Genomic DNA, 70,416 nt, shown 5'->3' with positions numbered 1-70,416 from the left:
AAAACTAAAACAACAACAACAACAAAAACAAAAATTTAGTTTTAATTTGTTTGTTTGGGTGTTTTGTTTGAACAAACAGCCTGAGTTGTAGACCAGGCTGGCCTCAAACTCAGAAATCTGCCTGCCTCTGCCTCCCAAGTTCTGGGATCAAAGGTGTGTGCCTCCACTTCCAGTAGTTTTAATGTTTTTTTGTTTGTTTGTTTTTGTGTGTGTGTTTTTCGAAACAGGGTTTCTCTGTATAGCCCTGGCTGTCCTGGAACTCACTTTGTAGACCAGGCTGGCCTCAGACTCAGATATCTGCCTGCCTCTGCCTCCCAAGCGAGTACCAGGATTAAAGGTGTGAACCACCTCTACATACATGACTAACGTAATTTTTGCTGTATTAGGTTTTAATTTTGCCGTTTTACTTTTTTGTTCTCTCCCTCCCTTGTTTCACTTCTCTTTTCTCTCCTTCAAGTAGGGTATTTGTTTAGAATCCCATTTTGATTCATTTATAATGTTATTAGAATAGTATTTTTGTAATTTTTTTCAGTAATTTTCTGGGCATCATAATAAGCTTGAATATATTATATGTTCATATTGACATTTAGCATTATGAGTGAAGCACAGAAATGTTATTTCTTTTGTCCCTTACCTTATCCATTAAAACCTATGAATGGTTTAGTTTTGCTTTGAGACAGGATTTCTCTGTGTGACCCTGGCTGTCCTAGAACTGGATCTATAGACCATGCTGACTTGAACTCAGAGAACTCTACTTGTTTCTGCCTCCTGAGTGCTGGGATTAAAGACATTCACAATTGACACCATAGGTAAAGCCTATATATTTTTAAAAAAATTTCCCATGTGTACATTTAGTAACATATCAGACAGTGTTAATTTGTTGCTTCAACAATTCAGTTTAAGAAACACAGTGAGTGGCCTGGAGAGATGGCTCAGTGGTTAATAGCACTGATTGCTCTTCCAAAGGTCCTGAATTCAAATCCGAGCCACCACATGGTAGCTCACAGCCATCTGTAATAAGACGTAAAGAGTGGTTTATTCTGCAGAAATTACCAGCATGTAGGGGTCAACCATTCATCAATGGGGATAACTGGAGAGGTTGATAGGCCCCCTTTTATACAGGGCCAGGGGAATTTTCCAGAAAGATTAGGTAACCTCAAATATGATTGGTAGGGGCAAAGCAGTGACATTGGTACAGTTTTGTTTGGTTGCTGTCTTAGGGTTTGTATTCCTGCATAAACCTCATGACCAAGAAGCAAGTTGGGGAGGAAAGGGTTTATTCAGCTTACACTTCTACAGTGCTGTTCATCACCAAAGGAAGTCAGGACTGGAACTCAAGCAGGTCTGGAAGCAGGAGCTGATGCAGAGGCCTTGGAGGGATACTTCTTACTGGCTTGTTCCCCTTGTCTTGCTTAGCTTGCTTTCTTATAGAGCCCAGGACTACCAGCCAAGGGATGGCCCCATCCATAATGGGTCCTCTCCTCTTGATCACTAATTGAGAAAATGCCCCATAGCTGAGTCTCATGGTGGCATTTCCTTACCTGAAGCTCCTTTCTCTGTGATAACTCCAGCCTGGGTCAAGTTGACACACAAAACCAGTCCAGTCCAGTTGCTAAGTTAGTTTTATTGTGATTGGTGAGCCTTGAATTTCAGAAGCCAGCTCAGTTCTGGCCTTGCTATCTCCTCCAGCCAGGTGTCCCAGGAGCTGACTCAGCTCCAGACTCATCCTCCCTTAGTCAGGGTTGTCATTGACTAAAGGCCCTCTGTCAGGCCTTGTCAGTGGCTCCCCCCAAGGAGCCCACTATTCTTCCTGGGGAATTGAAAATTTTATTCCCAAGGTTTTTGGACCGCTTGAAGTATGTGTGCCGATATATGTGTGCCGACCTGTGCAAATGCATTTGTGCACATGCACAGAGACCAGAGAAGGGTATCAGTATTCTCTACCAATCTCTGTCTATTCCTCTGAGGCAGGGTTTTTCTGAGAACCTGGAGCTCCTGATTGTTTTGTTTTGATTTGATTTGATTTGATTTTCTGGGCTAGGCTGGAAGCCAGAAAGTCTCAACAATCTTCCCATCTGCCCTCAGAGCCATAGTTTTACAGGCGCTCTTAGGATGCAAGCTTGTCATGTGTAGGTGCTGAAATCTAGACTCTAGGCCTCCTGGTTATGAAGCAAGCACCCTAACTGCTAGGTCATCGCTCCCACTCATGTCTAGTGTAGCTCTGTTCATGGTGCACGGTTCTCATAATCTTCCCATTATTCCTCCATAATTAGAGATTCTTTTTATTTGTCCTCATTCAATCTGAAGGACTTTCATTAAGTAGAGGATTCCTGGTGCACTGTTCTTCTCTTTGAGAAGCAGTGTCCACATCTTCCGGTCTCAATGGCTTCTGCTCAGAAGTGCTGTCACTGAGACTATCTTTGCTGCAGGCAGGAGCAGTGTCACCTTCCCGAGTCCACTTTGCAGATGCTTGGTCTCCAGTTCAGAAGTTTATTTATGACACATACACAGGTTTCTTGGGGTTTGTTCTCTTTGGATCTCACTAAACTTGAGGGTACAAGTTCAAATCTCTGCTGGGTTTTATGAAATTTCTGCTATTGGATCTTCAAATATTTTCTCAGTTGCATGCTTCTTCTTGGTCTCCAGTGACACAAAGCCTGACAAAAACTAAATTTATTTTTAATTGGTCTATAAATCCCTAAAGTTATGTTCAGTTTTTCTGTCTATTTTCTATTGTGCAGTTGGACAATTTTTATGACCTTCCAACTCAGAATCTAGATTCATTCTAGGTTAATTTGCTTTTGAATCTATCCAGTAAGTCTTCAAAAATGCCAAATTTTGGCTTATTGTTCTCTGGATAAAGAATCTTTCCTGCGCTTTGCTATGTGTTCATTTAGCTCTGGATAATTGGTAATGACTGTTGGAAGTGTTTTTGTGATGGCTGCTCGACAGTCCCTGTCAGACAATTCCATGTCTGATTCCTTTGTGTGGTCACTGGTTGACATCTCCTCCCCGTTCAAACTGTGAGCTTTGATATGAGTCATCTTCTAACCACGATTGGACTGTTTGGATTAGTGTTATGAGACTGAGTCCTACGGCAGCCTTCCCTGTCACTTACCCAGGCAGCTGTCTTGTGTAGGTAAGGCTTCCTGTGCTGTTTGCCCCTCTGGGCTGTGCTTTCCACCCCCGTGTGACCTTCAGATCCCTTGCAATGCTTTTCTGGTCTGTTTTATGCAAGGGGTGTCACCGAGGCATCGAGTTAATTCTTGCTTGGGATAGAGGTACCTCTCTCTCTCTCTTTTTTTTTTTTTTTTTTTTTTTTTGTTGTTGTTGTTGGTGGTGGTGGTGGTTTTTTGAGACAGGGTTTCTCTGTGTAGTCCTGGCTGTCCTGGAATTCACTCTGTAGACCAGGCTGGCCTCGAAACTCAGAAATCCACCTGCCTCTGCCTCCCAAGTGCTGGGATTACAGGTGTGCGCCACCACGCCCAGGTGAGGCACCTCTCATGCCTCCCAGAGGTGCTGGATGGGAGGAGGAGAGACCAGCTAAGGAGGACTGGCTAGTCACAGGTTTCTTCCTTGTCTCTGATGAATCCACCCATAGAAGACACTCAAGCTTCTCCCTTTGCTGGGCAGGGCTCTAGGGAAAACACAGATGTACCTGGCACTAAGGCCACGGCTGGAGGTTCAGAAGGTACTGGGAATGGGCTCCTCCCTGAGGGGTGGGAGACTGCAAGCTGTGTTTCCTGGGCCCCTGGCCCGCCTGATTTCCCTCCTGTTGTGGAGACTTCTGTAATCATCTGTCCTGTCATTTAAAACTTGTATTTTGCTGGGAAGAGATTGGTCTACACCTTTAGGCTTGACTGGAAACCACTGGCTATTTAGTGCTTTGAGACAGGGTCTTGCCTTGTAGCCCTTCCTTTCAGTTTCTCAGGCACTGGTATTGTAGGTGGGTACACCATACCAGGCTCCAGGGGGCACTTTAGAGCAGTTTCATGTCCACCGGCAGTCACTCTCAATTTGCTTCTTCTAGAGTCCTCAGTAACTAAATCTGTTTTGTAGTCTTGTCTAGACTGGACATTTGCTCTAAGTGGAGACATGGTATGTGTCCTTTTGTGCCTGGCCTCTTTTGCTGAACTTATTTTCCAGATTTAACTATAACTATGTTATAACATCTCAGTAATACATCTTTTCTTTTTTTTTTTTTTTTGATTTGAGTGTTTTGAGACAGGGTTTCTCTGTATAGCCCTGGCTGTTCTGGAACTCACTCTGGCCTTGAACTCAGAAATCCCTGAGTGCTGGGATTACAGGTGTGTGCCACCACCGCCCGGCTTTTTTTTTTTTTTTGAATCTTTTTTTTTAATCTCAAATAATGTCCTATTTATATTTATCTGTTCACCAGTCACTTTCCCCTCTCGTACCTATTGTAAATAATATTGCTTTTAACTTTCATATGAGGGTTTTTTTGTTTTGTTTTGTTTTGAAGACAGGGTTTCTCTGTATAGCCCTGGCTGTTCTGGAACTCACTCTGGCCTTGAACTTAGAAATCACCTGCCTCTGCCTCCCTGAGTGCTGGGATTAAAGGTGTGTGCCACCACCACTCAATAATATTGCTTTTAATATTTCATACAAGACATGTACTTTCAGGCTGGAGAGATGACTCAGTGGTTACGAGCATGTACTGTTCTTGCAGAGGACCCCAGTTCAACTCCCTGCACCCACAACAGACAGATTAAAGCTGCTCGTAACTCCAGTATCCAAGGGATGCTGCTAACTTTGGGCACATATATAGACATACACACATGTACGTGTAAATAATAAAATATGTTTTAGAATTAAGACATGTATTTTCTTTCTTTTAAGCATGAACTTATAGTAGAGTCGTAGTGACAGAGTTAACTCTATGCCTAGCATTTTGAGTCCAAAGAAGTCACACATGAGCGCCTCAGTGTTGACTCCATCCCTGTCAATCCTTCCCCTCCAACTTTTGCATTCTAGCTACTTTGGTGGATGTGCATTTCCAAGTCCTCAATGGCTGGGGATATGAAGTGTCTCCCTGTGCTCGCTGGTATGTCTTCTTTGCAGAAGGGTTTGCGCGTCTTAGGCGAGCATTTGAATGTTTTTGTTTGGTTGTTTTGAGTTGAAGGACATGAGAACCACGCCATTCTCAGTTTGGGAGCGATGCAATCAACGGAGGTTCTGCATAGAGAAGTAGGGAGGTACAAGGTAGATCTGAATGATGAGTCAGATGCGGGTCATCCAGGTGAGGGGCGCACGTCTGGTTCTGGGGACTGTGAAGAGGAACACACAGACTTTGCTGATGGGATGTTTTGTTTTTGAGACAGCATCCCTCTTATAGTCTTTTTTTTTTTTTTGGTTTGGTTTTTTTGAGACAGGGTTTCTCTGTGTAGCCCTGGCTGTCCTGGAACTCACTCTGTAGACCAGGTTGGCCTCGAGTTCAGAAATCCACCTGTCTCTGCCTCCCAGAGTGCTGGGATTACAGGCATGCGCCACCACTGCCCGGTTCCCTCTTATAGTCTTGAATGTCCTGAAACTCCTTTTGTAAACCAGGTTGGCCTTGAATTCAGAGATCTGACTGCTTCTGTCTCCCAAGTGCTGGGATTAAGGGCGTATACTATCACCATGTGGTGATTTTTTTTAGATAGAGTCTCATTTTGTGCCTCTGACTATCTTCTACCTCACTCTGTAGACCAGGGAGGAACTCAGAGAGGTCTGCCTTTCTCCATATCTCGAATGCTAGCATTAAAGGCATGTACCACCATGCGTAACTCCTGAAGAGTCTTTCGGATCGTGATGGATCTTAGCAGTCGAGGTGTTTATCATTCAGAAATACAAAGGTCCCAGTCACTGAGACTGTCTTCATTTCACTCAGCTTCTGAAACACAGAGTGGGCATCTTCATTAAAGGAAATTTGTTGTCCCACCCTCGGGAGGCCAAAAGTCTGAAAGGAGTGTCTATGGGGCCACACCCTTCCTGTGTCTTCCAGCTCCTGGTGGCTGTCAATCCTTCAGCATTCTTGGCTTTGTGGAACATCACTGCAGTCTTTGTCCCACCGTGCCTGTGTCTAAATTTCTCCTTTCCCACAGGATATTAGGCACAGGAGTGGGGCCTGGGTTAATGAGATGACCTTGAATACACATGTGAAAACTCTGTTTCCAAACCAGGTCATGGTTCAATACTTTGAGGACTTGTTTTAATCAATTAAAACAGCTTTCTATGAGACACTTCTTCCTACAGTGGAGGGAGACAATAGAGTAATTTGGGGACGAAGGCTGAAGCAAGCCAAGACTCAGAGGGGTTATAATGTCTGAGAGGCCCATTGGGCTTCTTAGAGAAGAATGCTTTTCAAAAACGTACAAATATGACTCATACAACTCTAAAGCAGTGTCAGATATTTGTTTAATCACCAGTGAGCAAATCCAGCGCATGATGGTAAAACCAGCCCGTAAGACTGATGGGCGGCGCTGACCACCAGCCTGTGAGACTGAGGGGTGTTGCTGACCATGACTGACACAGAGCTTGTTTGAGTAGGCCTGATAACCTCGAGTATGAAATAAAACTGTTAAAGCTCTTCAGGACCACCAGATTGCCATCTTTCTATCATCTTTCCCCCTAGGCAAAAAAAAAAAAATCATTTTCCACGTTTCATTATTGAATTTATTTGCACCCAGACAAGAATCATTTAACTTAGCCATCTATTTTCTGCAAGTTAAAAACCTACCTTTCCTGACTTGTAAAAAGACCATAATTAATGGTCCAGCAAGATGTGTAAGTTAGGAGTCAGAAAACTCCCTTGGCAAATCTGCTGGACAACACTGGGCCTGCTGCTGAAAAGACACATGCCACTTGCTTGCCTAATTGTGAATTCTAGAAAAGCTTTATTAGTTCCTACTTGTGATAATAATCTTCAAGGGTTATTGTTGTCCCGGGAAAGTCAGCTTCCTTGTATGCTGACCTGATTCATGCACACCACATGGCCCCGTAAGAAGAGGTGGCAATTAACGTGACGAACCTCCTTGTTAAGTGGTACATCTAAGCCATGAATTACACAAGACCCAGGCCGGAATATCAGCCCTGTCTGAAGATGTCATCATGAGGAATGTAGGACTGAGCCGCAATTATGCCCGAGGTACATTCTCATTTGCCTTTCTAGCCCTTGATTAGGAAACTGAGCCAAACTAATCTTCAAGTTTGCTCATCGCCTCTGTGCATGTAGGTGAGTTTTCATCCTCTCCATAGCCTCAGTGGCTACTACGGTTCCTGGCTTTCCAGACCATGTCTTTCTTCGTGTAGGGCTGGGCCTTTGTATGCCAGAGTACAGGTGCCTAGTCAGCGTGGGTCTGAGGGTGGTGTGGAGCAACACCTGGACTCCAAACTTTGTTCCTTTACGGTGGCATGCCATGTGACCCAGGAGAAAGTTAAGACCTTAAAGGTCTTAATGTAAGGTATTGGTTACATACAGAATTTGATTTCCCAGTGAAGAGGACAACTGATTTCTATTATAATTGTGTAAATCATTCAATTTTTGTTAAGAAGAAAGGTTATTTATGCTGGTCAGAGGTGGCACATGCCTTTCATCCCAGCACTTGGGAAGCAGAGGGAGGCAGAGGGAGGCAGATTTCTGAGTTTGAGGCCAGCCTAGTCTACAGAGTGAGTTCCAGGACAACCAGGACTACACAGAGAAACCCTGTCTTAAAAGAAGAATAAGAATAAGAATAAGTAGTAGTAGTAGAAGAAGAAATAGAGCCGGGCGGTGGTGCCGCACACCTGTAATCCCAGCACTCTGGGAGGCAGAGGCAGGCAGATTTCTGAGTTCGAGGCCAGTCTGGTCTACAGAGTGAGTTCCAGGACTGCCAGGGCTACACAGAGAAACCCTGTCTCAGGGGGAAAAAAAAAATAAGAAAGAAGAAAGGTTATAAGCCAGACATGGTGGCAAATACCCATGATCTCAGCGCTTTGAGAGCAGAGGCAGGATGGCTAAGTCAAAAGCTAGTTTAGGCTACACATAGTGAGTCCTAGACTCACTTGGGCAGCCTGATTCTACCAAAAAACAAACAAAAGAGTAAGCATCCGGGGGTTGGAGAAATGGCTCAGCAGTTAAGAGCACCGACTGCTCTTCCAAAGGTCATGAGTTCAAATCCCAGCAACCACATGGTGGCTCACAACCATCTGTAACAAGATCTGACCTCTCTTCTGGAGTATCTGAAGGCAGCTACAATGTACTCACATATAATAAATAAAATAAATAAGTCTTTAAAAAAAGGGTAAGTAGGGCCAGGCGGTGGTGGCACATGCCTGTAATCCTAGCACTCTGGGAGGCAGAGGCAGGCGGATTTCTGAGTTTGAGGCCAGCCTGGTCTACAGAGTGAGTTCCAGGACAGCCAGGGCTACACAGAGAAACCCTGTTTCGAGAAAAAAAAAAAAAACCAAATAAAAAAACAAACAAACAAAAAAGGGTAAGCATCCATGGCGGCCAGTATTATTAACTTTACAGGGTCTATCATCGATCACCTAGGAGACAAGCCTCTGGGACTGCTTGTAAGTAAAAGTCTAGATCAGGGTAAGTGGGAAGACCCACCCCCAAGTGTAGGTGGCATTGGTCCATTGGCAGGGGGCACCGGAATAAAAATGTCTTAACTTCTAGACTGTGGGTGCAGTATGACCAGCTTCCCTCCCATGATGCCCTGCACCTTTAAACAGTGAGCCCAAGTAAGCTCTTGCATCCTTAAGATGCTTTTGTTATTTTGTCGCAGCAGCAAGAAAGGAAACCAATGCAACACTGTAACAAACATCTGATGGAAAAATACCCCAGACTCGAATGAAAAGTACTAACTCTACTCTGCTTGAGGCATTTCTTTTGTTCAGCGGGAACACAGTTAAAGGAAGGTTTTATTTGTGCCAGAAAACAGAACTTTGAAAAACTCACTAATGCCCTGTTCCTTGCTCTTTGTAATGTCTCCTAGCAGGAGACAGCATTCTGGGGAGCTGCGATACCTCCAAAGCCAGGCTTCTGAATGGTGCATACATGGAGGTAGGCCAGGTTTCTCTCTGATGGAGGCCAGAGATGGCCACAGAAGGGACTGAGATAGGTGATGCACGGACGTTTCTCACAGTTAAGCTATAGAAGGGAGGACGGATGGAATGACCCATCTGCTAGAGTAGAATGGGAGGTTAACCCAGTTGCTAGCACACACATCCCACAACACAGAACCTGTTATCCCAGCTCCAGGCTAGCCAGAGCCCTTTCCTGGCATCTGTGGGCACTGGGCTCAAATGGACAAACCCACACGTATACACAGAATTTAATCAATTAAAACGTCATTAGTTATTGTAAAAAATAAAGTTAAAAGAATTTTAAAAAACAGCCGGGCAGTGGTGGTGCATGCCTTTAATCCCAGCACCTGGGAGGCAGAAGCAGGTGGATTCGAGGCCAGGCTGGTCTACAGAGTGAGCTCCAGGACAGCCAGGGCTATACAGAGAAACCCTGTCTCGAAAAAACCAAAAACAAACAAACAAACAAACAAACAAAAAACCTCAGGACTCTGGAGGCAAAGGCAGGTAAAGTTCTTGAATTCAAGGCCAGTCTGCTCTACAGAGGAAGTTCAGACATATACAGAGAAGTCTTGTATTAAAAAACAAAACAACAACAAAAAGACTTATTTTCCAGCCCATAGTTTGGCTACAAAGGGAACATTGGCCAGCAAAAAGCTCCTGGGGCTCCTGCCCCAACCTGGGAGGCGTGACTGGGCAAGTCGGCCTTGTCCCAGGAACTGTTTGGTGCCATGTCCTGAGCAGTGAGCCTGCCCTGCCTGCCTGTGGAGGGAAGGCTCTGCTCTTGAGTGAAAAGCTCCTTTGTTTACCTGAGGGGTCCACTCTAATGTCCCAGGTACATGACTAGTGGTTCTTTTCATTACCATGACACCGGTCACAAGCCTTCCAAGGCAACCAAAGAACCACCTAGTCAAACCCCCATTTCAAAATATTTAGAGATTAATCTCATAACGAAAATCCTCTAGAAACCACTAACTTTTAAACTAAAGACTAGAGTAGTGGTAACAAGCTGGAGAGTAAGACCAGTGTCTCTGAGCACTGACCCACAGGGCCCTGATCTCAAAACCAGCAAGCCTTTACAGCAGAGGTTTTCTTGACCTGTGGGTCACGACCCCTTTGGTGGTCCTGGATATTGGATATCTACATTCATAACAGTAGTGAAATTATAGTTATGGCTGGGGGGGGGGCTCACCACAACATTGATTAGCAGCAGTGGGAAGGTTGAGAACCACTGCTCTATAGTGTCACCAGGTCCTAGGCAGACATCAGTGCTTAATTACCTCTACTGGTACAATGGTAGAAGAGGGCCTAAGTCATGTGTCTCCATAGGAGACAGATCTCTGTCTACCTAGTGAGTTCCAGATAGCCAGAATGAATGTAGTGAGAGTCTGTCTCTAAACAACCACAAAATCAAAAACCAATCAACCAACTAAAGCAAAAGAAAGAAAGAAAGAAAGAAAGAAACAAACAAACAAAGGAAGGAAGGCCTGAGTTGGGGCATATCCCCAGACCTGGCTGTCCCATAGTTTCTAGTCACTAGTCATACTCAATTCCTTTCCATACCCTCCCCTACCCAACCACTGACTTCACCTTGTGCCCTTTTTAGTACCTTTCTAGTGCCACCTTAGGGTTCCCCAGTCCTAGCCATTTATTCCTCAGAGGGATCCACCGCTGTTTGGTGATCCCCCCCATCACCAGTCATGGCCCTCATTTCCATTCCCTCTAACTCATCCTTCGTGTTAACCACCCTGGTCACCCGACACTATCTGAACCCCACTTATCCCCCTTAGGATGCAGCTCTTGATTTTCTCAAGAACCACAAGTAACTCCACCTGGCTCTTCAGGGTCAGGATTCTTGCTCTACTCAGTGCCACTGACCCCATAGTAAACATCATCTGGATACCCTGCTCTTATAGTAGTCCTTCACTCCTCTGGAGCCCTAGCCTGTCTCCCCCAGAACTCTCCTCCTAGTCACCCCACTCTTGCAGCACTCCTTTCCCCCCGCCCCGCTCCGGATCCCCACCCTAACTCCCCTAGAGCCACCCTTCCTGGTCACCCCACTCTCTCCTTCGCGTCCCGCCCCGCCCCGCCCCCTTATCCCGGCTTGGCGCGGCGCGCGTCATGGCGGCGGCGGGCGGGGCGCGTCTCGCACGCAGCGCGCCGGGCGGAGCGCTCGCCGCATTGTTTGCTTCGCTGGGGAGCGAGCAGCGCCTCGGCAGGCGTCCGAGCAGCTCCGCGTCCGCGTCCTCCGCCCGGCCGGGCCCCGAGCCGGCCTCAGCCGGCCGTGCCGGCGCCGCCGACCCCGCCCGAGCCGCGGCGCCCTGCGGGCCCGGAGCCGCTGGCCGAGCGCGCCCCGGAGCCCGGCGGGGCACGGCTGCGCGGCCGTTGGCGGAGGAGCCGCGGCGCCATTAGCGCCGCCTCGGCCGCGCCGGCCCCCGCGCCCGCCCGCCCGCCGGGCTCCCGCGGCCGCGGCGCCCCGAAGGTGAGTGTCTGACGGTCGCCGTTCGCCTCCCGCCTCGCCGGCCGGGGCGGAGGTGCAGGCGCCATGTTTGGAGGCGGCAGCGGCGGCTCCGCATTGTCCGCGGGCGGGGAGGCCGGAGAGTCGGGGCGGCGAGGCCCGGAGGCCGTGAGGCCTGGCGGGCGCGGGAGCTGGAGGAACTGAGAAGGCCGGGCGGACGTGTGCCGCCTTGATCCGGCGCGGCCGGGGACGCCGAGATTGGTGCCGCCGGCTAGCCCAAGAGGCCAGGTCCGGGAGGCGAGATCGCTGAGGCGGAGGCCGCAGCCGGGTGGGGGCGGAGAGGGACACGGAGGCCGCGGCAGGGTCGGGGAGACAGAGGAGTAGAAGGAGGCCGTCGCGGCGCGGGAGGCGCGGCCAAGAGAATGGAGCGGGCGGCAGGGCTCAGGAGGCGGGGAAGCCGCGGGGCCGGGCGGGCTCTGGGCGGCCCGGCTGTCTGTGCGGCTGGGACAACTGCGGGGCCCGGCGTCGGACAGCGGAGGAGGCGGAAGGCCTGGGGTCTCGTGGCGTCTGCCCACGTCCTCGCCCGTAGCCTTGGCGGTGCGGAGCGGGTCGCATTATGTAACAGATAGGTCCGATCTATTTTGCCAAGACAGGAAACTCCCTTGAAGAGGGACGGTCTCGGAAGATTTCCTAAGGCGAGCGGGGCCTGGGATCTCCGGAGCAAGCCCACAGCTCCGCCAAACTCGGTGGATGTGTGCAGGAAACGCCGAGAAACGAAAGCGCGTGCGCGGCTTTCTTGGACCTTTAGGAGAGAAGCAACTTTGCTGTGCTTAATTTGCAGAAAACACTGCACCTCCTCGAGCACTGCAGTTGTGACACACTTACACACACCTAGGAAACCGCCCCCCTTAGTGGAGGACATTCACTTCACCCAGCTGCGACTGTATTTAATAGAGTATCTGTTATCTGGTAACACATAGTTACAGAATTTCGGGATTACTTAGTTACTGTTTTATCACTTGTTGGGTCTAGCCCTGTCCTGAGTCTGTGTGTACTCCCCGGACGGTCACCTTAGAGTAAGGTGTGTCTCTTTCCGGTGTGCTTTTACAGTGAGGGGTAGAAACTTGAAGAGTTTAAATGGCTTGTCTACAAACCAGGCAGGAAATGAACTGAACTGATTTGGAGCATGGAGTCTTTCCCTCTTTTTGCCAGCGAAGCTTTTTAGGATGCGTTTGTTTAGCACAGTTATTTCTGGAGAAGCATGCTTACTGCCTTTGCGATCCCTCCATGGGAGTGCTTGTTGCTGCATAGAGCCAGAGGGTCAAAGTGCTGGGTATGTGAAAATGAGGAAGCAGATGAGATTCTTGGTCACTGTGCTGGGCAGTGCTGCCAGTGCCCTCTTTCCCTTGGTCACAATTACATTTTCAAATTACAGCGTAGCTGTGGCCATTAAGTATTAGGTTCAGTTCTTGTAGAAAAGTGGTTTTAAAGACCTTCAGTGCTTACTAGAAGAATGTGGGATTTGACAGTCTGGTTACAGTACTTTACTGTAGAGGGGAAAATTACATGTTTGTCTTTAATCGGGGAGCTGTTGCTTCTACCTGCCTCATTAGTGAATTGGGAAGCATCCGGGGTGCAGTGTGATTCTCTTTCTGTGCAGAATATGGTGCTGAGCCCTGGATTTGCACCTGTCTCACCTCAGGGATGCTGCTAGAGTCCTAGGGCTGGCCAGGGTTGCTTTGACAGTTCCCTGAGAATCCACTGTTGAGGAGGCACCAGGAAGTGCCTCAGTTGCAGGTGCACTGGGGTCTGGCTGAGTGCAGTGTCTTCATGTTCTTGTTTGTAGAGAGATGGTGTCAATAGAATGTGGGTGCTGCATCCTGTGAGGTCTGTCGTTAAAAATGCATTGCAGAGATTTACTTGTGTGAAGTCTGCTCTTTGGCGGGCTTTTCCCAAAGCCTAGTAAGATGACTATTGAGTTGTGAGTTCAGGCTTCCTCGAGAACCCTGCCTCTGGGCTAGCCTGACATTTCAACTTCATTTATTTGGGAGTCAGTCTTACTCTTCTTCTTGTCAGTAGAGTGGGCTTGTTCAGCCGGAGGTGGTCCTGGTCCTGCATACTCATCGTGCTTGACTAGTGGTCCAGAGTGCGCATGTCTGCTCATAAGGTCCACAGACACCAAGTCATATCAGGGAAAACTAAAAAGTCGAGGAGTCCACTACAAGGAGTGGGAATATATAGGCTGTTAGCTCTCTCTGGTTTTTGTCCATTCTGGAAATGAGCAAATCTCTGCATTGAAGTGTTCAGGCATGTGAACCAGAGATGGGGGAAGGTGTGCTCCGCAGGCTGTGGTTTGAGGGGACCCATCTTTTCTTTGGAGCAAGAGCTGAGCTTTTTCAAGTGTATCAGGCAGAGAGCAGAGATGCCACTTGATATCTTCTTGCCCACTGCTAGGTTTACTGGAAGAGTATGTGGCTGAGCATGTAGCCGGGTCCTGGCCTGAGAGGAACCAAGGGAAAGGCTGATGCCTGCTGCCTAGGCGGGTTGCAGGGTGCTCACGGCCGAGGCAGCCTGAAAGCTACGTCGGACTCTTGGCAAAGATACCCCATAGACCTTCTCAGCATTCCCTTAAGTCCTGTGTAGGATGTGTTTGTGGAAAGAATGGACTACTTTATGCTGTTGAGTTGTGGAAGCTTCTGGTCCCAGCAGGAAAGTTCACAGGAGCACTCTGCTGGGCAGTAGTGAGAAAGAAAGGAGACCTAAGGATTGCTAAGAGTAGGTGGCCACAGCCTGGTAGGTGGCTGCTTTGTGGCCACAGGTCCTAGTCTCTGTGTTGTGAAGTCTGTCAGAAAAACAGTCCATACTTGTGGGCCAGAGGCCTCTTGACTCTGCAGACTGTTACTCTTGGTTTGGTCTAAAGAGGTGACTTGTGGGTAGAATGCACCTGTGCCCTAGCTATTCAGCAGGAACCCTGAGGGCCGCAGCTTCCCGCTGTCTCCTCGCCTATCAGTACCTTTACCTGGGTGTGGTGAGGGAGAGGCCTGCTGAAATGTGAGACATTGTTTGGAAGTCTTCAGAGTCTTTAGAGTCTGAGCTTTGTGGGGTGGCTTGTTAGTGCTACCCAAGCATAGTTTGTGGTTTTCTGAAGCCTTCTGTCATCCCCCATGGAGTTAACTTTTCCTTTGACTTTATTTTAGGTAATCATTGCCAAATGAGGAGGAAAGGACGATGCCATCGAGGTTCTGCAGCAAGGCATCCTTCTTCCCCAGGCAGTATTAAACACTCCCCAACTCGAGAAACTCTGACGTACGCACAAGCTCAAAGGATGGTGGAGATAGAGATCGAAGGGCGCTTGCATCGGATCAGTATTTTCGATCCCTTGGAGATCATACTAGAAGATGACCTCACTGCTCAAGAAATGAGCGAATGCAACAGTAATAAGGAGAACAGTGAGAGGCCGCCTGTTTGCTTAAGAACTAAGCGTCACAAAAACAACAGAGTCAAAAAGAAAAATGAAGTCCTGCCCAGCACCCATGGCACACCGGCTTCAGCCAGCGCCCTTCCCGAGCCCAAGGTGCGGATTGTGGAGTATAGTCCTCCCTCTGCGCCCAGGAGGCCCCCTGTGTACTACAAGTTCATCGAGAAGTCGGCCGAGGAGCTGGACAACGAGGTAGAGTACGACATGGACGAGGAAGATTATGCCTGGCTGGAGCTCATCAATGAGAAGCGGAAGGGTGACTGTGTCTCTGCTGTGTCACAGAATATGTTTGAGTTCCTGATGGATCGCTTCGAGAAGGAGTCCTACTGTGAGAACCAGAAGCAGGGCGAGCAGCAGTCCCTGATAGACGAGGATGCTGTTTGCTGCATCTGTATGGATGGGGAGTGCCAGAACAGCAATGTCATACTCTTTTGTGACATGTGCAACCTGGCCGTGCACCAGGAGTGCTATGGGGTGCCCTACATCCCCGAGGGTCAGTGGCTTTGCCGCCACTGCTTGCAGTCTCGGGCCCGCCCTGCGGATTGCGTGCTGTGCCCTAATAAGGGTGGTGCCTTCAAAAAGACAGACGATGACCGCTGGGGCCACGTGGTATGTGCCCTGTGGATCCCAGAGGTTGGCTTTGCCAACACGGTGTTCATTGAGCCCATCGATGGTGTGAGGAACATACCTCCCGCACGGTGGAGACTGACGTGCTACCTCTGTAAGCAGAAAGGCGTGGGCGCCTGCATTCAGTGCCACAAAGCAAACTGCTACACAGCATTCCATGTGACCTGTGCCCAGAAGGCTGGCCTGTACATGAAGATGGAGCCTGTGAAGGAGCTGACTGGGGGTGGCACCACGTTCTCAGTCAGAAAGACTGCTTACTGTGATGTCCACACACCTCCAGGCTGTACCCGGAGGCCTCTGAACATTTATGGAGATGTTGAAATGAAAAATGGTGTGTGTCGAAAAGAAAGCTCAGTCAAAACGGTCAGGTCTACATCCAAGGTCAGGAAAAAAGCAAAAAAGGCTAAGAAAACCCTGGCTGAGCCCTGCACAGTCCTGCCGACTGTGTGTGCGCCATATATTCCCCCTCAGAGGTAAGTGCATCTGCGCTTTGGCTCAGATGGGCCTGGAGGGAAGGACTTGATGGAGGACACAGGTCGGGCCTGCAGGAGGCCTGCCACATCTTTGTCCCACCTCCTGAGTCTGTGTCCTAAGCTGTAGCCATTCGTTCACTACTGTCCAGTGGGGCGTAAGCGTAAGAGAAGTTACAGATTGGGATAATTTACAGTTCTGTCACCCGTTGGCCTTGAATGTAAGGTAGGTCCTCTCATGAGAGCCACAGCCCCACTAGCACCCATTCAGTCCTGGGTTTCTGGACTCCATAGAATCCTAAGTTTTGTGTCTATCTACAGTGCTGTTAAACACCCTTATTACCAGATTCTAGGACGTTGTAGAAAAGCATTTGTCTGGGAAAGTAAACCACCATCCTCAGTAAGGTGACCATTGAGGTGAGGCTGGAAGGAGAGCTACTGTCAGCAGGCAGATGGCTGTCTGTCTTCTGCTCATCTTGAACTCAGGGACCTCTGCCTGTCTCCCAAATGCTCCGACCATACTTCTTTTGCTGCCTATGCCTTCTAGAGTGCATCTGCTGCTTGACCTGCAGAAGGGCTGTTGTGCTAAGGCCCTCGTTGTGTATGTGTTCCTGGTGCGAGCGAGGACTTATTCTCTGTGTACAGTAGGGCCTGCCTCAGCCTCTTCAGTCTGCACTGGGCCGCCCTCTCTGAACTTACTCCCTGGCATGCTGTTTTTATTCATTATTTCAAAATGTGGTCCTTTTCATGTCATAGCCTATGGATGCCACGTGAACCCACTCTTTTTGCATCCATTTGAACCCTTTCTTGAGCCTTTTTTATTTAAAGATTTTATTTTATTTATATGAGTACACTGTAGCTGTCTTCAGACACACTACAAGAGGGCATCAGACCTCATTATAGATGGTTGTGAGCCACCGTGTTGTTGCTGGCATTTGAACTCAGGACCTCTGGAAGAGCAGTCAGTTCTCTTAACTGCTGAGCCATCTCTCCAGCCCCCGTTTTTTGAGCCTTAAGGAAATGATTTTCTGTGAAGGGGGTGTGGGCTTGTAGTCTGGTCAGGTTTGTAAAGTCCCAAGATTATGCAGTTCATGTAAAGCAGACAGCTTCCCTAAAGCTAAAGCAACTTCCATGGGTATTGTCGCAAACAGGGACTGCTCTGGAAAACCACTCACGCTTCAGCAAACAGGTGCACAGTAGATTTCAGAGGGTTTTTTTGGTGGTGGAGGCAGGTGTTGAGATCAGGTCTCTTTGTATCCTTGGCTGTTCTAGAATGCTTATAGATAGACCAGGCTGGCCTGGAACTCCCACCCTCCTGCCTCCTGAGTGTGCTAGTATTTAAAGACATGATTTTGGTTTTGTTTTGTTTTGTTTTGTTTTGTTTTTTTGTTTTTGCTTTTTGTTTTTGTTTGTTTTTTGTTTTTCAAAGAAGCTGTCTTTAACATAGTGAACACTATGTTTTTGTGTTACTTTCTTATGAATGTCTGGTTTGAAGAACTTAATCATTCTTTCTAGTATGTCGTGATTGTACTATGGAGTTGGGCATTGCTGTGCAACAGTGGCTTACTGGCTGAGCTCAGAGCACAGACTGAGAAGAGCTAGCAACTGCCTTAGTATTAGAGTTTAAAGTGGGTAAATGCTGTTTGTGTTTATAGACCTACTTCTTAGAGTCAGTGACTCAAAAACAGATATCACAACCCCTTGTTCAGAGAAGAGTCCTGTTAAACCAGCATGCCCCTAAAATTTTCAGCCTGACTAAAAGATGGCATCTCTGGGATTTCTATGCCTATAGAGGTAGAAAGGATAGGGTTATATGAAGAGCTTCTGCTCGTGAGAGTTTAGTTTTACCAAAACTGAAGTGAAACAGCCGTCTATTGCTTTCTCTGGCAGTGCCAAATCTTCTGTGTTGAGGTGATGGGTGCAATCCTGCACCCTGTCCTGTGGTTCCTGATGTTCAGGTTTTGGAACAAGAAAGCTGCCAGATGGGCGGGACTGTTGGAGGAGGAGCTGCAGTGAGAACAAAGACTCTCTGGGCTTCCAAGCCATCTAGGAAAGAACTTGAAGCTTTAAAAACTCTCCCAGGGTCTGTTGTAGAATTCGGCAGATAAGAGGTGCACAGTGGCCCGTGTTTTCTTCCCCCTGAGACAAGGTCTTGTCCCCAGGCCAAGACTACCTGGGTAGTCTTGCTTCAGCCTGTCCAGTGCTCACTGCCTTGTCCTGGCTTGCCTTACTTGGTTTTGTCCCGTTCTGTTTTGTTTTGTGACAGGATCTCACTCTATAGCCCATGCAGGTTTCAAACTCCCAGCCTCGGCCTCTTGAGTGATGGCATTGCAGGTGGAAGCCACCTTGCATACCTAGCTGCTGCTGCTGCTGCTCCTTCAGGATTGAGCCCTTTTGTACTTGTAAGGGGTTGCCTGTATGTATAGATAGATGTGCACCATGTGTATGACTGGTTCTCTCCAGTCAGGACTTTGGTTCTCCTACAACTAGAGTTATGGATTTTTGTGAGTCACCAGTGAGGGGGAATTGAATCTGGTTGGACAGGTCCGGGGCACCAGCTGTAACCAGTATACTGAGTGCAGGCAGTGCTGGCCCACCTGCCTTACACCTTTAATCCCAGCCATTGGGAAGCAGAGGCAGGAGGATTTCTGTTCTGAGTAAAGTTCAGGGCCATCCTGGCCTCTGTGGTGAACTCCAGGAGCTATATAAAGAGACTGTCTCCAAAAGAAAAAAGACAAGTTTAAATTTGGGGACGGTTGAAGAAGGAAGGTCTAAAGACAATTTTTGTGGTTATTTTGTTTTTTTGCAGCAGGGTTTTCCTGTATGATCCTGGCTGTCCTAGAACTCACTCAGGAGACCAGTCTGGCCTTGAACTTGATATCTACCTGTTGCCCCCCAAAGGTGTGCACCACTAATACCCTGCCTATTTTTTTTTTTGTCTAAGAAAAACATTTTGATGTGTTTTTCTATGCTCTTCTACGGAATTTGCTGTTACCCTGCTCATCCACCTCATTCTACCTAACGGAGGAGGAAAGAGAAGGATCAGGTGAAGGGTAAGCTTCGGACTTCCCTCCCCGGAGTATCAAGCCTGGTAACTTTCCTGCTCTGCCCATATGGAGCCGTCGTATTTTTTATCCCCAGAACAGTGGCTGCTGGTTAGTGCATAGCCGTGTCTGCCCAGATCTGGACTTGACTCAGAGAGCCTCTATTAGGTAGATGAGGTCTTGCTTGTGCACATAGTATTCTGGCTTGGGTTTTGTACCCACCCCTCCTCCATGCTTCTGGTCGGTAACTGGATAGCCAGTTTTGGTTTGACTTGCCAGCTTTTTTTCTCTCTTTTTTTGTTAATGGCACAGCTGTTGTTTGTTTGTTTGTTTATTTATTTTGAGTTTTAGAGAAAGGTTTTTTTCTCTGTGTGGTCCTGACTCTACTAAAACTTGTTGTGTAGATCCTGCTGGCCTCCAACTCAAAGATCTGTCTTTCCCTCCCAAGTGTTGGGATTAAAGGTGTACCAACACAAATGACTTTACTTCCTCCTCCCTCCCCCTTCTCCCCAAGTCTGGCTGTCTGTCTGTCTGTCTGTCTAAATTTTTGAGACCGGATCTCACTTTGAAACCTTGGCTGATCTGGAACTTGCAATGTAGACTAGGCTATCCTCAGACTCTGCCCACGTGCCTCTGCTCTGGGATTAAAGGTGTGTCAGCAGCATGCCTGGCTTAGTTACCAGTTTTGAAAAATGGTACATGCAAAAATATTACTTCTAGTTTGAATTTTGCTGTTTCTAGGCTAGTACATATCACACTCGCTGGGATCTGGACATTGCACTGCTGTGAGCCACAGCTTCAGTGAGCTGCACAAAGAGGATGGCTGAGCACTTGGTAGGGAGCTGTGCTGTTGGGTAGCACAGCTGTAAGAAATGAACCTTTGACTTCTTGTGTGATGTGATCAGCATGTAGCCTCTGCCTGTCAAAGAGCATCCGTATTCGGTAAACATATCCATCTGCCACAGTTGGCTGTATCCCTTCCGGGCGGAAGCCCTGCCCTGCATGTCCTGGGAGCAGTGATGGAGGGCTCACCGCTGTGCCAGGGCCTTGGAAAGCAGGCAGGTGCATCTGCAGTAGTGATGCTGGGGAGAAGCATTTACACAACCAAGTGAAAGGACAAAAGGACACGCTGGTGTGGACGGCAGAGCCCACCTGGCAAGTGGAAAGCGAGGACCTCAGTCTGGGGGACAGACAGGTCTGCCCCGCCTACTCATTGCAGCAGCGTGCCCTTAGAAAGCTGGGTCAGCTATGGAGCTGACATCACTGTATTCTTACCCTTCCCACCGGCTCGATACCTTCCCCCCATGGGCCTGGGTCTGTTGTCCCTGGGCACTCAGCAGAGAGGGCATCTCCAGTCTGGCTGATTTCCTCCTATCCTCCCTTCTTATCCTAGTTACTTTGGCATAGGCAGAAGTAGATCCTTTGACATTCATTGCTAGGGGCAGGCTGTTCCTCTGGCCTTACGACTGCTGCTGTGAGTCAGTCACTTGAAGCTAACAGTTTGACAGACTTGGTGCCTGCGCTGCCCAGAGTTCCTTCCTGTGGGATCCTGAGGTCAGCCAGACTCTCAAGTGTGGCTGTTCTAATTTTTTTAGTGATAAATTTTCAAAATGTAAAAATAAAGGGAACAAAGACCACATTAGGAAAAAGGACGGCATTAGATCACCCAGTTACTTGTTGCTAGTAAACCATTATACATAAATGTGGGAGAGGCCTTACATGGCTGTGTGCCCTCGGGCATAGGTTCTAAGTTATCCTTTGCAGTGGGGAAGGACACCTGCGTGTGTCCTGTCCTGTATGTGCTCACCTTCTAGAGGTAATCTTGATGCCTGGTTGATTGTTGCTCCATACCCTGTGTCTCTAGCTTCATGCCCCTAACCCAGCCCACTTTCCACACGACCCTGTGAGTCAAAGAAAGACCATTTGGATACCTGCTTTGTTCTGAAGTGCCAGAGCATTGGGCCAGATGGAAGGTAAGGGGCAGGAGGGCCTGGAGGTAGGCAGACCAGTCATTGGCAGGACCCAGGGCTGGGGTGTCATCTCTACTGACACCATTTCAGCTGCTGCTCTAACTGCTCTTCAGCTTCCTGGGTTTGGATGGTTTCTCTGCTTGTTTGGTGTTTCCTTCAGGCTGACTCAACTTAATGGCTGAATATGGAGTGAGTCTTCCTCCTGTGGTTATCTGAGTGAGAGCGTGGTTCTCAACTGACCTTTTAATATACTTCCTCATACTCTGGGACCCTCAACCATAAATTACTTTTGTTACGAATCATAACGTAAATATTTTTGGAGGTAGAGGTTTGCCAAAGAGGCCACGACCTATACAGTACTGCTCGTCTTTTTTGTTTGAGGCAGGTCTGTGTTGACCAGGCTGACCTAGAACTCAGAGATCTACCTGCCTCTGCTTCCCAGCTGTTGGGATTAGAGGAATGTGCCACCATGCCCCAGAGTTTCTGAGGTGTTGTTTCCTGGCATCTAGTTTGACATCTTTGTCGAGACTTGAAAACAAGTGCAGGCTGGTGGTTGTTTGTGCTTGGCCATTCTTTCCTGTGATGATTAGAATAAGTGTTCATCCTCAGGTCCTCGTGTCTTCCTTGTCTGTGGGCTTTTGTCCTCCTTTCTTTGTGCTGGTTTGTCAGTTACCTGAGGAGGCTGGGAAGTTACCCACCACATAGGACATGGACATTGTGAGGAGAGGAGCCGAGCCGTTCATGGGAGGTGAATAGTCAGCCATATGATAGCATTTATAATACAGTTGGCTTCTGCCACAGCTGGCCTGTCACCTCTGAGATCTGGCCCCTGCTCATTTTCTGTGGCAAGCATCTTATAGGCAGCCATTGAAGATGCCAACTTGCCAGCTCTCTTGGTGATTGTTGTGTGTTTTTTGGCAATCGCAGGTTTCACGTGGCTATCTATTGACCAGAGAGTGGGGTGTGGTCTACGGCTACAGGTAAATTGTAGACTGAGTCCTTGGAGGCAAAAAACCTAGGCTTTAAAATGCTTGGGTTTTGTTTTTGTTTTCCCATGACAATGATTCGTTGATACTGTAAGATTAGAGACTCTTTCTAGCCAGATCATGGAGCTGTCCTGAACATGAATGGGGTTCATTATAGAGATGTAGGATGTGTAGGAAATGATGCATTAAGAAAGGAGGCTGGTGTCTACAATTACACTCTCTAGAAGTGACTGTGTGGAACATCTTGAGAGACTGCGGATCTGTGCACATGTATGGGTGGAAGTTATGTCCTTTTCCTACTTTACATGATTTTTGCCTCAGAAACACTAAGGAAAAAACAGACTGACATAACCTGAATTATCAAGTATGGCAGAGAACACAGTTCCCTTTGGAGGGCTGCAGTCCCTGGATCCATTCTCACTCTTAGAGTAGCATTCATGGGACTCTGGGATTGGTGTGCACCAGTCATCCTTGTGATGGGCAAGGCCCATCTTCTCATTCCTAGTGATAGCTGTGGTTGACGGAGGGAAAAGGTAGCTTTAAGAGGTACAGCAAACCCATTTGCTCAGCAACTAAACTCCAAAAGTTGCTGTGACTGGTTAGTCCTCCCTTGCCTTGTCCCAGCCCTGTGACTCTGTCCATGACTCTGGAGTGTCCTTCTCAGCCTGTAATGGCTTCTCGGCCTTTTGGGTAAGATCAAGTGTAGACCTGTAGAATGATGCTTACTGATTAGGAGAGTGTTGGTCCGTCCTTTTCTGTGTAGTGTCCCCAGAGGTCCGAGGGTGTTCCATGATTCCTGCAGGAGCCTTTGGGGTCCTGGAATTGTTTGTTGAGGATGGCGTGTGGAGTCTAAGTGCTTGTTCCCCTGTACTGCAGTTGTTGCTGCTGTGTAGACCTTACTGCTGGCTCCCAGCTCCACAGGTACTGACCTCATGTGTTCTTGGTCTGGCTCCACAGTATTACTGAGCGGAGAGGTAGCTCATGACACTAGGGGCATTTTACCGACTGTCCCTGGACTGCATGGTTGTCCCCATGACATCAGTGTTCTATGGGAATACTGGTAGGGACTACCTTGTCACTCAAGGAGGGTTTTTTGGGTTTTTTTGTTGAGATAGTGTCTCTTCATCGGTCTGGCTGTCTGGAAACCAATATATAAACCAGACTGCCTTGCCTCTGCCTCCCTAGAACGGGGACTAAGGTTCGCACCGCCACACCGAGCTGATAATGAGAGGGTTACCTGGTGAGGGCCCCCTCCCGCCCCGTCTCAACAATAGCCACAACTCCACCCACCACCACCACATAAAATTAGCCTTTTGTGACTTTGCCAGAATACAGGACTTTTGTTTTTATGTTGGCTTATTATAAATTTTAGGTTATCAGTCGCACAGTGGTGGCTCAGCACCTGTAATCCCAGCACTCTGGGAGGCAGAGGCAGGCGTATTTCTGGGTTCGAGGCCAGCCTGGTCTACAGAGTGAATTCCAGGACAGCCAGGGCTATACAGAGAAACCCTGTCTCGAAAAAACCAAATTTAAAAAAAAAAATTAGGTTATTTTTGTAGACAGTATCTGTGAAAATGGCAGTTTAATTGGGCTTTTCTGATTTTTCACCTTTTTACTGAAACTTAGATGAGGCCTACCTAGTGAGCTGCCCAGAAGGGGATTGACTCTGATGCTATATGGTATACTGTGCTGTATGTAGGAATTTTTTTTTTTTTTTAAAGCAGTCTTCCTGTGTAGCTCCCCAGCTGGCCTGGAACTTAGATGTAGACCAGGCTGGCTTCTAACCCACAGAGATCCATCTGCCTCTGCATCTTGGGTGCAGGGGAGAATTGTTAATAATTAATATTTAATTCATAACAGTCACTATTTTTTGTTGTTGTTGTTTTGTTTTTTGGATTTGGTTTTTTCGAGACAGGGTTTCTCTGTATAGCCCTGGCTGTCCTGGAACTCACTCTGTAGACCAGGCTGGCCTCGAACTCAGAAATCTGCCTGCCTCTGCCTCTTAGAGTGCTGGAATTACAGGCATGCACCACCACCGCCCGGCAAGTCACTAGTTTTTAAAAAGCCCTAGTTATTATTTCCAGGGGTGGACGTTAGCTTTAGGCTGAGATGGAGTCAGCCCTATTTTTCTTGCTGTTCTTGACTTTTTAAGACAGTGTCTCTGCAGCTTAGGTGACCTCAGCTTCACCATCCTTCTGCCTCAGACTCTTGGAGGGCTGGGTGACAGGTATGTGCGGCCATGCCCAGCTTTCTTCCTGGTTTGTTCTTACTGTCTGAGGTGCTAGAAATGTCCAAGTAGACTGTATAAAAGTGGCTTTGTTGTGGCAGTATTTGTGCAAAGTTACAAGTTGGCGGTAAGCAGTGACTTCCACTTTAGACCTAGGGTTTTTCTAGTTAAAAGTGGGCACAGCCTAGGCCACCAAGGGGTAGGATAACCTGACAGGGTGAGTCACTTGGCACCCTTACTTTGTAATCATAATTTCACACTTCTCAGCAAAATGGTCCAGTTAATTCTTGTTTTTGTTTATTAGCTGTATTTAGGAAGGCTTGAGAAACTTTTGAGTGTATTCTTGCCAACATTTAAAATTTTTAATTAGACTATAATATCAAAAATTCACAAGACAGATGTGTGGTTAATAAGTTACAGTGGAGTAATTGTAAGGGTCTGTGTCAGATGAGCCCTTGCTCCTTGCAGCCCGTACCCGGCCCCTTCCCATCGCTAGGGGCTTGTGTAGGACTAGCTTCAAGGGCTTCTCCTGGTAGTCTTGGGTATTTGTGCCTTCTGACATGATACCCCTATCAGATTTTAATTACAATAACTAGACAGGGTTGGGCAGTTTATAAAGAATTTTTTTTAGCTCACAATGTGGGGAGCTGAGAGCATAAGATTGGGCATCACATCAGCTTATCCTGTAGCTGCATCACAAGGGGCAGTGGCACTGTGGCGGGAAGTCTGAGCACAGGGAGTGGCCAGCCTTTGGTCTTCCTGTGGGTACCTGTCACTCCAGGGATCTGGGACAGACCGTCCAGACTAGAGCAGCACCTCTATTGCCTTTTAGGGGTCTCAGGTCTGGCCGTGTTGGTTGCCTGGCAGTGGTATGCTTTGGCCTGTGGTTTCTCTGAGGTGGTGGTTGGCCTGAGCACCGAGGAGTGTGGGATAAACTGGTTGTCCATGCTGGCTTTCTCGGCTGGTCTGCTTCCGGGGACCCACAGGATTAGTGCCTCTTGTCCACCTTTCTCCACGGTGTGTGGTTGCTCAGTCAGCCTCTGCATATGGTGTTTGGATACATACCTGTAGAGGACGTGTTTAGATGCATTTTTATATAAGTCTTGTTTACAACTTGAAAGCTATTTACAATTTCCCAAGTTCTTGCGCTGAAGAAGGGGGCAAGCTAATATGAAATTGGAATCTTTATTAAAGCAGATTGCTAACCATTATTATTATTTTTTTTTGACTTTTAAATTGTTAAAAATCTTGTATCTGGCTGGGTGTGGTGGTGCACACTGTTAATCTCAGTACCTGGGAGGCAGAGGCAGAACTCTGAGCTCAGGACTAGCCTGCTCTATGCAGCTAGTTCCAAGACAGCCATGGCTCCATTATATAGAGAAACTGTCTTGAAAATACAAAAAAGAAAAATTTTGTATCTCTGTATTGCCTCCTTTGAACATTAACATTTGTTTGCATGTTGTCGGGATGTATATAGTTTACTGTATAGATGTTATACCTCAGTCAGAAGTGGTGAAAACATGACACAAGCGGTACCAGCATTGAAGCTGTGAAGTGGCCAGGCCTCCTGCTTCATGGATATAGTTTCCTGTGGGATTTTGGTCCATGCTCAGGTGTGTTGACTGCCTTCTGTTGCAGCCTGGTTTCCGGCTTGCATGAGTGTCTGTCGGTGGGTTTGCCATTGGAGACAATGCTTCCTGGTCTTGGTGTCTGACCTACCCACATTGAACATGCAGAGGCACACATGGCAGTGCGTCTCCTCGTGCAGCTCAGCCAGGAGGCCTGGCAGCATCTTCAAGGTGTGAAGCACCCTCAAGAGCAGGCCAGCCTTGGCAGAGCCGGCCTTCCACCTGGTGCTGGTGTTCTTGATTGGTCTATAAAGTTTAGATTTGCATTAATCTTTTTAAAAAAAGTGAACTTAGAAAATTTTAAAGCCTGTTCAGAAATTTTGATTGATGTGTGGTACAATGAAGGAACACATTCTTATGTAACTTTTTGTAGTTTCGTTCTTTTGAAATTGTGGGATTTGCTGGAGTTTGTCTTTCAGTGTCCTTGTGAGGCACAAGGAGCTCTTCTTCGGTGGCTGTGGTATGAAGCAGCACAGAAGCTCTCTTCTCTGGCCAGCATGCACAGGCCCGCGGGCCTTGAGCATCCCTTCTGCAGAGGCTTTGACAGCTTGCCACTGCTAGTCCCCAAAGGATGAAGTTTCTCGGAAGATGGTTGTCATTTACTAAGAGCAGACTATGTTCACAGCTTGAGCTCAGTGGGTGGGCTGCTCTGTTTGAGGAGTTTCTTCAAGCTTGAGTGTGACCAGGGCTGTGGTGCCACCCGTGAGAGCAGGCTGTGACCTCACAGCTCAGGGTCCAGCCAGCAGCATCTCAGCTGACCGTGATCAGTAGTGGTTGATGTGTGTGTAGTTAAGAGCAAAGGGTTTATAGTCTTGTTCTGCTGTGTTTCTTTTAGACATTTAACCAGATGACTGTTTTGAGGAGGATGAAATCTTTAGTTAGTTGAAAGTTATGAACGGTTTTCATAGTACCAGAGACAGGCTCAGGGAGAGAACTGCAGTGTTATTGAAGGTAACATTGTCCTGTCTAGTTTTCTAAATGCCAACACTTTTTAATATGCTTTTCAAAGCTAAACTCTCAGTTTTTCCATGTTTTAGATTAAATAGGATTGCGAATCAGGTGGCCATTCAGCGGAAGAAGCAGTTTGTGGAGCGAGCCCACAGCTACTGGTTACTCAAAAGGCTGTCTAGGAATGGTGCTCCCCTGTTGCGGCGCCTCCAGTCCAGCCTGCAGTCCCAGAGAAACACGCAGCAGGTATGTGTCTGTGCTCATATGCCTTTCAGTGTTCTGTGCCCCAAACACAGGCTGACCCCGACCCCTGGGCCTTGAACTCTACCAAGTTGCAGATGGTTCAGGTGGCCCCTGTATCCTCAAGGTTTGCTGTGACTTCAGGATTGAGTTGTGCTTTCTTCTTTACTCTGACAACTGTCTGCTCTGTGCCCAGTACTCTGTCAGTTCCAGGGAAAGAAGGGGATGCTCAGAAAACCTGGTTCAGCTTCAGCTGCATGCATAGTCAAGACAGAGAGGGAGGTCTGATGAGGTATATGCAGTTTTTCTACATATACACTACCCAAAAATACATGTCTGCTGGTCTCTACTGGTTCCAGTGGGAGGGGCTAATTACTTCATCTGTAAAATATCAACCAACTTTAGTGGAAGTTTAAGTCTGTAGAATCCTGTTGAATTGTGTGGCTGTCACAGGTGTGGCCGTCTTAGGCACGGTTGTGGAATGAGCTCAGGTTAGGTCTCTCATTCTGAATCTTGCCTGTCAGATGAGTAGTGGTACTGGAGCCCTGTTGTGTGGATTAGACACAGGTTGTGTCTGCAGCTTACCAAGTACTGCTCTTCTGGGATCTAACAACTTGCAGGCTTCTGGGTCTGATCTGAGTGGAAGGACAAGGGCAGTCCAGTGTCTTCCCAGTGTCAGCTCTTCTCTGTTGCCTTCTGTAAGCCAACGTTGTCTATTCATGGGGACACAAATCTCCTTGGAGGCTACTGGGGTGTCTTAGGGTTTCCATTGCTGAGAAGAGACACGGCGACCAAGACAGCGCTTATAAGGGGCAATATTTAATTGTGGTTGACTCACAGGGTCAGAGGTTATCATCGTGGCCGGAAGCATGACAGTGTCCTGGCAGACACAGTGCTGGAGAAGGAACCAAGAGTTCTATATCTTGATCCAAAGGCAGTTAGGAGAAGGCTACTTGTCATTCAGTCAGCTAAGAGTTGGGTCTCAAAGCCCACCTTTACAGTGACACACTTCCTCCAAAAAAGGACACACTTCCTAATAGTATCACTCCCTGGGCTGAGCATATTTAAGCCACCACATGGGGTATGTGAAGCAGCCCCATCTGAGGAGTGAAGTGCATAGAACAGTAGAGGCTGTTTGGGTTGTTGAGTGAATTGGCTATGTTTTTTATGTCACGTGTTGTGAGATGCTGCTGTTCTCTCTACTACCCTGAGCTCTTGGAGCACAGCCACACCACACATTCCCAGAATGGCTGCTTGTCCTGGGTATCAGGAGAAAAAGGTTTTAGAGCAAAAGGGTCTTAAGAGATATTGGTCATGAAGTGGGAAGTGTGTGGTACAACTGGGCACTGGTAGGAATCATGCTTTTGTCTTTGCTTATATGATGGTAGGAAGCAATCAGTGTTGGCAAGAGAGAAAAGTGGACGATCCAGACCACATGTATTGTCTGGAAGAATGGAATGCCATTAGTACAGCGATGGGTGTCTAGCTGCAGGCGTCCTCTCCTCTGCATGCAGAGGAGTGAGGACAAAGGGCGTGGGATGCCAAATGGCCCTGTGGGTAGCTTCCCTAGAGAGATGGAGCTGGGAGGAAGATAGGAAGGGTGATGAGGTAAGGCACCTTTGGTGGTCATATCATGTATTTCCAAAAAGCTGTCAAGTGCTGCATTTGTGTAGACTCTTCCTGTTAAAGGACAGGCCTGTGAGGAAGAACATTTGCTGCCCTTCCTACAGAGGACGTTGAGGCCATCAGAGAGAAGCACACCGAATTGTGAGGACGCAAGCCCTGTGCTGTTGTGGGCTGGATCATTCTAGAATTACCTAAAAGGGAAGTCGGAGGCTTCCCTTTGTCCTTGGCAGAGTGGTCTGCTCTGTTGTGCTGGTCCAGGGAGGACATGAAGATGAAGGCTGTGAGCTGTGCCCACGTTGTAGGAAGGCTTGATGTAATGGCCCCGAGCCTTGCCATTGCGCTAAGCATGCACTCCATCTCAGTCCTGGGGAGTTTTTAGACTAGAAATGTTGGATGTTGGAAGGTTGTCTCTGCCCGGCTTTGGGAGAAAGCTGTGAGCTTTCTCAACTATGACTGACCTTGTAGAGGATAAGGCTTGGGGATGGTGGGTCAGGATGAGCTGCTCTGAGAGGACATCACTGAGGTTGGTGGTGCTGTACCGGAGTCTTTCACTGTGGTGTTTAGAGAGGCTTCCCAGTGGTGTGTTCTGGTCTCTATAGGCCCTAGTCTGGTAGGAAGGCAGGCATGTTGTCTTGTACCATCTGCTGAAGTGGTGCTATGGTAGGAGGTGAGTTGGTGTGGCTCCCTAGATTTGGTCAAACAGTTTGCAATGTGCAAGTCCCCGTTCTGATTTTTATCTTTCCTCTAGCTCTGGGCCTCTACTTATACCCTTTTTGTTCATAGAATCCTGGAAATCTGGGATCTGACATGGCTGAGCCTAGCTGCCCTTAGGGGAAGTACATGGGAGCCATTGTGGCTGATCTGTTGTGTGCTTCCCAGTACACTGGCCTTGGCCTGACTGCTGACCTGGTCCTTGTCACAGCGTTGGGTCTCGCCATCCTTCTTTATCCCAGCATTTAGATCTCACCACATGTTAGGAGTGGAAACACTAAACAAATGAACGCGTGTTTCTTGTTGGGAGTGGGTGACCGATTCTGAGCTTCTCCTTCTCAGAAGTCTCTTCCTGGGAAAACTTCCAGCATTGATTTCCATGTAGCAAAGTCGATTGCTTCAGAGTAGTACTGGGAAAGCTGGTTTATAGATGGCTTGTGTAGATTTGTGTACAGGATCCTTTCTTCCTGAGCCTGTAGCATGTTGGAGTGCAGACAGTAGCTCAGTTACCCCATAGCCTTTTAAAGATTAAAACCAGTCCAGGAGCAAACCACTGAGTTGTGCTAAATACACATGCACAGGCCCATTGGCAATCTGGAGATTTCTTTTGCTTCATGGGAGTTTTATCCTGTGAATAACCAAAATGTCCTTTTGGTTACTCAGAAGTCTAAGTAACAGGTAGGAAGTTGTCTGGATGAGATGTTAGGGTATTTGGTTTATTTTTTCTTTGTTTATGTTGAGATAGGGTTGACCTGGAGCTTGCTGGCTTATGCTGTCTTGAACTCACAGAACTCAGTCTCTGCCTCCTAAGAATTGAAATTGAAGGTATACATGGCCACACCTGATGGTGTTTGGTTTCTGAACTCCCCTTTTCATGTATTCACTTACTTTGCCTATATGTGATGATACTGTCATCAACCCCAGCTAAATACGTAAGGCTTGTCAATAATATCAGGTACATGGTGCATTCCTATGGATGTTGAAGTGTGTGCATCAAGACAGATCATGCCATCCCCGTCCTGTGCTGTCATTTTCATACCATGAACAGTGGCTGTCCATACAGTTTGGTTGGTGACACTTTGCCCTGCCCGAGACCCTCCATCCTTGACCAGTGTGTTGGTAGCTTGGGTTGCAGTCTCTGCTGTGGTCAGTGGGCCACGAGAAGCAAAGCTGTCGGGAGACAAGGGTCGCGTGTCTATTCTGCAGCCAGACGGCAGCACTTTGCTTGTGGTTGGCAGATGTGGATATTTAGGTTACTGTCTAGCAGTAGTGCAGGAGGACAAACTTTTGGGTAGGTCATTTTCCATCCCTTTATCATAGGGACAGGCAGGACATATGGCTTGAGGTTGAGGTCATCCCATACCGTTTCCACAGAGTAGAGTGGGGGATCGCTTTGGATAATGACTATTGTGGTGTTGGATGAGGATGGTGTTGGATGGTGGTCTTGGACAGGCTCACTCTGGGGAGGCAGAAATGGGAAGTATGGGTTGGCAGGAAAGGAGATCTGAGTTGGGGGAGCAGAGCTCTGGGGAACTTGGTTGAATAAGATGCATGGAATACTGAGAGGATGTGGCATGTTGAATTTCTTGGAAAGTGGCTGGAAAACCTGGTCCTTTGTAGCTAGGGCCCTGCTCTTGTTTGGTGTTCCTTGGTTGCTGTTGAGGGATGTATGCTATCCCTGTGGTAGCAGCTCTTGTCCTGGTATGTCTGTGAGGTAGTAAGAGTACCTGTTTTAGCCTTGAGGGGCTTACTAGGCTGTCTTCTTATCCTGCTCAGAACTCTGAGCAGCAACTCAAGGCTCCACCTCCCTGTGGCCTGGCAGAGCCAGGCTGCTCTCCTGCTGCTCCTCTTGGCATCCCAGGGCTGCACTTCCATTTCGATGGCTAGGGTAGAGAAGGGCTGGCTCCAAGTTAGGAGACGTGCTATCTGGTACCTGCTCTGTCACCTGAGAAGGCACTGTGACTGGCAACGACAGTGCTCACGCTGGTCTCTATGGGGTTAGAAGTGAGCCTTGCACCTCAGCCGCGCCTGAGCTGCCATCAAGGCTGGCTTAGGTTTGTACCTCTTGTGTAGCTCCTTTCTTGTGTATTCTCTCCACTCCTGCCTCCTGGAGTCAAGCCAAGACCCTGCTGTGTCCACTAGACCTTCCTGTCCCCTTGTCACAGCACATTTATAGGGCCTGGGTATTTATAGAGACTAGGTCCCCGGTCCTGTTACCATTTTAGTCTCACCTGTGGCATTAGACCCCTGGCAAGAAGAACTTCTGGGTGTGACTGATGGAAAGTCTTGTTTAATTTTCTTAGAGAGAAAATGATGAAGAGATGAAAGCTGCCAAAGAGAAGCTCAAGTACTGGCAGCGGCTGCGGCATGACCTAGAGCGTGCACGCCTGCTGATCGAGCTGCTGCGCAAGCGTGAAAAACTCAAGCGTGAGCAGGTGAGCGAGGGAGGGAGGGAGGCCCGCCCTTGGGTTCTGCCACCCCCCAGGGCCTCTGGATGGACATCTTGCTGTCTTGGAGTGCTCTGGAGTGTACCTGCTGGCTCTGTGTGCTGTCCTCACCCTATAGCATATCCCTACCTTACAGTTGGTCCTGTGGTACCTCTGTGTTGTCCTTTTTGGGAAGCTAGCTCCAGAGTGTACAGGGTCTTAAAGGAGACCCCTGCCTTGGAAGAAGTACATATCCTAGCACAGAGAAGGCTGCTTTGTGGCGGGGTGGGGTGGTGGTAGCCGGCACGTGGGTTGGTCTATGCTGCTGGTTGCAGTGGTGATTCTGTGATTGTGCAATAATATGTGGAGGTGCTTCATCTCCAAGAGAGGTGTTCCCTACACTCCGCTAGAGACAGTGCTTGCTCTTGTTGCCAGGTGAAGGTGGAGCAGATGGCTATGGAGCTCCGGCTGACACCGCTGACTGTGCTGCTCCGTTCAGTCCTGGAGCAGCTGCAGGAGAAGGACCCTGCAAAGATCTTTGCACAGCCCGTGAGTCTCAAGGAGGTGCGTGTCGCTGTGGCTCACTGTTCTTGATTGGATCTGTGCTGCTTCTTGGTTAGGAAGCATGGAACTGGGAAGAGCAGGTTACCTACATTCTTAATTCTCATCATTATTTAATATTTAATGAAAGATGGTACCTCATTGTAAAGCACTGAAAGTGCCTAGGTGAAACTTTGTACTGAGAACTTAGCTATTGGTGATGATAGTCCTGTTGGTGCCCCATCTGATAGACTTTTAGTTGAAGTAGGTTGGGAGGGTCCCTGTGGTGATTTGTCTTAGTGTTGTTATGTGAAATTAGTCTCAGGTGTGATTGATTTTATAGAAAGCATGAAATAAGTTTTGATCTTTCTTTGGTTTGTAAATGTTTATTTTCCTTCCTAAAATTAGGTACCAGATTATTTGGATCACATTAAACACCCCATGGACTTTGCTACAATGAGGAAACGCCTAGAAGCTCAAGGGTATAAAAACCTCCAAGCGTTTGAGGAGGATTTTAATCTCATTGTAGATAACTGCATGAAGTACAACGCCAAGGACACGGTGTTTTATAGAGCTGCAGTGCGGCTGCGCGATCAGGGAGGGGTCGTCCTGAGGCAGGCCCGGCGTGAGGTGGAGAGCATCGGCCTGGAAGAGGCCTCGGGAATGCACCTGCCTGAGCGACCCGTTGCAGCCCCTCGGCGGCCCTTCTCCTGGGAAGAGGGTAAGAACTGTATCCAGGAGGACAGCGGATGCTTTTCCTCTCAGACTGCACTCACTAAGATTCCAGCATGTGGCCCACACGAGTGCCCCTGAGGTGCATGTATGTACGTGCCTTGTGTATGCAGCACCCACTGCGAGAAACAAATGTCTAGGTGATGAAGGCCATGAAGACACCGTAGTTGAGGATTCATCTCCGAAGGGTCTGACCTTACTTCTGAGGAAGTCTTGCAGTGAGAAGGCAGCTATTTATTAGCCACCATATTTCAGCTGAGAAACAAAAGCTGTGCCTCTGATCCTCTCTGGGATGCTTGCAGGTGTTTATATAGGGCTCAGCCTTAGCCTGCTTCTAGGACATGGCCTAACCCTTCCAACCCTCCAGGGCCAGACTGTACTCTGGGCCCCACAGGCACGCGCTATTGTGTTGTTAGTAGTTTCCTCCAAGTAGGGAGGTGTTTTTGGAGGTAAGGTCTCAATGGGTAGAGTAGCCTTGGCTGGCCTGGGACTGGATATGTGGATCAGGCTGGCTTGAGATTGACAGAAGTCCACCTGCTTCTGCCTCCTGACTGCTGTAGTTAAAGATGTGCACCATCACATCTGGCCCCTGATCAGTTTGTCCCTTCAAATTGTTTATTCTGTAGTAAATGTCTACAGTAGGCGAATGGGGCTTGCTGGTCTACCTTGGAGTGTGAAGTTTACTGTATTCACAGTTGTTTCCAAAACCCAAGATACTATGTTCCTGATTTGAGCTACTTTTTCTCCTGCCATTGACTGTCCAGGAAAAGGGCAGAATTGTACTGACTTGTGTTTTATCCAGTGCTTTTCCTTCTCCTGGATGACTTGCTAGCTGGTCCCTGTGTCCTGACTGCCTTTGCTTTCCCATTGGGTTATATTTGTGGCTTAGGGAGGCCAGGGCATTTGAAGGCTCTCTCACTTCTGGTCTCCTGTGTGTCTGGCCCAGAGAAACTATCTATCTGCAGGGCAGACAGGATAGATACGATGTAGTGCCACACTCTGGAAGCTAAGACAGGAAGTTTGCCACAAATTCAAGGCCAGTCTAAACTGTAGTTATTTCCAGACTAGTGAGACTCTGCCTAAAAACTAAAACTGATCCAAAGGGTATAATTAGAAAGTAAAGCAAGCAGGTCAGAGTGTGGTTTAATAGTGTTTCTTCTGCTTGCACAAAGCTTTGGGTTCAATGTCAACACAGCATAAACTGGGCATGTTGATAACAAAGATTAGAATTTAAAGGTCATATTGGCTACATAGTGAATTAAGGCTAGCCTAGGTTTCCTGAGACCCGGTTTTGACAAATAGATATGAATTCACACATATAGGTGACAAAATTTCTGCAACTCTAAATAGGTCCTTGTGCTGAGATGTCCCCCCAGCAGGAGCTGAGCCTGAACCACCGGATTTACAGGGACTCTTAGGCCTTCACACACATCCCTGTTTTTTTATTTTTTATTTTCTATATTCTTTGTTTACATTCTAAGTGATTTCCCCTTTCCCAATCCCCCCTGCCCCCCACATCTCTGTTCTTTTCTCAGCCTTATCTGTTGTGGCTGTGACTGTGCTCTGGATGGTATTGGCTGCCCTTAGAAGCAGAGGAGCCCAGGGACATCTGGGAGTCCTTGAGCCCACAGCCTCTGATTCTCAGGCTCTGTAGATGGACAGGGCTTGCAGCCTCCAAGTTGAGCTTCCAGGAAATTGACTTTGCCATTGCTAAATAAATTTCTATGCCAGGCTTTTTGCCAAAAGGAAAGTAATAAAAAGTACAAATGTATTTCTTCCTCAGTGATTGGAGTAGAAGTGTGATCTGTGGCAGGGGATGAGCTCTGGGCGCCTCTTCCACTGTCTTGAGCCTGCTATAATGAAGATACTTGTCTTAGTCAGGATTTACTGGGAACAGACACCAAGGCAACTCTTATAAGGACAGCATTTTGATTGGGGTTGGCTTACAGGTTTAGAGGTCCACTCCATCATCATGCTCATCAAGGCGGGATCATGGCAACATCCAGACGGGATTGGTGCAGGAGGAGCTGAGAGTTCTACACCTTCATCTGAAGGCTGCCAGCAGAATACTGGCTCCTAGGTAGCTAGGAGCTTCACAAGGCCACACCTCCCAAAAGTGCCACCCCCTGAGCAGAGCATATACACACCATCACATACCACTCCTTGGCCCCCATAAACATAAACCTATGGGGGAGGCATACCTAAACATAGAATAATGCAAAGTACATTTAGTGCAGCTTCTAAAGCCCCCATAGTCTATAGCACTCTCAACAGTGATTCATCCAATCACTTAACTGTAATCCCCAAAGCAAGACAGGAAACCAGCTGAGCAAACTCCAAACACTGCATCTTCATGTCTGATGTCAAAGCAGTCTTCAGATCTCCAATTCCTTTTTTATCTTTGTTGACTGCAACAAACTTCTTTCTCCTGGCCTGGTTCCACTCCCTGTTAGCAGCTTTCCTCAGCAGATAGCCCACAGCTCTGGTATCTCAAATATTGCAGTCTCCAGCAACGTTTATTATGTTTCAATGTCTGGTATCCACACATGATCCTCTGTGCTCTTCCAACGACTGGTGTCACTTCTCCAGCTCTGCTCAGGTTGACCCACTCCACTACCGCTGCCGTTCTTGGTGATCATCCCACAGCACTGGCATCTCCAATACACTGGGGTCTTCTGCTGCAACTTGGCTTCACCAATAGACTTTCATAGGCTCTCTTCATGGTGCCAAGCTTTAAACTCCTTTGCATGATCCCTTCAGTCCTGGGCCATCAGCTGCAGCTGAGGCGGCATCTTCACCAATGGTCTTGCCTGGCCTCTCACAGTGCAGAGCCTCAGCTGCTCTTCATGACCCTCTCATGCTTTTAAAACCTGTACCACTCGGGTGACCAAGTATACAGCTGCAGCGTAAGGTACAAACTTGCCTGTCTCTGGAACACAGCTTCTGTGTGCTCTGAGAAAAGACTTCCCACAAGATTTCATGTCAGTGATGATGGTGGTCATCTTTTTTTTCTAAAGGTTTATATATTTTATTTATATGAGTACACTATTGTCTTTAGACACACCAGAACAGGGTATTAGATCCCTGTTATAGATGGTTGTAAGCCACCATGTGGTTGCTGAGAATTGAACTCAGGGCCTCAGGAAGAGCAGTCAGTGCTCTTAACCCCTGAGCTATCTCATCTGCCCTGCTGGGTCTCTTCTTAATCCCTGCTAATTTCTTAGCTCCAGCTAACCAGCATAGTCTTTCTCCTTTTGACTATAAAGCCAAAGACAGAAGGCCTAAGCTATGTGCAGGAGCTGGCCACGGCCCCTCGGTCTATTGCATTTTATCACTAGCTTCTAGGATCTTCATTCAGTAGACTGACCTGAAACTCAGATCAGCATGCCTGACTCCTGGGACTAAAGGCATGTACCACCAGGCCAGTTTATAAGCTTCCTTCTTCTACTACTTGCTCTGCCCTAGGCTGGCCTTGAATTTAGGGATCTGCTTGCCTTTGCCTCTGGAACTAAAAGGCTACTTCTGCCTCGTGGACCTAAATTTAGTTGGGTGGGGTCTTGCCCCAAGGTCACCACTCCCTTAATCTAAAATCCTTGAACCCAGGGGTTCTGCTCTTTTCATTTCCACTTCCTGGTTTCCTTTCTAACCTTGTTATGCTTATTAGGAATGCTCTGCATGAGACTTAACTAGAGAACAAAGTCTAGGTTGGGCATTTCTGAGACTTGTTTGTCATGTAATTAACCTGAGTCTCCTTAGCCCCAGGCAGCCTCTTCAGACCCAGGCAAAAAGCAGCCACAGGTTCTTCACCAAACTACAAAAACAAGTCCCTAGGCCACATACTGCAACTCTCCACTGAAGCTCCTTGGGCCTGGTCTACACAGTTCACATCACTCTCAGCGACAAAGTCTTCCATATTCCTACTAGGATGGCTCATTAAACCCCACCTGCAACATTCCATGGTTTTCCAAACCCACAGTCCCCAAACCCACATTCTTCCAAACAAAAGCATGGTCAGGCCTATGCAGTAATACCCCAGCCCCTAGTACCAACTTCTATCTTAGGATTTTTCTGCTGTGAACAGACAGGTACCATGACCAAGGCAATTCTTACAAGGACAACATTTCATTGGGGCTGGCTTACAGGGTCTGAAGTTCAGTCCGTCATCAAGGTGGGAACATGGCAGCATTCAGTCAGGCATGGTGAAGGGGGGAGCTGAGAGTTCCTTGTCTTCTGAAGGCTGCTCGCTGAATACTGGCTTCCAGGCAGCTAGGAGCCCACACCCACAAGGCCACACCTACTCCAACAAGGCCACACCTCCTAATAGTGCCTCCCCCCTCAGCCGAGTTTATGCAAACCACAATAATACTCCTGTTGAGAAGGAAGCAAGAAAGCTGGCCTAGAACTCAGAAGGTTGGGGAAGGAGGATTATAAAGGCCAGCCTGGGCTATATATGAGACCGCTGTCCCAGCAAGCAAGAGAGCAAAAGAAACGAAGCTTGAAAAGTTGAGGGGTTTGTTGTTGATGTTGCCTTCGTGGTGGCTATAAGCCTTGAGTTAGCCAGTTGGGCAGTTTTTATCAGGTCCGGGTACCAGTCAGTGCTGTTGTTTAGACAGGGCCCTTCTGAATCTCACGGGCCAGCTACCAGGTGTGGGCAGGTCTCCTTTATGCTGTGTTTCTCTGTTGCCATTGCTGTTCCGCTGGTTTTCTCTTCACACAGATTAAAGAATTTCTTTGGCTACTTCATTAATGTAAGTTCTGTAGCCAATGTTCCTAGAATTTGGAGAGACCTATGGACTCTGCAGCCTAGTGTCCCTGGGCAGGGCACAGTAATGTATGTGCAAGAACTTGATAAGATGATGTTTGCGAGGCATAGACAGTCCACGTGAACATATGTGCATACTCAGAGTCTGTCGGCAGTCCATCTTTGGTCTGTGCTGGTGCTCTCACGCATTTCTGGTGGTCTTTGTGCTCCTCGATTTTTACACAGCAGGACTGAGTTGTGTTTTTTCTCCTTGTGGCAACAGCCTTGTCATGGATTCAGAATCAGGGTAGAGGGGACTATGTGTGGCACCAAATGGTGAAATTGGAATACTTGGGAGGCAGGTACCCATGGATCTCTGAGTTCAAGGTCAGCCAGGGTTACCCAGAGAAACACTGTCTCAAAAACAACCAAACCAAAACAACCCCAAAAAACCAACTAAACAAAAACATTTAAATAAATGGTGAAGCTTGTGCTTTGGCCATGGGCAGGGTAAAGAATAGCTAGGATCAGTGCGTTATTCTCACAGTGGCCAAGGATCAGGTGGCTAATGATGCATGTTCTTTGGTTCAGTGGACAGGTTGCTGGACCCAGCCAACAGGGCCCACATGAGCTTGGAGGAGCAGCTGAGAGAACTTCTGGACAAGTTGGACCTGACCTGCTCCATGAAGTCCAGCGGCTCACGGAGTAAACGGGCAAAGCTGCTCAAAAAAGAGATTGCTCTTCTCCGGAACAAGCTCAGCCAGCAGCACAGCCAGCCCCCATCCGCAGGGGCAGGCCCAGGAGGCTGTGAAGACGACGCTGCTCCTCTGGTGCCGGACACGGGCGAGGAAGGTAAGCATGACGGGGTGGGAGGACCATACCTCGTGGACGTGGCTGTCTCTTGACAGGCTTAACTGGCAGTCTGTGTGATCATGAGCTTGTGAGTTTTGGAGGTCGCAGAACCCTTGGTCACGGGATATCCCTCCTAAGCTCTGTATGCCCTGGAAAGGCTGTTTCAGGGTGCGCTGTCTGTGCTGTGTTTTGGCACTTAGTTTACAAGTTTAAAGGCATGGGATGAGATGAAAGACTTGAGCCTGAAAGACTTGCAAGGAATAGGTTAGCTCTGACGCAGTGTTGAAGGTGACGTCTATGGTGGGAATAAGAACTATCTTAGTTGTGTTTTGTAAGTTGAGGCAGAGTATTAGATGGTTAGTCCCTGAAGTTGTTTTTACTTTGTCTATGTAGGTCAGTTGGAGTTGGTTTTCCTGGCATCTTACTTGATCCTGGGATCAAGCTCAGATGGTCAGGCCTTGTAAGCACTTCAACCCCAAGCCCTCCTGCTGGTGCTATGACAGCATTTTCAAAGGAGCAATTGCTAGAGTACAACCCAGCCCTGGGCGGTGAAGTATGGGAAGGAGACTGAAGTGCTTCTTAGCACAGGTTTGTTCTCAGACTCTCCCTCTGCCTCAGGCCTTTCCTGTGGGTCACCTTCAGTGGACACACTAATTCTAGCAGCAGTGAGTGACATCTTGGGAAAGAGCTGGATAGCTGAGATGTTAGGATGGAGAGGAAGGACAGAAGAGGCTGTCTCTCCAGTGGGATTTACCCCTGACGAGCAGATCATTGTGTGGAGGCCTTCGTGTGTGGTACAACTACCTGTGGCACATTTGGAGAAGCACAGCAGCCTTTAATGCACTTGCGCTGCCGGCACCACATTTCAGTTCTATAAAATGGAAAGAAAAATAAGACCTACTTCTGCCTCTGTTTTTAGCAGTTTGACTTAGGCGCTCCCTGTGTATTTTTTCTGCCCCATCCAAATAAGAATTTGAAAGCATTAACACAAGACAGATGTAACTATCTGTATGGCTGTCCTGTTAGTAGATGTGACTTTGACCTATTCCTCAGAATGACATGGTTTCGGTATGCTTGTGTCATGTTAAATTTAGGCTTACAATTTTGACAGTTGGTGACAATGTTCTAGCCCACTTTCCCCTTCTTTGGTTGCTTCTTTTATATGATTATGCTAGGCAACCAGCAGAAGCCGGGACTAACCTACTGAGTGCTCCTGGCCTTCCAGCCTTCCAGAGTGTCCACTTGTACATTTCACAAATGCCCTCTGCCTTGCCATTAGGTAGCAAGTCTGACTGGTCACACAGTAAAGGTTTTATTCTTCGGTGTGTGACATTTTCTCCCCATTTTCTAATGACCTGCATGTGGCAGTTTTCTGCCTCTGTTGGGGGCTCTGTGCATTCTTTAAGGAACATTTGCCCACAGGACCTTTGACAAACAGATGCATCCAGGATACTGTTGTTTGTATTCTGTGGTGAGTCCCATACAGTGCCGTGGCCTGGTTCTCATGGCAGTGCTTTGCAGGCTCCTCTTCCCACTGCTAGAACTGGCTGAGTAAACCCTGGTCCAGCCACCCGGTGAGTGATCTGAACACAGCCCTAAAGAGTCAGCTGGGGAGGGTTAGGGAGGACAGCTCACCCATGATATTGCGGTAGCTTGCTCTTGAAAGAGAAACCAAGCTTTTACAGGTTGAGGGTCCTCTTTAGTATCTCAATTCAAGGAAGAACAGTACTATTGGAACACCAGATCTGGTGCTCTGTACTGCTGTGGCCACTTTAAAGGAAGTGTATTGGTGTTGCCTGGGACACGTGCCTAGAATTGCTATTGGCCAGTGCTTAAAATGCAGGAAAGCAGTATTTTCCTTTTAGCTGAGAGGAAAGATGAATGGAGAAGGAAATAGCCTGACAGTTGGTTCTGAGGCAGAGCTGTGAGGGTGGAATTTAGGGCCCCTTAAAGAGATTGAATTCCAGACAGGCACAGGGGAGTACTTAAAGTCTGGTGTGAATGACAGACGCAGAACAGTGAAATTGCTATATGCATGTTGGGACATTATGTAGTTCAGCATATTCTTCCCAAAGAGGATGTTTTGGTCGGCAGTAGGCACATCCCAGAGGCAGAGGCAGGTAGAGCTCTATGAGTTTAGAGGTCAGCCTGGCCTATAGAGCAAGTTCCAGGCCAGCTAGGGCCCTGAGACCTCATGACCAATTTAAAAAAAAATCTGTTATTTTTTTTTTTGAAAATGATCATAGATTTTTCATACCTAGGAAGGCATATCTTAATATAAAATAAACAGTTTCACTTAAATTGTAATTAAACAACATGTTTGTGTATTGTAACATTTAGGGTATTTGCATTAGAGGAAACATCCCCAAAAGGCTAACATCTGAGGAACAAAACAGGCCCTAGCTGTCTTGGACAGTGGACATTCCCTGGCTTGCTTATGCAAGGCTTTTGTCAGGAGTTCTTCCATGCTGACCTTAAGGCTGAATGAAGAGTTCAGTCAGTTGAAGTCTGAGGGACACTTGGAATGGGGCCATGATAAACCTGGGGGACAAGCTTGAGCTCTTAGACCTTTTTAATCATTCATTTTTACTAGGAGCTTTGGCGAGCCCAGAGTCTACGTGCTTGTGACTACTCTGGGCCATATCAGCGCCGCCAGTGGGACATCACTGTTTCTGCAGCAGCTATGTGCTGTTCCTGTTGTGTGTACCCCACGCTAAAATTCGGCATTGAATACAGTGGAAACTGTTCTTCAGGGCTGGCAGAAGGGAGCAGGATAGATTGCTGGTGTGGATAGTGCAGTTTCTAGCTATTGAATGCTCTACTCGCTGTGGTATCCTGAGTTATCTGTGGCTTTGGTGGAAGCATTCAGTTGGCTTGGTGGCCTTGTGTGTAGAGAATCTCGGTCAAACAGGTAATAGCTGGTTCTGAGTAGATGTCTGTGGAATCCATGTGGGAAAAGGATGAGCCTTGCTGCTCTGTGTTGTAAATCTTGTTGGGGAGTTTTTGAGTACTGGCATGTTTATTATGTTTTAAGGTGTGGGGCATTGATTCTAGAAGAGAACAGAACATGCCGTTTAAGTAATGTTTAGTTGTTAGTAGACAGTGAGATTTTGAAAATGAATATGTTTACATTTGTATATTAACTGCCAGTGAGATTCTTTCTGCCTGGGGGACCTGATGGGAGTGTCAGCTGTGGCACTGGTGCTGCCCAGTGCTCTGGAGTGAGAGTTCACTCATCTAGGAGCCTGCCTGCCTCAGGTGTTGCTAGATGTCAGTGTGGTGAGGAGACTTGAGTTTTAGGGGTCCATGTAGCCTAGCCCTATGGCTACTGGAGATGCTGCTTCCCTTGGGACTGTACAAAGCCTTCTATATCCAGTATGATTGTTTTTGTGGCACCCAAGAATGTGCCAGTGAAAGGTATGGCAGCGGTTGGGAACCTGGACGCATCCTCAGGGTTGCCACAGAGCAGGGAGACTACATGGCCTGAGTGTAGAGGGACCATCGATGGGTGTGCCTGCCCGGCTATGAGGGACCATCGATGGGTGTGCCTGCCCGGCTATGCTCGTGGACAAGCAGCTTTTGAGTAGACAGTGGTTTGGGGGAATGGAATGTGGCGGACACCTTGTTGGACGGGGCAGGGATGTTCACTTACTGTCTTAGCTGTAGTGACTGAATCTGAAAGTTAGGCAGGAGGCAGAAAATGGGTCTTTGGTACCTCTTAGCCATAGAGATGGGAGATCTACAGTGCCTGGAGACCTGGGTAGGAGGCCTCTGGTACAGCTCTCTGGTGGTCTTGTACTGCTTGGGGCTGCCCATTAGCCTTGAAGAGGCCATGGGGACTGGATTAGACATTTTGGAAGCCTCAGTTAGGATAGATAAGCTGCTTGGACTCTGGTGAGAGGGGCAGACCCGTGAAGAAGGAGCCAGTAGAGGTCACCCACCCTGACCACGCGCTCTCTGTCAGCGTCACATACCACCCAGGAACTTCTGTTTTCATGTTTATGTGTACCAAGAATGCCATGCATGGCTCTGCGCTGTTCCTAATCCCATCTTCTCAGTGTCCCCAAGTACTTTGCAAATGCTACTGACCTTCGAAAGCTGTTAATGAACCCAACCCAAGCGGGCAGGGAGGATGTTGTCACACCCAACATGTCAGTGTTTCAAGTTCAGCATTTCCACTTTGGAAGTATAATCTCCAAGTACAGAGGTTTTGGTTCCTGTGGCATGAGTTTGTGCACCCCTTATCTCGTGGGTAAAGCTTTTCAACCAAAGACCTCGTAACAGCTGTTGAGGCTGTTTCCACTGCTTGGTGGTGGACTTGTCTCTAACAGGCTCCACGTGCACACAGTTAGCCCAAAGCCAGCTGACTTGCCAGAGCGGCTGTTTCCAGTGTGGTGGTGTTGAGTGGAGGTCCTGAGGAGAACCTTGGCGTAGAGCCTTTGTTCTGAGATAATCAAGTGACGCAGGGACATCCATGAGGCTTTTAAGTTGTGTAGCCTTTTATTTTCAGAGTGACTTTTGAATGTAAAGTATTGTGACATAGTATAAATGTTTTGTGGGAAATTTGTACTTTGAATAAAATAGAAACCACACCTAGTGATAACATATGCATGCTACTTTGGAATGTTGAAATTGATGCTCTTGAATTTTCTGTCATATGTCCTGTAGTGAGAGTCTCAGAATCTTGTCCAGAGGGAACCCTTAGCAGTTTAGCTCAGCAGGTTCTGGCCGTACACAGTGGCTTAATGCTGTCCTGTTGCTTGAGCTTTTTGTCGCTTGAGCTTTTTGTGTGAAGACAGGAAGATACTTCTTCCTGGGGTTGAATTTATGATTAAGATACCAGGTCCATATTGATTTTATTTTATCTTATTGTATGAACAGTGTCTGGCCTCTCTGTAAGTGTATCAGGTGTACCCGCCCTGTGTGGCAGAGTCCAGGGGAGGGCATTGGAGTTCTTGGAGCTGGAGTTCTAGAGAGTTGTTGGCTGCCACGTGGGTGCTGGGAACCGAACCTGTGTCCCTTGCAGGAGCAGCAAGTGCTCTTAATCGCTGAGCCAGCGCTCCCGCTCCCATGTTGGTAATTTGTAAATACCTTCCTAAAGAGGTTGAAGTAATTTGGGTGGGTTTTTTATCTTAAGGATCTGAGGGTAAAGTGGGGAACTCACCCATCTATGTGTTCTAAAGGAGTAAAGGTCATCCTGCCTCCATTAGAGTCCTCCCCAGCTGCTCACCACCCACAGTTCTAAAAAAGCCCTGTTCAGTATTTGTTTCCTTCCCTTTGTCACTTTGTGGTGCAGCATAAACTGCTGTGGAACCTTTAAGGCTCCCGTAGTTCTGACTGTTGCACCTTCTTCAAGGTAAGTAAACATGGATGCAGAGATTGTTCTGAACTCAGATGAGATTTTTAATATTGCTGTGTGTTAAATGCTCTTTCACAGTTTTTTTCAGAAAGTAACTTGTGCACCTGGGCTTAGGACACCAGGCCCGAAATCTTTTGTTAGGGAAACACACAGTGTTACCTGACGCCCAGGCTGCACACTGCTCAGCGGACCATTGTGTGTGATGCTGTTTCCTTAATTGAATTAGTGTTTTGGTGGACTTCACATTTATATAAGTTTTATAATAGATTTTATAATCTTCAGTTTTCAAAATCACTTTATTTATAATTTTTTCAGGAGATAAATCTCCCCCTAAACTTGAACCATCAGATGCATTACCTCTTCCTTCAAACTCGGAGACTAATTCAGAACCACCAACCCTCAAACCAGTAGAACTCAACCCCGAGCAGAGTAAACTATTCAAAAGAGTCACATTTGATAATGAATCACATAGCACTTGCACTCAGAACGCACTGGTAAGCGGACACCCTCCAGAGCCCACCCTCGCCAGTAGTGGCGATGTGCCGGCGGCGGCGGCGGCCTCCGCAGTGGCGGAGCCATCAAGCGATGTAAACAGACGCACTTCTGTTCTCTTCTGCAAATCGAAAAGTGTAAGCCCCCCAAAGTCTGCCAAGAACACTGAAACCCAGCCAACTTCTCCTCAGCTAGGGACCAAAACCTTTTTGTCTGTAGTCCTTCCGAGGTTGGAGACTCTACTGCAGCCAAGGAAAAGGTCGAGGAGCACATGTGGAGACTCCGAAGTGGAGGAGGAGTCCCCGGGAAAGCGCCTGGACACAGGTAAATGTCAGGGCAGTTCTCTCCCTGCATCTTAGATAAAACCAAACCATGCTGCTGTTTTTGCAGCATCCTCTCAGCTGTAAGCTGTTTCAAGGCAGTGGCCACTCAGCCTCTTGGGCCTCCCAGCAGCCCAGCAGCCCCACCCTCCTTTGTTCCTTTCTTCTTTCTCTGTGGTTGATCACACTTTGACTTTGAATGTGGCTTAATTGAGTACCTTGAGTGTGTGTGTGTGTGTGTGTGTGTGTGTGTGTGTGTGTGTATGTGTGTGCGTGCGCGCCGTAAACTGGGACCTGGGAATGGCCACACTTGGCACTAGGTGCCCAAGGGGGTGGGGGGTCTCTTAAAAGCAGTTCCCACAAACTCAGAACTATCAATTTGAACCTGAACCTTCCTTTATTGAAAGCTGAGCTCTCTGAAAATATTCTGTCATCTCATTACTTATAACACTTCATACTTGACTTAGGAGTATTGTAATGTTCCCTTGATATTTTTGTATCTTTGTGCACTTGACTGGTAAGTACATGCCAGGGTACATGCACTACTAATGCCTGGTAAAATCATACTCAAACATTTCTGGTAAGCTTTTTTCTTTTTTAATAGAGGTAGTCTTTTTTTTTTTTTTTTTTTTAATGATACATTTGCTGAGTAGTGGTGGCTCATGCATTTAATTTTAGCACACTGGGGGCACAGGCAGGCAGAGCTTTATAAGTCTGAGGCCAGCCTGGTCTAAAGAGAGAGTTCTAGGATAGCCAGGGCTACACAGAGAAACCCTATTTCAACAAAACAGAAAGCTAAATGCGTTTGGTTAGGGACATACATGTGGGGTGGGGTTGGGGAATAAATCTTCAGAGAACCAGAAGCTGATTGATTGTCTTCTCTCACTCTGGGGTTGAACTCGTAATCAGCTTGGTAGCATGCTGAGCCATCACTTAGGCCTACTATAAACCTGAGAAGTTGTATTTTCTAAGACCATGCACCTATATCTTTAGCACCTATGTGGAAATTCCCTGGGCTGTGCCTAAGGAACACTGGCTTGGCTTCCTACAGCCTCCTTCTGTCTGATCCCTAGATTAAACCTAGAAGAGAAGGGGTGTTTGTGTTCTTAAATGATGATTGCCAGCCTCAGATGGGTTGTGCAGCGTCTGCTTTCTGTGTGAGGCAGGTTTGCACTTTGGTTTTTGGTTCTAGATACCTAGATTGGTGTCTTGCTTTCCTGTTGCTGTGAAGAGACACCACGACAAAGGCGGCTGATTGACTTTGTGGCTTTTTGGTTCTTGAGGGTTAGTCCATGCCCATCTGGCAAGTGGGGAGCACAGCAGGTAGGAAGCATGGCAGACATTCCCGCAGGCCTGCTGCTGGAGAGCTGGCCAAGTGCCTACGTCTGGTCCATAAGCTTGGGGGTGGTGGAGGGAACTGGAAATAACTTGGGTTTTGAAACCTTAAAACTGGTGACACCTCCTTCCAATAAGGTCATATCTCCTAATCTTCCCCAACAGTTACACTAACTGTGGACAAACATTCAGATACATGATCCTCTGGGGGACGGCTTCATTCAGATCACCACACTCCATTCCTCGGGCCCTTGCAGGCTTGTGGCTGTATCACAATGCAAAGTGCATCTAGTCCAACTTCAGAAGTCCCCATTGTCTCATAATTTAACCAGTTTGAAAGTTCACAGTCTTCTGAGACTCCTAATTTTAACCTCCTTGTAAAGGCAAATTTAAAAAATCCTGTACTTGCTACATACAATGGCACAGAAAATACATTAGCATTCCAAAAGGAATGCCTGGTGAGGAGATACTAGAGCACAGCAAAGCAGGGCGAACTCCCAATCCTATAGCTCTGTCCGGTGTCAGGACTGAGATGGCTCTTCCTTCCAGCCTCGCTGACAGACAAGCATCTCTGTAATAAGCTGGCAGCATGCTGTGTTTGTAGCTCTCCTTGGTAGACATCCCATGACTTTGGAAACTTCAGCATCTTGAGGTCTCCAACACAATTGAGGCTTTTCTCTGACAGCCTCACACAGCAGCCTTTCTGACTTCCCCATGCAGGGCTTGACCTGCCACGAACCTGGTTTCAGTGGCTTTCCTTAACAGGAGGAAGATTCCACAACTCCTGTTATTCCTATATCCTATATCCACTCCTTTATTCCTCTATCCTTTAAGACCAGACCAAGTCAGAACCACCAGGCTGAGGAGCTGCCAACTTGGGATGCAACTTGGCCCTGCTTGAATTACATTGGCAGAAGCTTTGATTTGTTGTTGCTTTTTAGGAACAGATCGTTCCTCAGCCCTTCTCACAAGGGTTAGCTCATCCTAAGGATACCACTCCGTTTATTCCTTTTCTCCTTATCTCTGTCAGCACAATCTTGGCTCCAACACTCAATTTTGTGGTGTTTCTTTTCTCCTTAAACTCTGTGTTTTTGTTTTCCTTTTTCCCACTTGTTCTTTTTCATTGTAGATACACAATTGTAGAATGATTACTAATAACTATATAACAGAATTTATTAGGTTAACCCCTTCCCTCAGTTCTGATTTAGTTTCAGGCTGATTTTTGTTCTTGTGTTTCTAAGACAGGGTTTCTTTGTAATACTGGCTGTCCTGGTCCTGTTCTAGACTTGCCTGCCTCTACCTCCCAAGAGCTGGAATTAAAGGCATGTACCACCACATCCTGGCATCTCTGGCTGATTCTTAGGTTAAGGACAAAAGCCTCCACATTCTTTGCAGAAATGTCCAAGAATGGTCTTTAGCCCAGTTGCTAATGTTGATTTCCTCTGAAACCTCTTGAACTGGGCCTCCCTAGTCCACACTGCTTTCAAGATTGTCTTCCAAGCCTCCTATTAGGATGGCTTATTAAACCCCACATACAGTGTTCAACTACCTTTTTATCTAGAGTCCCAAAGTTTTCCAAAAAGCACCATGGTCAGGCCTGACACCCCATACTCCCTGGTACCAGCTTCTGTCTTAGTTACCTTGCTGTTGCTGTGAGGAGTAACTCGTAAAAGCAAGCATTTAATTCATGGCTCGTGGTTCCATAGAGTTAGAGGCCATCACCATCATGGTGTTGAAGACTTAGCTGAGAGCTTGTATCTGACCCACAGCGTGAGTCAGAGAAAGGGGATGCTAGCCTAATGGCAGGCCTGGGCTTGGAACCTGAAAGGCCATCCCCATCAGAACAATTCCTGCAACAAAAGCCACACCGCTAAATGTTTCTAAACAGTTCCACCAACTGGGCCAAGTATTCAAACGTGATCCGGTGGGGATTCTCACTCAGACCACCCTGGCCAGGTACTCTGGAGTTGGCTGTTCTTGCCTGCATGTCAGCAGTGAGCAGCACATGGGTCTTGCTGATGAGGGAGTTCCTGGAACCTTGTTAGGTGGCACAGTCAGAGTTGGGAGGGCAAGGCTGGCCTGGTAGTGGCAGTGGACTATTGACAACTCTTCATCTTTCTTTCTCCATCTGAGTTAACTGGCCTAAAGCACCTTACACCCTGAAGAGCATTTCTTGCCAAAGTCAATAAATTGTGATTTTTTTTTTTGTTACCAAAAATTTTTTTCAAATCTTATTTCTTTGTGTGTGTGTGTGTGTGTGTGTGAGAGAGAGAGAGAGAGAGAGAGAGAGAGAGAGAGAGAGAGAGAGAGCGAGTTAGGGAGTAGGGAGTATGAAAACACACATTTCCCTCTCTCTGGCACCTCATGGCAAGCTGTTGTGTACTGTGGAGCCCCTTTGTAATTTTTTTTTTTTTTTTTTTTTGGATTTGGTTTTTTCCAGACAGGGTTTCTCTGTGTAGCCCTGGCTGTCCTGGAACTCACTCTGTATGCCAGGCTGGCCTCAAACTCAGAAATCCACCTGCCTCTGCCTCCCAGAGTGCTGGGATTACAGGCGTGGGCCACCACCTCCCAGCTAATTTTTTTTTAATGTGTGTACGTGCATGTGTGCATATGTGTTGGTGTTTGCATGCATGGCACAGTGTGTGTGTGTGGGGGGGGGGGGTCAAAAGATTGTCTCTACCCTGTGGGTTCCAGCATGCATTAGACTTGTGCAGCAAGTACTTGTTCACTGACCCAGCTTGGTGACCCTTTCAAAACAATTTGAGACAAGCTGGTCTTGAACCTTTTCTATAACAAAGGCCTTAACTCATTAGCCTCTTAACCTCTGAAGTAGCTGAAATCCCAGACCTGTACTAGTAGGCCCAGCTAATTTCATTTTTATTTTGCACTCACTAGTTTTGTAGAAATTTCGCTCAGTGCCCTCTTGTTTTGATGAGTTGGTAATAGCACTTTAAGATCCAATAACACTTGGTTTTGATGAAGCAATTTTAATATGCCACAGAAAGTAGATTGAAACTAAAGTTCAGTTCTTGTTGGGAGTTTCTCAAACTATATAGCTTTAGCATTTCTTAGCCACATTTAGTGAAAGACTCTGGAGTCTTTTTGAGCTCACTGAAAATCCTTTGTCATGGAATGCTGTGCTCTGCTGCTCAGTGAGTATCTCAGTCCCAGGTGATGTGTGTGCATAGGGTGACTTCTCACCTCCTCAGGGTTCATATCCATCATCAGCAGAAAGTGTATTGACCCTCTTAAGACCCTATAGCAAAAACCTTTGCCGTGTCACTGCTGTCCAGAGCCCCTGCTGGGCACCTGGCAGCTTCTGCCCAGGAACCTGGTTAGCCATGTGGGGGCTCTGCTGGACCATGTGTCACCTGTGTGGGCTACTAATCCTGAGTTCATAACATGTTATGTGTTTGCACATCTCAGTTCTTTTCTGTGTTCTCAGTGATAATGGTGAGTCCCAAGGAATCTTAACTTTAGTATGTGTGACCTCCAGTGCCTTTGATCCTGACTGAAATGGAGATTTCTGCTTTCTTATTCCAGAATGGCAGTAGATTTCAGTGGATGCATGATGAATTCCTAATCGCACTCCTGAGCAGCCGGGAGCCTTATTAGCACTAAGATCTGACCCTCAGGAACAGGAGGCGTCCACTGCTGCATCTGCCTGGCCCGTGGTGGGCCAGGCCTGGGCTGAATGGGCCCTTCCTACCATCGGTGCTGGCTGGGCCTCCACTTGAACCTTCTGGTGCTCTCTGCGCACCTGGATTTCTTGTTTCAAGTTGCAGTTCTTCGCTGTTTGAGGACTTGGAGTATTCAGAACCTTCTGATCTTTTCCAGGTTCATCTGGCACTGAACTTTAGGGGAAATCTCTGGTGCTCTCCAGTGCACTGCAAGATTCCAAGTTAGATTAAGTATGGACTTACTTTCTTTAAAACTGCCCACTCACAGGCCTCGGCTTGCTCAAGCCTGCAGAGCATGGTGTGACTATTTTTATGGTTATCATATTTTTTGGAGCTGGCTCTGTTTCGTAGTTTTTTTTTTACTCTGCCTGTTTATTTCCATCAATGGACCATCAGGCGAGGACCTGTGTCACCTCTTACTCATACTCTGTGGTCTGGAGATTCTCAATGAAATGTATAGTGTGGTGGTGGTGAGCAAGTGAAATGGCTTCCGTGGCCGTAGACTGGAGGGAGGAAGTGACTCCTGCCCTTGCAGTCAGACTAAATGGCTTCTCACTGTTTCCCAGGTTCTCAGTTAACCACTAATGTGCCTGGGTAGCTCACTCTTTGGATTCTAATCCTTTTCTGTTAACCTCGACTTGGACTGGAGTTCTGCTCAGTAGCCGCTTGGAATGCAAAGCCTCTGCTGCCTCCTTGCCTTGCTCTTAGGTCTTGAGGATCACAGTGGAATCATCTGCTGAGCCGTCCTCAAAACAGACACTCAGACACACCCTTGGAGGAGCTCTTGTCCTGGGCCAGCGTACCCCTCTCTAAGCCCAGCAGTTGAGAGGAGCCTGGTGCCTGAGCAGATGGCTCTTGGTGCCTCAGTCTTCCTGGTGCTATAGCAAGCAGAACCTGCTATAGCTTGGACAACACAATCCAACAGTTTGAGCCTCATCCTGAGCACATCCAGAACTGACCTGTGATGACTGTGGGTTCCGGTTAGGGCGTCTTGGTCTAGGTGTCTGAAGGGACTGTACACACACACACTGCCCTCATGGGCCTGATTAGAGCGCCTTACCTGGTTGTTCGCATCTCTTATTTCTTTGTTCTCTATCTGACTTCCTCCTTTCTTCTCTATCAGTGTTTCTTGGATTATTAAGCATTGCTAGTCTAGTTGGAACCTGTGCAAATAATCTGCTAAGCCAAATATCTGAGAAGTCCTTTTGCAACGACCCTTAGGAGGGCATTTTGGCGTGGCCTCTGGCCTGTTTTGGCCATGTGCAGCTGTGTCTTCATAGACTGTACTTAATGAAAAGCAGAGTGGTGGCTGGGGTGGTATTTATTGTTCACTGTGCTTTTATTGAAAGGTGGAAAGAGATGCACTCAATGTAAAGTTCTTTTGGAGACAAAAAAGTAAAGTGTCATCAGAGGACATCTATTGCTTTTGCTGCCACCCTTAAAAGGTTGCATTCCTGGCCCTGGGCACAATATCCAGCCTGGGACACAAGCTTGTTGATGTGCAATAGGTGAGAACAAGCTGGAGCTTTGGGCAACATAACCCTGTGCTGTGTCAGATGAATCAGTGGGCCCTGGTGAGGTATCTCTGATGGTGGGTGTATCAGCAAGGGTGCACTCAGTGACTACGATCTCAGGCATATCTGGTAGGCCATATGGGTTCTGTAGCGGGTGGAAAGTCTGGTCAGTGTAACTTACCAGGCCTCACATTCTCCCTTGCTGCCTGCCGCCTGTGAACTCTTGGCATTGTGCAGCTTGGGAGCTCAGGGTGGAAAGGGTCACGTCCCTGCTTTTCCTGCCTGCTTCTCAGCTTTGCAAGTAGACCACCTGGGACTTCTCCTTGGCCTGTGGGTGAGAGCCTCCCTGTGGGGGAGACCTGAGCACCTCAGGGGACCCTTTATTGGCCACTCTGTGTACCCCAGTTGTTCTGTAGAAGACCTGGGCCAAGGGGGAGCTTTTAGGGAGGCTGTGGTAGTTAAAAGGCTGGGGCTGGGCCTACCTTGGGACACCATTGCAGTGATAACTTTTGTGGGTTCCTTTGGGCTTGAGTAAGGTGTTTGAACTCTGTCTTAGTCTTTGGGGACCTCAGGACCATCTGTGACATATGCTTGGGGTCCTTGGCTTTGAGTAGGAGCCAGCTCACCCTTTTTGTTTTGTCAAGAGCAGCAGGCATATGTGCGATCTTCTGCAATAAGCTTCAGTACTGGGAGGGCACTTCCCTCTCCTTCCTCAGCCAATTGGAGAGTTACTGCAGGAAGTCCGTCACAGAGCGAGGCAGAGACACAAAGCTCTTTACCTGGCTTTATGTCAAAGCCATGTCTTCTTCAGACAGTGGCTGAAAGAGCTTTTTAAGCTTGTGTCCCCGCCCATGTAGCCTCTCAGGGCGTGTCCAGTGCCTTGGAAGCCCACAAGAATCTGATTGGGCCATGCAAGCACTGTAGTCCTGTTTGGGCTGTTGCACCCTTTGAAAAGCAGGCCTGGGGAACTGCTTTGCTCAGCGGCCCTAGGGGTCTCTGCTGGAAGCTTCTCAGGTTTCATAGTGGCTCTGCCAGCTTTTCAGGGTGTTCTGTGTTTTTATGTAATGTGTGAAAACTTTCTGTAAACTTAGGAGCCCAGATGCAGTGTGCCCTAGTAATTAAACACTTGGGAAAATGAGAGAGACATTTAATCATATTTTTTTCTCTTTTCAAAGTTATAAACTTTCTCTTAGTTTTTCTAAGTCCCCCCCCCCCCGGGGGGGGGCTGTTTAGGCCCTGACAAGGCACCTTGCTTTAAGTAAAGCTGCTGCCATCCTGAACACCGTGTGTGTGTGTGTGTGTGTGTGTGTGTGTGTGTGTGTGTGTGTGTGTGTGTGTGAGAGAGAGAGAGAGAGAGAGAGAGAGACCTCAGGGGTCTGCTCTGCCTAGCCATGGCAGATGACTATGGGCTTGTAGTCTTCTAAGATCATGAGTCCTGGAGCAAGGGCTCTGCCGCTTGTCTGTCCATCCAGGTGACAGGGCTGTCTCTGTCAGCAGGTGTCCATGTCCCCCTTGTGTGTTGCTCTCATCCCCCCACCCCCCCCCCCACCCCCAGGGCAGCACCATGCTCTCCTGCCTCCTAAGAATTCGTGAGGCCCTTTAGGAGAGGGGTGTAGTTTCTTTCCTGTCTTGTGTCTTCTGCTTTGCCAGTGAGCAAACAGGAAGCTTCTGAGAAGCACAACAGGTCCTTTCACAGGTGTGGGGGAATGCAGTGGAGGCCTTATGATCTAGACAGTCACCTCATACTTCTGAGAAAATGGTTTTCAAAATTAAGTTTACATGTTTTACTTTGGAAAATAGTGTTTACATTTTTACGGTTATATGGGGAAGATGGGTAAACAAAAAAAGTGTTGTCTGTCTGTCTGCTGTTCCTGTCCCCTTCCCTTTCTTAAGCTGGTGCAGCCAGAAGGAGCCAGGCAAGCACACAACCTGGGGCCCTGACCTTGTGATTCGGGGAGGCCTGCAAGACTATGGGTGCACGTGCCTTTTCCTACTTACTGACTTAAGTTCAGGGTCAAACTTGCTTGTAAGGGATATGGTGATTGCCTTGACTCAGATTTGTCTTTATTAAAATACTTTACAAATATCCAGATGATGTGGCTGTGTCTGTGCAGACATTATACCTGACGTACACCTTGGCAGCGTGGCTCAGCTTCCAGCCAGGCTCTAGATTCTTCGGAGCCTGGGGACCTGACATTGCTCAGATGAATTGGGCCCACACTTGCTAGTTTAAAGTGTTTTATCCAGCCACGGTGGTGGCACACACCTTTAATCCCAGCACTTGGGAGGCAGAGGCAGGTGGATTTCTGAGTTCGAGGCCAGCCTGGTCTACAGAGTGAGTTCCAGGACAGCCATGGCTACAACAGAGAAACCCTGTCTCGAAAAAAAAAACCCTAAAAATAAAAAAGTAAAATAAAGTGTTTTATCCATATTTTTAAAAAGTTCTTGTTGATATTGATATTTATATACATACGTATATACATATATGTATATACATATACACACATATACACATACATACATACATACACATATATACATACATATACACATATATACACACACACACATACATATACATATATATAATTTTTTTTTTTGCTGGTAGTCAGACCCAGTGCCTTGCTTGCCTGCTATGCGGGTGCTCCCCACTGGGCTGTACTGCCCTCTCTTCTCTTCTCTTCTCTTCTCTTCTCTTCTCTTCTCTTCTCTTCTCTTCTCTTCTCTTCTCTTCTCTTCTCTTCTCTTCTCTTCTCTTCTCTTCTCTTCTCTTCTCTTCTCTTCTCTTCTCTTCTCTTCTCTTCTCTTCTCTTCTCTTCTCTTCTCTTCTCTTCTCTTCTCTCTCCCTCTGTCTCTTCTTTCTCTCTCTCTTCCTTGTTTTTGTTTTTAAAGTCTAATTTTCTATATTAGTCTCTACAGTTCCATATGCTTGTGTGTTTTTGTGTGGAGTACTGTAATGCCCACCACACCAGGGCACTGGGGGGGCTCTTGTCTAGTGGACAGTCTAGTTTTGATGTAAGCTCACAGACCTTACCACATGTGATCTGCCAACTTGGGAAGTGGTGCCAGTTTCTTTTTGCCTTGCACTCGTGTTGAGCATGTGCGGCGCTGCTCTGAAGCCTTGTTGTGCCCCGCTGTGCTCATTTTACTAAGCAGTGCCTCTGCGGTCGTCTGCGGGGTCACAGGAGAGAGATGAGATGCAGGCTTTGTGTACAGAATGCTGTTTGTGGTGAGTTGCTCAGGTGGTAGACTGCTTACCTAGCACGCACAAACCTTTGGGCTTGAACCCAGCACCACACACAACAGAGATGGAAGCAAGAAGATAGAAATCAAGAGAACCTGGGCTCGATGAGACCCTGTCTTACAAAAGCAAAGTTATTGGAAAGCATTTTACATGTTAACGAAGAGAGAACCGTAGGGATGACTTGGGCTAGAGCTACTGCTCTGGTGTGTCTGTGACCGTGCGTCTGTCTGCCTCTTGCGTTCCAGGTCTCACCAATGGTTTTGGGGGTGCTAGGGGTGAGCAGGAGCCAGGCGGCGGCCCAGGCAGGAGAGCCGCGCCCCGCAGGCGCTGTGCGTCTGAATCCAGTATCTGCTCCAGCAACAGCCCACTCTGCGACTCAAGGTAGGCCTGTCTTCTGGGGCTGAGCCTGACTTCTGAAAGACTGCCCCGGGGTTAGTTCATGTGTGTGCTCTGCTACTCAGGGATAGTTTCCCATAGGATAAATTGATCTGCTTAGTAGGTATTTTAGGGTTTCTATTCCTGTATAAACATCCTGACCAAGAAGCAAGTTGGGTAAGAAAGGGTTTATTCAGCTTATATTTCCACACTGCTGTTTATCACCAAAGGAAAGTCAGGACTGGAACTCAAGCAGGTCAGGAAACAGGAGCTGATGCAGAGGCCATGGAGGGATGTTACTTACTGGCTTGCTTCCCCTGGCTTGCTCAGCCTGCTCTCTTACAGAACCCAAGAATGTCAGCCCAGAGATGGTACCCCCATAAGGGGCCCTCCCCCTTGATCACTAATTGAGAAAATGCCCCACAGCTGGATCTCATGGAGGCACTTCCTCAAGGGAGGCTCCTTTCTCTGTGATAACTCCAGCTTGAGTCAAGTTGACACACAAACCCAGCCAATACAGTAAGATTTAACTGAAGTCAGAAGTTAATTTAAGTTAGTATATAATTAACTTGTACTTTCCAGATCTTTTCTCTTACTAAGATTGTGGTGTGTAGTGCCCTGCTTATCTCTACTGAGGTGGCCGTTCTGTCAGTGGGTAAGGGTGACCCAAGGGGCCTCCTGGGACAGGCTTACTTTTCTTGGGTCTCCATGCCGCATTGTCCCTTGGCAGCCTGGCACCTGGGACAGGATGGAGCCACAGGCAGGAGACTCTAACCTGTGGTCTCAGGTTGACTCATCTGCTTTTCCCCCAAAGCTTTAGTACACCCAAGTGTGGGCGAGGGAAGCCTGCCCTTGTGCGAAGGCACACACTGGAAGACCGCAGTGAACTGATATCTTGTATTGAAAATGGAAACTACGCCAAGGCAGCCAGGATTGCAGCTGGTAAGTTGAGATGCAGACAGTGGGTGGAAAGGCAAGGTCTGCTCTTGGCCTGGGGCTGAGTCAAGCCCCCCCACATTTGAGGAAAGGAGTCAGCATGTGCTTAACTCACTGACAGGAGCATCTGGAGGATTGCTGGAGGGCTTCAGGCTTGTCCTGAGCTGCATTGTAGTAGTTTCTGATCATCAGATTTGTAAAGGACAAGATCTGTTGAGGATATCTGCTTTTTAACTGGATGTGTCACAGCAGGGTGATCATTCCTAGCTTTCCGCCACAGTGCAAGGGAGGGGTGCCTGCTGGGCTGATGCTGATTTTCCTGTCAGTGCACCAAGCCAGCTCCAGGGATAGAAATACTTGCTGTTTGATTGAGATTGAGAGGGGCCGGAGACGGCAGGGAATCTGCTGTGGCCATAGAGGCTGCAGTGCAGTATGATAGGAGTGTCGGAGGTCCTGAGTTACAGAGAAGCTAATAGATTCTGCTGCTGTGAGGGGGGACCACATTTACCAACAGTAGTCAATGAGGCCTGTCCACAGTGGGCGGGGAGGTGAGTCCTGGACTGCTAGACATACTTGGCGAGGCTCAGAAGAGCAAGGTGGTGGTAGTTTAGAGCAAGCAGGACTTGAATTTGGCTGTTGGGTTGTGTAGTAGTCATCTAGTACATGCTAAGGATCCCATCTTTAGAATAGAGATTCAAGTATGGTGAAGTACAGGGGACCTGAAGTCGTAGGCTTTAGAACTGGGGCTGGTGGGAAGCAGGGAGGCCTTTGACAGGCTCCTAGACCTCACTTCCACTAGGGGAACAGTGAGGTAATCTGCTTCTCTTTAGACTGAGGTGGCGCTATAGAACTGTCCTGCTCCAGCCGCTGGGAAGCCAGGGCTGAGAGGAGTGGGACTTTTTCTAGCCCCAGGCTTAGTGTTTGTGCTGGGTGTGTACTGGGCTTCCCTGCTTGGTCTGATTCTGGTGTTCCCTTTTTCCTAGAGGTGGGACAGAACAGCATGTGGATTTCCACGGATGCTGCTGCCTCCGTCCTGGAGCCCCTGAAGGTGGTGTGGGCCAAGTGCAGCGGCTACCCCTCATACCCAGCACTGGTGAGTCAGTCAGTGGCAGTGAGTGAGGTACTCTGGGGGGGGGGGCTGGGGAGGGACCCAGTGCAGGCCGTGTGATGCCACAGGCGTGTGACTGTCATAGCTCTGAAGGCAGGTGTGTGGATGGCTGTGAGCTTGTGAGGAATGTGGCTCTCAGTTTGAGAGTACTCTGAGGAGTCATTGGAGCATGTCCTTGGCAGATTATTGACCCCAAGATGCCTCGAGTGCCTGGCCACCACAATGGTGTCACCATCCCCGCCCCGCCTCTGGATGTGCTGAAGATTGGTGAACACATGCAGACCAAGTCTGAGGAGAAGCTGTTCCTTGTTTTGTTTTTTGATAATAAGAGAAGCTGGTGAGTGTGGTGTCTGGAACTCTGCAGCAGGCAGAGCTGGGTTCTGTTAGTCCTGGGGCTTACTGACCCATGCTGAGGAAGAGGGTCTCCAAGTAGTTTGTTTCCCCTGGTCCTTGTCTGCTGCTTCCTAATGACACCTGGGGATCGTGGCCTGCTGGTCACTTCTACCAGTTCTATCACTTCCTAGATCCCTGAGTGGCTCAGGCTGTCTTCAATTCTTGCTCCAGGCTCTCTTCCAGTGAGCTTTCTGATCCCACTGCTCTGCCAGGACACAAGCTCCACCCCTTTCCACTATGTCTATCTTTCTGTCCTCCCTCCACCCAGAGCTACTGGAACTCCTTTTATGCCATGGTTCAGATCCTAATACTCCTGAGGGGTGTTATATGGTGACATGGCATCCTGACCATATTTAGTTGAATCCAGCCTCTCCCTATGTAGACCATTGTACCTGGGAGGTGCCTCAGTACTGTCTGTGGAGTGGGCACTCTTTGCTCTCTGCCGACTGTGGCTCCTGGCCGTTGGTGTTCGTCATTGAGGCTTGCCCTGGCCTTGCCCACTGATGGTTCTGTTTGCAGTCTTCTCACCCGTCCTAGGATGCTGCTGCCTCACTCTGCTCCAGGCTTCCCTTACCTACATTATGTGCACACACACACACACACATACACACACACACACTCTCTCTAGTTTGTCCCTTGTGTGACTATGTGTATGTACCTGGGCTCACCTAGTGGGTCACACACTTGTGTTATCTTGGGCCTGTTGTGTTCCAGGCTTATCTCCATAACCACTTGTAAATGTTTGAGAAAGAGGTTGTATAACAGTTTTCATGCCTTACCTGAGTCCAGAGAGAGCTGGCTAGGTGCATCCCCTATGCACCCGAGCCATCCTGCATGAGGCCCTGCATGTGGGGAGCTGGGGTTGGGTACCACCTGGCTCCCTCTCATGCACGTGGGCTGATGGTGAGTGGACCGTGCTGAGTGTGGGCTGGTGTTCTCATGCTCTGTCTTCTCTTTAAAAGGCAGTGGCTTCCCAAGTCCAAGATGGTTCCTCTTGGTGTCGACGAGACCATCGACAAGCTGAAAATGATGGAAGGGAGGAACTCTAGCATCCGGAAGGCTGTGAGGATCGCATTTGATCGAGCCATGAATCATCTGAGCCGGGTCCATGGGGAGCCAGCTAGTGACCTCAGTGACATTGACTGAGGTGGTTTCCAGCAAAAGGCTGCGGCCAAAGCGGCAGCCAGCGGAGCTCTTGTCCATAGTGTTGATAAGCTGTACATGTTTGTATATTGTTCAGACTTAACTTATTCTGATTTTCTAGGCGTAGTTCTTTAATTCTCCCCCCCACCCCCACCCTCCCCGGGGAGGGGAGGTTTCACTTCCAAGTTTTCTATGAAACCATCTGGTCTTGGCTTTGCAAGTGAGGAGGGTCTGTTGCGAGCAGTGTGGTGTGGGGTCCCACTGCCGGTGCCGAGGGCCGAGGCCTCACTTACTCTAATCTGTAGGGTTTTTTTTTTTTTAAGACTTTTGAATGTTTAATAATTTTGTAGATCATGCTCTTTACACAGAGTACCGCTTATTTAATAAGACGGGATGTAAATTTACAATGACAAATGTGTATTTTAAGAAAGAAAATGACATTATTTTGAATGGTACTTTGTGCAAAGAGGGAATAAATTTATGCTGTGTGCATCACTTGCAAATCACCAAAAAAATGTCCCGCCAGCTGCTGCCGGGCAGGGCCCGTTCTCACTGACCTGGCTGCCCCAGCTTCCTGCTCCGCCCTGGCTCCTGCAGGCGTGCCTCCCAGCGGGTTATTTATTGTAGAAAGTGTACTCATTTGCTTTATAATGAAAAATAAATTTGCAAAGGTATATTGATATGCATTTTTATACAGGCACATAAAATTCAACTTGGTGTGGGAGCAGAATGTGTTGCAAGGTTATATACATGACTGGCCTGTGTGTACTTTGATTTTGTAACTTGTAATCTTTTGTTTACAATGAGGAGCTTTCTGTAACTTGTTTTAATTTAGAACACTTTGGTAGCAATAGACCTTTGGATACATTTTTGTATGGTACATGTGATGTATATAGAATTAGTACTTTATTTTTATTTCTAAGAGGTAAAGCATTATGTTAGGGGAAAAGGCAGGGTGGGTTTCCAAATTTGCATTTTTATATTAAAAATAAAGTGAAGATTTGGACAGTGTGGCCCTCTCATTCCTGCATCACTAGGAGGCTGGGTGAGCTGCAGCCTGAGGGACATGGGAGCCCTGGGGCCTGGAGTGGTGGTGTGACCAGGTGTGACACACTTGATCTAACAACTGAACTGGGATGGCATTATTTATTATTTTGCCTAATCATATTTTTATTTTAAAGCTAAATAGTTACTAAAAATTTTAAATGTTCTTTTAAATCTACATGTTTGTAATATCTCCATAGAAACTTGAAAATAAAAAGTCTTCCTTTGGTAGTTTTTGTCCCTTGTTTGGCAGATGGTCATGTACCCAGCATCCCTTTCCAGCTCTGAGGAAGCTGGGGTGTGGACTGAGGCAGTGTAACTGTGCTGGTGGTGTGCACACACTGTTGACTTTCGACCTGCTGTCTGTCCTCCTGCTGTTGATTCTGGTTTGAGTTGTGGTTGATTTGCCCCGTTCAGCCCATGGGGTGGAGCTGGTACCTGTGTGGGCTATCGGTGTGAGATGCTACAGGAGTGGCTTGGTGTGTTCTGAGACTGGCAAGGACACAGGCAGCTAACATGGAGTTGAAGCTTGTTGTCATCCCTGTTTCCTGGGAAGCCAGGGCTGGGCCTCCTCACCTGAGAGATTGTCTGAAATCTTCCAGAGCTAGCTGGGCATTTCTCAGCGTTCTTTCCTGTCACTCCAACCCCCTGATCCAAATCCCATCCTGTACGCACTGTGGTGCAGGGCCACTTGTTCTAGTCCGTCCAGAGCTTCCCTGACGATTTAGAAGGTAGCAAATAGACTAGACCGCTCTGGAGCCTGCTAAGCAGCCTCAGCTGTGGAGGCAGGAGTGGGCGCCCCTCCTGGGTGAGTAGTGAGTCTCAGTGCTGAATGGCTGGCCTGTTGTTGGAACGGCTTGGTCAGAGAGTGTGACCTCAGTCTAGAGTGTTGCCTTGGCTGGGCCATCATGGACCTATGTGGTGCTTAAAGTATGTCTTGGGCCTCAGGAGGCTCCCACTGTCTTCTCAGACTCACAGCCTCAGTCCGGGACTGCTGCTTAAGCTGCTGGGTTTTGTTTTTTTTTTTAAGTTTTCAAATTAAAAAAACTTTAAAGAAACCTTGAATTACATATGTGTATACAAAGAACTGTGAACATACCCATGTCCAGTTCCCTATTCTAACTCTTGCTGTGTCCCCCAGGCATGCCCGTGTCCTTCTGCCTTGCTGTCATTTTTCCTTACTAACCCACTGATTCCAATTAATGTTGTCCATATGGGTATGGGGCCATCACAGAGCTTGGAAACCTTACTGTGGGAACACTAAAATGTTTCCCCCAGCAGCTACTAAATGCCAACCGCAACAACTTCCCAGTAAGGAATGGGGCCTGGAGATCACCGGCCTCATCTATACTGGAAATTTGCTGGTTCACTGTTGTGCTGGTTTTGTCCAATAAGCACAGTTGGTTTCCTTGAGTTCATGACTTCCGTGAGTTCACACGGCTTCATTTTCTAACTCTTACCTCTAACATGACATTCCCGGAGCCCTGGGCTGTGTGGGTGTTGGTATCCTACTTAGGGCTGAGCACTCCGTTTCCTGTCAGAGTTTTGACCAGCTAGCTGGTTGTGTGTTTTTGTTTTTGTTTTCCCAATGGATGGTTGCCCTCTTTAAGAACTGCCTCTGATTTAGGCTGAGACCCAGGCCCTGGGTCAGCTCTGGTTCTGAAATTAGTTGTTTGGGTGTTGAGGGATGGAGCTGGTCTGAGCCTGGTGGTTTTCCTCCATCTTTTGTGTACTTCCTTGATTCTGGTGAAATGGAATCATGACAGTACTTCATGGCCCCCTGAATTAGCACAATCTTAGACCTGAGACACCAAGATTGATGTGTATGCATAAAAATTGCATAGTGAAACTCAGCTGTGTGCTAGCTTGAAAAAAGAATGGGATGTAAGGTAGACCATACGTAAAACATAAAGCCCACAGCTCAGCTCACAGGCATTAGAAGCAGGGCCTGGCCGTAGTGGTGCATGGCTCTAATCCCAGGACATGGGAGGCAGAGGCAGAGGCCAGCAAAGTCTACACAGCAAGTTCTCTGACAGCCAAGGCTACATAAAGAAACCCTTTCTTGAACTGTACCCTCCCCCAATATATTTACTATATGTTTTGCCTGGTATGTATGTATGTATGTGTGTGCCTGCCTGATACTTGTGGAGGTCAGAAGAGTGTGTTGGATCCCAGTTTGTAAGCTGTCATTGGTATCTGGGAATCAAACCCAAGTCTCTGCAAGAACAATTGTTCTTAGCCACTGAGCCACCTTCATACTATGATCTTCGTACCATGATCTACAAAAGCCTCCCAAGTGCTGGGATTAAAGGCATCCATCACCACCATCTGCTGTAAAAATGTCTTTTTAAAAATTGTGGTTAAAAAAATGTAAAACCAACACTCTGGAAAACAACAGCAAAAATCAGAGTTTCCTACCAAGAAAATCAGGTCATGTGACCTGTCTCCGCCTGGCCTCGCCACAGCCCTGGTTGGGTTGCAGAGCCCCACTTGAAAGCCTCCTCCCTGAACTGCAGCTGGAGGGCAGACAGGAAATCAAGGTCAAGCCAGTCAGGAAATCTCCAGATTTGAGTTGTGCTCTTGTTTTTCTTTATGCCTGCTGGGTGTAGGTTTGATAGACGGTCTGGAGCAGCCTTTTGGACCATGCTGAGCCTGACAGCCCCAGGACAGATGAGACCTGTGGCTGCAGTCCTAACGCAGAACTTCCCTGTGGGTCTGAACATTGGTTATGTGAAAGAAACGTTTTTATGCATCGTTAAACCCTGTTACTTTTCTTTGCATCTGGTAAATTTCAAATCATTCAAAAGCAGGCTCGAAGACTTTGAGGCCAGAAACCTGTGGCCCGGGTCAGTTTTCTTTAGGTTGCTTTTGGTTGGTATTGGATGGATGGAGTTCATGGTGAAGCAGGGTTTTGGATCCTTGTGGTTCTGTGGGTCTTTGCTCCCTCCATGCTGGTCACTGGGCTTTTAGAAAGCTCACAAGGAACCCACCAAAGCTGCTTAGAAATTCTCAGACCCTGCCATTTTCTGAAACTCTGGGACAACAGCCTATGACTTGGTCACTTCAACTACTCTCCTTCCTGAAGACTACTGGCCAGTGGTCCCCGGATGATGCTACATGGACATTTGAGGGCATGAGGTGGTAGGATGCTCAGTCTCGGGTGCTAGACCTACGAGTGAGGCATCCCCAGAGCAGTGAGAAGAAAAGGCTGCCAGAGATGAAGCCCAGTGGGCCCAGGGCCAGTGCTACCCAGAGCTCTGGCCCCAACCACCTTATGTTCCTAAATACCCCTGTTATCATTGCAGGGTATTAATGGCTCTGAAGAAAAATGCTCAGTCCTAGTCACAACAGCGGAGATGAACGAAGCCTGTGAAGAAGATGACATCTAATGTGTTGGTCTGGTAAAGAGAAAGTGTAGGAGGTGTGAGGAGTGGGGTGGTCATTGCCCTACCACAGAGAAAGCAAGATCGCCTCATGGGCTTCTGAGAACTGGGCCCAAGGGGATCGATCACATATCGCCCAAGTCGGATTGGATATGTCTGCCCAATAGGCATATATGCTCAGGCTATGCTGAGTGAGTTGCTTCTGGTGCCTGTGGACCGTGTCCCTGCATGCTGCCATGATGATGATGATGATGGTCTGACCCGCCCCCCCCCCCCCCCCCAAAACTGTAAGCCAGCTTCAATGAAATGTTTTCCCTTATCCGAGCTGCCCTGGTCATGGTGTCTCTTCATAGCAACGAAACTCTAACCAAGAAAACTTGCTTTTAGTAATGTGCTGTTTGAGTTGTCAGAACTTGGGCTCACGGAGCCATAGCCTCCCTCATTGGCATATCTGTCCATTTACCCAGGGGACTCAAAGGCTCTGATTCCCCCTGCTATGCCAGCGGAAGCTCCACCCACGCTGTGGTGATGTCCCCCTGGTTAAAGTTTAAGGAGAAGACACATAGGATAACGCTTGAGATGGAAGGGCTCGCATGCGTGCCAGTACCCGGGTGAGCATCATGCTAAGCAGCCCCCTCCCTCCTGAGTGGCACCAGCTACCTTTGGAGATGCACTTAGATATCTTCATTTAGCCTAGTCATTCCTAAAGCGCTGGAAGTCAGTGCTTCCTCCCCAGTTTCAGATGAGACCGTCGGGGAACTGGCTTGCTCCCCACATACCTTCACGTGGAGTGGTGCTGCAGAGGCCCAGGAGAGGGGAGGGATGCTATGTGTCTGCACCCTTGCCACCTGGTCTATGGGTACCCCATGTTGCTCCCCCTGCCCCCAAGCATTTCTGTCCCTGGTTGGCTTTGTAACCCGCCTGATCTTTTCCTTGGGTGGGGGTTCTCCCCAGCTTGAAGAAGATGAAGCAGCTCTGTGTATGGTGGCGTGAGTCATCGTATAGAAAAATCAGGGGTTCAGGGAGCTGCCGACTGACCTGGAAGGGAGAGCCCCTTGATTATGCTGGGACAGGTCAGGAGGCATGGAAGGCCCTTCCGATGGGTCCTGCCCCTGGCAACACCTGGAGCATGGACAGCAAGCCCAGGTGGATGACAGTATCTACCTGTTTCAGTGTGGAAGGCCCTTGGTGAACGACCCTTGGCAGAGCAGATAGCTTCCCAGAAAATCTGGTAATATGAGGACAGTGTGACCGAGTCCCCTGAATGAACAGTGTGCACTTCTAATGTCTAAATCATATATCCTGGCCCTGTTTTCTTTTTTAGACAGGTTCTTTCTTTTTTAGACAGGTTCTTATTATATATAGCCCTGGATAGCCTGAAACTTGCTATGTAGACCAGGTTGGCCTTGAACTTGAGAGATCTCCCTGCCTCCCATGTGCTGGTACTAAAGGTGCACCACCATGCTTTAAAACACGTTTTCATTGGGCTGGAGAGATGAATGGTGGAGTGAAGGAGAGCACTGGCTTCTCAAGGACCCGGGTTTGATTCCCAGCATCTACATTGTGGCTTAGAACCGTCTAAAACTCCAGTTCTGGGAAATCTGACTCCCTCTTTTGGCCTCCGCAGCACACGGAGTGGTAGACATGTAGACATGCAGACATGCAGGCAAATACTTACACGCATAAAATGATAAATGTAAAACGTTTTGCTTTAACTTCATTGCTCATGAAATTAACATTTGGACACATGACTAGATTTTATGCTGGCCAGAACATCTTGTGTCTCAAGAACAGGATATATGTTGAGATTGTCATCATTCATGTAATGTATAATTTGTGAACAGAACAAAACACCCCCCCCCCCCAAAAAAAAAAAACCCATCAAGTAGGTGTTTGGCAAATTGGGAGAGATTTTGGCCACACCTTTATTTCTTTTGGACCCACCCATCTCTGCCTCCCAAAATGCTGGGATTACAGGCATGTGCTGCCACACACATGCTCACAGCATGCTTCTGGAGGGATATAGTTAAATGTACTAAGTAGAAAGTCTCACAGAAAGTCTCACAGAAAGGTCTTTATGAGACTCTGAGCCAAAGGTGGGTGGCAGGAAGTCCTGCCCGAGTCTACCCTTTCCCCTGTTGAGCTGATACAGTAGCCAGCATAACAGAGACCGTGGGCCTGTTCCCCAGATTCTGTAAAGGGTAGTCCATCTCCCTGAAGTTTTTTGGTATCCCCCAGGTTATTCTTTGAGTACATTGTCGCTGTTTTCAGACACACCAGAAGAGGGCATCAGTTCTCATTACAGATGATTGTGAGCCACCGTGTGGTTGCTGGGAATTGAATTCAGGACCTCTGGAAGAGCAATCGGTGCTCTTAACCACTGAGCCATCTCTCCAGGCCCCCACTGATTCTTGATCTATCAGTAAAGAAGTCAGGGATCTCTGGGCAGTGGTAGTGCATGCCTTTAATCATAGCACTCTGGGAGGCAGGCAGAGGCAGGCAGATTTCTGAGTTCAAGGCCAGCCTGGTCTACAGAGTGAGTTCCAGGACAACCAGGGCTATACAGAGAAACTCGTCCTGGAAAACAAAAAGCAAAACAGCAGCAAAAAAAAAAAAAAAAAAAAAGATGTTAGGGCTCAATTGCTTGGTGGAAGGAAAGAGGCGGGACTTCCGGGTCTTTGGAGGAGGAGAAGGAGGGGGAGGGGAAGGGAGAAGGGAGAAGAGAAGGAGGAAAATGAGGAGGAGGAGGAGGTGGTGAGATGCAGAGATTCAGAGGAGGAAGGGAGGTTTTTTTTTTTTTTTTAACATGCTTGGGAGGGAGAAAAGGTGACCAGCCGTGTGAGATCTTGGGCGGAGCGGCCACTGTCCGATTCCCCTGGAGGGAGTTTAAGGTGTTGAACTAAGACTAAAGGTCCCTGAGCAACTGAAGCTGAGGGCAGATTGAGATGCTGAGCTGGGAGTATTGGGAAGGGCACCCTGGCCGCGGGAGATTGGAAGTGCCCAGCAACTGAGCCAAGAAGGCAGGTTGAAAATATACTAGTGTGTGTGTGTGCGCGCGCGCGCGCGCTTGCGTTCACATGCATTTCATCTGCATATCTGAGGGAACCTGGGTGAGGCTGGTAGAGAGGTCTGCCTGGAGCTTAACTTGAAGTAGCAAAAACTACACACTACATTCTGGTGGTACTGTCTCCATTAGCTATGGCCCATTCTGGCCTCTGGGAAGAAGTGTCAAGAGCTAGAATTTGACCCCTATATGGGCAAATCTAAGTGTTTTCTAGAATGCCCAGCTGCCGTGGGGATCTAGCCTCCTCGTGGGAGGGAGAGAAAAGATTCAAGTAATGTAGGCCCCTAGCACAGCAGTTCTTAATGGATGGGTTGTGACCCCTCTGGGGGGTATGTGTGTGTCACATATCAGATATCCTGCATATCAGGTTACATTACGTATCAAATTACAACTCATAACAGTGGTAAAATTACAGTTATGAGATCATTTTACTCTCGGAGGTCACCACAACATGAGGAATTATATTAAAGGGTCGCAGTGTTAGGAATATTGAGAATCACTGAGAGGGACAGGTCTTGGTTAGGGTGGAGCACCACAGAGGTCTGGGGAGGGAAGCTGGTCAGAGGAAAGATCTCACCAGGCTCCCAGCCCCTCCCCCACAGCCCACTCTCCCTCTCTAGATCCTTTAAGCTTTATTGAGGCAGCAGACATGTGACAAAACCAATGTCTTCAATATGGAATTAGATGTCTGTGAACATTAGCTCACTGGGAATTGATTTGTACCACTATTTGGTGGGACTCTGACTATAGAGGCCTCAAGGCACAGGCTAAGGTCCTCAGTAGGTAGGACACAGGTGGCAGAGGGTTGGGGACACCCTGGCTGGCAGCAGGCAGCTCTGACTTTCAGTGGTAATAATTTTCTTAAGACCACCTTTCATTGTCTAGGACAGAAGCAAACATTGTGCCCTCAGAAGGAAGAGCTGGGATGTGGTTGCCCCATCTGGGCGGGCACTCAGAGCAGTGCTCCTCTGTGGGCAGGTGCTCCTGACCAGAACCGGAGGCTGATCAGGAACCCAGGCTGCCTCTTTCCCATAAGATGCTGTTCCAGCCTCTGAGGAACTGACCAGAAACCTGTACTCTTCCCCTTTCACAACTGGCGTACAGAGCAGCTGAGCCTGGCCAGAAAAACCAACTTCTGCTGAGGAAAAGCTGTTAGAAAAGGTTATTTTTAGCGGAGAGGTAGTGCCATTGGGAATCCCTGCACTCGGGAGGGAGGCAGAGACAGGCTGATCTCTGTGAGTTTGAGGCCAGCCTGGTGTACAGAGCAAGTTCCAGGACAGCAGCATGGCTCCGCAGAGAAGCCCTGTTTTAAAAAAACAAAATCAGAAACAAAGCCAAAACAATCTAAACAACCAGCCAAACAACCACAAAAAGAAAAAAAGAGTTCTGGAGAGATGGCTCAGTGGTTAAGAGCACTGACTGCTCTTCCCGAGGTCTCGAGTTCAATTCCCAGTAACCACATGGTGGCTCACAACCGTCTGTAATAGGATCTGATTCCATCTTCTGGTGTGTCTGAAGACAGTGACAATGTATTCATATATATAAAATAAATAAATCATCTTTTAAAAAAAGAAAAAGGACAAAGAAAAGACTTATCCATTCAATGGCAGAAACCTACCTTCCCTAGGAGCAGCTGTGCCCAGCCACAAGCAGCGTCAGGAGCTTGGAGACTGTCCAGACAGCACCAGGTCAGGCCGTTGGTACTGACCGCCTGTTCCAGGCTCCTGGGGTCAGTCTGGGATCTGGGAAGATGGAGTTCCTCAGAGGTCTCTCAGTACTTCTAGGCTAGGTCCAAGACACGTGTGTAGGGTAGACCTTGTGGATGAATTTCTTGCAGGCTTTGGGAGTTGCTTTAGGGTAGAAAGTAGCTGGAACTGTGCCCACGCTGGGCCACCCACCACTCCAAGCTAGGGACAGAAGCCGTAGGTAGAGTACGCCCCTAGAGTGCCCTTTGACCCCAACACTGACAGGAGGAAGAAAAGGAGGAGGGAAGGAGACGGAGGAGGGAGGAGAATGGGAGAAATTGGTTTGTGAATGATGAGGTACGTTTAGACTCTTCTCCTGATAGATTTCTTCAAGTTAATTGAAAATAAAATGCATGATCTTTTCTTTTATGAGGAAAGGCAGATTTAGCCTGGACTCATCAGCAGTGGGGGCCAAAGAAAACTCAGAGACCGTGCAAGGAGAATACAAGTCTGAAGACGTTTGAAAGATAGTGTAATTCTCTCAAAACAATGTGCAGGACGACGCATTAATATCCAAGCCCAGAGTCACCATGCGCTCCTCTGGGCCGCCCCAGCCATTATCCCAGCTCTGCTGCTCTCAATCTCATTGTCATTATATCTTAATTAAATCACACTATTGATGGTGCCAGCTGTCACATTTATACTGACTGCTTCTGATGGGCTACTGTGAGAGCCAGGGGCTGAAACCTGGTTTGAAGGACGCTTCTGGGTCCTGGTCCTCTGCCTGTTTCTATCCCCACCCCCCTTTTCCTTGCAGAAACTGTGGCTTTTGGTACTGTGGGTGCTAAGTGGTTGGTGATCTGCTTCCCCAGGAGCTTTAGTTATACTATCTTTGAGCTCAGCCAGAAGGCCCCCTAAAGGCCCCAGAGACTTGGAGGAGCCTGGTAACAACGGCCCCAGACACTCCCACTTAAAGCACCCACTCCTCAGCTCACTGTCTCTGGACAGAGACTGGATGCCATGTGGTTGGGGGCCAGGCTTAGCTTTCTTTAACTGCCAACTTGCTACAGTCTAGAAATCACCGAGAGGAAAACCCCAATTGAGGAATTTCCTAGATCCGGATTGACCTGTGGATATGACTGTAGGGGATTGTTTTGACTGTTATTTACTACAGGAGACCCCCATTTCTTAGGGTTTCTGTTGCTATGAAGAGATACTGTGACCATGGATTTTTTTTTTTTTTTGAGACAGGGTTTCTCTGTGTAGCCATGGCTGTCCTGGAACTCACTCTGAAATCCACCTGCCTCTGCCTCCCAACTGCTGGGATTACAGGCATGCGCCACCACACCCTTCATTTTCATTCAAACCACCATACCTACCAACTATGGGCAACACTAACCCTCGGGCAGGTGCTCTGGGCTCTATAAAGAAGCTAGCTGAGCACGGGCTTGTGAGTGAGCCAGCAGGCAGTGTTCCTCCACGGATTATTCTGCTGTATTCTGCTGTATTTCTATGTCTGTGAGCGAATGCCCTGGTTAGAGGAGACACTGTGTGGAATAGCGAGCAGGCTTCCTTCACGTTACTGGTTGAGTTCCTGCCTTGATTCCTTCAGTGAAGGACTGTGATCTCCAAGTGTAAGGCAAATAAATCTTCCCCTCTCCTAGGCAGAGCAACAGAAATGAAACAGACAACATGGTCCCTGCCATTGATCTGCCACAGGAGGGTCTTTTGGGGAACCCCACTTAGCTCAACATGTGACTTGTACTTGTTCTTTTTGGCGGTGGTATTGAGGGTATCCTTGTCTCTGGCTGGAGTCCTCAGGCTGCTCTCAGGTCTCCCAAGGCCACCTGCAGGTTCCTTTGCTGAAATTGCCCTGTTCTCAGTGCAGGGAAGAGGGACCCCAATAAGAATGTGGGCACCTTCACCTTCATCCCATCTTATGGTGAGAGTCAAGAGGGTCTCACTGCACTCAGGAGCAGTCTGTACCAGGAGCTGCCCAGGACGGGGCTGCCCTTCAGATGAGTGCTGCTGCTGAGTGGTCTGAGAGGCTCCACACAGACTCCAGGTGTGTCTTTGGGATGGGAACGTCTGAGTTCCTTGCCCCCTCAAGGTTTAAGACACTGTTTTCCACCCTTACCAACCCTGCATTTGGGTAGGCCCATACATGTAGGTGCCTAACCACAGAACATCTGTGGGTTTGCTTCATCCAATAGCAGACAATGTATTCTTCTCATGCTCCTAGGGGCTGTTCACCACGTAGACCACTTCTTGGATCAGAAAACATACATTATACATTAAGAACACACACACACACACACACACACACACACACACCAGCAGCAGCAGCAGCACCACCACCACCATCATCATCATCACCATCCCATGATGTGATCTCATCATACCACAGTGTTATTAAAATCTAGGATTTGATATCCAATCATCCCAAAACACTTGGAGAATAAGCAACAAATGGGTTAAAAAAACAACTAGGAGGAAACAGAAAGAATATTTTGAACTAAATGACTATAATGCAATTTATCTGAAATTGTTGGATGTCTGAAAGTAGCA

General features: G+C 47.9%; 1 protein-coding gene across 3 annotated transcripts; it reads left to right on the top strand.

Moving 5' to 3' along the window:
* The first annotated feature begins 11,247 nt into the window (after positions 1-11,247).
* Brd1 (bromodomain containing 1) lies at positions 11,248-59,683 on the top strand. 3 transcript variants are annotated; one of them, XM_052160270.1, is made up of 13 exons: positions 11,248-11,551; positions 14,725-16,105; positions 26,995-27,151; positions 31,786-31,917; positions 32,344-32,472; positions 32,857-33,169; positions 38,513-38,773; positions 44,448-44,948; positions 54,963-55,098; positions 55,907-56,034; positions 57,012-57,121; positions 57,319-57,473; positions 58,492-59,683. In XM_052160270.1, the coding sequence occupies exons 2-13, from the start codon at positions 14,739-14,741 to the stop codon at positions 58,673-58,675; spliced, it is 3,573 nt and encodes a 1,190-aa protein (XP_052016230.1). In that variant the 5' UTR covers positions 11,248-11,551; positions 14,725-14,738; the 3' UTR covers positions 58,676-59,683. The 3 variants fall into 3 exon arrangements, 2 of the variants coding, with proteins under 2 accessions (XP_052016230.1, XP_052016231.1); XM_052160271.1 differs by having other exon boundaries at positions 11,249-11,551; positions 44,844-44,948; XR_007973872.1 differs by lacking the exons at positions 57,319-57,473; positions 58,492-59,683 and having other exon boundaries at positions 44,448-44,761; positions 44,844-44,948; positions 57,012-57,110.
* The last annotated feature ends 10,733 nt before the right edge of the window (positions 59,684-70,416 follow it).

Source organism: Apodemus sylvaticus, chromosome 17, assembly GCF_947179515.1.
Source record: "Apodemus sylvaticus chromosome 17, mApoSyl1.1, whole genome shotgun sequence".
NCBI classification, from domain to species: domain Eukaryota; kingdom Metazoa; phylum Chordata; class Mammalia; order Rodentia; family Muridae; genus Apodemus; species Apodemus sylvaticus.
Note: the sequence above shows the minus strand (reverse complement) of the source record. Positions and strands in the feature narration are given on the sequence as shown.

What these genes read in the sequence shown, in the direction of transcription:
- Brd1 (XM_052160270.1), top strand. Translation starts at nt 14,739, where the DNA reads ATGAGGAGGAAAGGACGATGCCATCGAGGTTCTGCAGCAAGGCATCCT. An exon ending in CCATATATTCCCCCTCAGAG is followed by an intron (nt 16,106 to 26,994) that starts GTAAGTGCATCT and finishes TCCATGTTTTAG; the next exon opens with ATTAAATAGGATTGCGAATC. An exon ending in TTTGATAATAAGAGAAGCTG is followed by an intron (nt 57,474 to 58,491) that starts GTGAGTGTGGTG and finishes TCTCTTTAAAAG; the next exon opens with GCAGTGGCTTCCCAAGTCCA.